This window comes from Gigantopelta aegis, chromosome 10 (assembly GCF_016097555.1).
Source record: "Gigantopelta aegis isolate Gae_Host chromosome 10, Gae_host_genome, whole genome shotgun sequence".
NCBI lineage: Eukaryota > Metazoa > Mollusca > Gastropoda > Neomphalida > Peltospiridae > Gigantopelta > Gigantopelta aegis.
Genome location: NC_054708.1, coordinates 51,563,736 through 51,635,824, shown reverse-complemented (window position 1 = coordinate 51,635,824; position 72,089 = coordinate 51,563,736). Strand labels below are relative to the sequence as shown.

The window sequence follows — 72,089 nt, the reverse complement described above, 5'->3', positions numbered from 1 at the left end:
TTCACAGCTTTATGTTGTATGCAAATGTTCATAGGAATTAATTCACAATCATTGTAATTTAACTTTTGTATTTCTCTTTCATCTTGTCACGTGTTTATAGAAATATTATGTATATATTCCTCCTACGCCGTTGTGCAACGGCCAGAGAGTAAATAAAGTCTTGTCTTGAGAGAGGAAACCCGCTGTCGCCACTTCATGGGCTACTCTTTACGATTAGCAGCAATGGATCTTTTATATGCATTTGTTTTGTTGTTGTCATTGTCATTGTCATTGTTGGTGTTGTTATTTGCTTTTTGGGGGGTTTCTTTTTACGTTTTACTTTTATAAAAATATAACGCATGTAGTGGGTTCTTAATTAAAGCTCAGAAATTAAATATACAATGATTACATTTTTAGATAAATACATGGAGGCTTGGTGTCCAACAGCAGATGACCGAAATCCTTTCTTTGAAGTACATTTCAACACGTCTAAGGTTATTGAAGGCTTCAAATTCCAACACCCTTCTCTTGGACCAAGCCGAACGAAATACGCCACCGATTTCATAAAGAACTTCCGCCTTCTCTTCAAGTCAGCTTTCTCGGAATCCGGAGAACTGCAGGAATTCAACCACGTAAGCTAAACAACTATACCAAATCTTTTGAAACACAACTAGTAGGATTGTTATCCAAACACATACAGAAATGTCAAATACTCGGGATATTTTATAAAAAAAAGATATAAAAAATTTATTTTAATAATGAATGGTAATACTAATTTGATGTGATTAAAGTAGCTATAAGTACAATGTAAATCAGACTCATAAGTTTGTGAGATAAAACTTAAGAGTAATGATCTATACTGGAAATGTTATAAATGAAAGTTATTCCATAGTAACAAGTACTAACAATAGTTATAGTAGTTAAAATTTGTTTTAGAAACAACGAATGACTCCACCCCCACCCCCTACCAAAACCACCCCAAAATGTCCAAAAAATCCATGGGCCAATTTCGATCTGTATACATTTATATTTTGAAAATGTCCGAACTGTTGTATAGCATGTTTTTGTTACTTTCTTAAAGGATATCCCAGCGATATACAACGAAAGCGTTGCCTACCACGTTAGTTTCATCCCAATGTTTGTAACTGACATCATTCGAATCGAACCCCAGACCTGGCAGCAGTCGCCTTGTTTCAGACTGGAAATCATGAGTTGTCATCAAGAAGGTAATGACATATACAACATTATACATACTACTTGGAAGAGTATATTTTTGTGACATATCAGTAAAATGAACCCACATTCACAATCTACTAGACACAAAATGTACAAAGTTATGATAGCTACTAATGCAGGAATAGGAAGTTGGTCTGTTATTCGTCGATGATAAGAAAAGAAAAAATTGATGATGAAACGCGCCCTGCCATGCAATCCCTTACAAATGAACTAAAACAAAACCCACAACAAAGACCTAATAAAAAACGAATGTGATCTACATGAGTCTGGGAGTAGCAATCCTCTTTGTGATGATTCAAGAGGGATGAAATCTCCTGTAAAGGATCGATCTCCTATGAAGTGGCCATCTTCCTAAAGACGAGGCACTGAATACAGATTCATGGAATCCACTAGTTTGCCAAATGCCCATTCGACTCTTAAATTGTGCGGAGATACGGCCCTGATCATATGTTACGGTTTTGTCGTTCAGATTATCTGAGAATCAGGATCCTGTATTCATGCTGTGATGTAACGGGTTTTCTTGTATACCAGTACATATTGCTCGCCTATATACCTGTACATTTCATTATAGTTATAACAAACTAAAACTAAAATTTGTTTTGTTTAACGACACCCCTATCGTTATAACAAATCCTAATACATGAATCTACTTTATTAAGCTAAACTTGTAACAAAGGTTTTATTAATAAATCATGATTACCTAAAATTTCAGGCCTATGTCCAGTGAACTATTGTCAACATGGCGGTTCATGTGTTGGAAAAAACACTTGCAAGTGTGTGGGACCCTACTACGGGAATCGGTGTAGTATTGGATGTAAGTAGTGTTCTACCTTTCCAGTTTAAGCTTATAGTTACTGTAAAGTTAGGCACAGGATCAATCGATTTGTTTCTTTCAAAGCTAAACGAAATCATGAAATATCTACTATGTGTCTCAACAATGGTTGTGTTCAGTGATTAAATGCACGCACGCAGCACGCATGCACACACACACACACACACACACACACACACACACACACACACACGCGCACGCGCAGACATCGCTTTTTAGTATGGTATGCACTAAAAGTCATTTATTTCTGACGCGATTGTGTTTTAAAGTGAACGAAAAATTGCCATTATTTAGACATTTACAATGTTCATGTAGCTTGGAAGGACTATAATATACGTTACTGTATACACTATATGCTGCGATTTAGATACATAATTTTATATTAATTGTAAATAACAAGTAACTATTTGCGTTATTAATTGTAAATAACTAGTAACGATTTGTGTTCGTTTCCTTTTAGTAAAAGCAGTGGTTGTCACGACCTACACCTTCCTTAGCATTGTCGGTAATGTAGTAAAAACCACATCCCATGACTTGATCCTGCACGGCAGTGTTCACATTCGGTCACAGGAGAGTCATCAGATTCTGATTCTCGGACAGAAGGGTTACGTCGAGGTGCAGCACGTCGACCAGTGTCTGCACAACCTGGACGCCTGTTCCTCTGGATTCACGTTCAGCTTGACGGTCAGCATCACACATCTCACCCAGGACACGTGTCATCTAGTGTCAAGTGGGGGCGATCGTCAAGGTTACAAAGGAATTGCTTTGCTGTATCACCAGAGGCAGCTGTTTTGTTATGTGTCAACATCTTCCCAGAAATGGGTGATCCGTGTCCCATTCCAGATCGTGTCTCGTCAGTGGTATAAGTTCCAGATTTCGTGGAATATGAATCTGGGTCTGCAGCTGTATGAAGGTAACAAGCTCATTGGAAGTGTAGTTCAACCAACTCCGGTGGTTTGCACACAGACGCAGGCACTACGCATAGGCTACCAGACGAACACTGCAACCATGGCAGTTCATGAGATACAAACGGTACCTCTGATACACAGTGAGACCATCCGAGCACAGATTCGTCAAAGTATGTATTAAAGACATTTTCTGTGATCACAAAACGAAAATGTGACAATCACTGTTTTCAAATGATAAAAATATCAATTCCTGAAACCAATGAACAAAGTTTGGTAATTTATTTTGTTGATACCTCATGTTAGACAATCAAATAATTATCATTATTCTTGTAGAAATATAAATTAGTCAAGTATATAATAAAACAATAGATAAGAATATCCCCAACTAGACCAAAGCTAATTAATATCGTACAGACTTAAATGATACCATGTAACGTTTTCATATGCATGTATAAAACTATTATCATGCTAGTTACATATTTGAATGATTCATCGAATTTGTGTTTATCTAAATTACAGATACACTGCCACCACCACTAGAAGAAGAAAGTAAGTTTAAGACGAAAATATTAAACTTAAAAAAAAAAAATTAATGCTAATTATAACAAGTTTGTATAAGTGCTTACGTTTATGTTTGTGTGCATGAGTTTGTGTGTGTGTGTGTGTGTGTGTCTCTCTCTCTCTCTCTCTCTCTCTCTCTCTCTCTCTCTCTCTCTCTCTCTCTCTCTCTCTCTCTCTCTCTCTCTCTCTGTATAAATAAATAAATATAAATAATCATATAATATCTTATATTTTCAGTGCAATGAAAGTATGAGATATTTTTCAGATCACATACTTTAAGAATTTGATAACTTTAAAGTACATGTAAATTAACAGATGTCACGGCACTAGGTTTATTGACATTTAAGCAAACGTACATGGGTGACACTCCATAATAGACGTAATGCATTCAAATTAATCAAACAAAAACATTTCAGTAGCAACTTTACATTGAAAGCTGTTCAGCGTTCAGAAAAAAAAACCCCGTTAAGTACTAGTTTATTATTATGTAAGGATATCCAAAATGATGTCATTGACGTTTGACGTCATTTCCATTCAAAAAGAATCCGTGCCACATATTCGTACGTCATTTTAATATCGCGTAATGACTGACTGGAATTAAAGTTGCAAATACTGTTTAATACTCCAAATACTGTTTAAAAACACGTTGTATTAAGCTTGAGATTATATGATAAAGAGATTATTACCCTCGTGTGTTTCGGTATAGTTAGGACAGAACACTACAGAACAGAACTTTATTTCTCCCAGGCCGTTACACAACGACATATGGGGAATATGCAATAACAATATTTGACAGTGACAAGATGGGTTTTACAGGATATATATATATATATATATATATATATATATATATATATATATATATATATATATATATATATATATATATATATATATATATATATATATGTATGTATGTATGTATACAGTATAATACATATATGTAATAAATTCAGAGTTATGCACAATGTAATATGCAATGGCATTAATACAGCTATGTATGATATTAAACAATCATCATACTGCACATGTACAAAAATATACGCAAACATACATATACATACATATTACACACACACACATACACACACACACACACACACACACACATATATATATATATATATATATATATATATATATATATATATATATATATATATATATATATATATCTATATCTATATATATGTATATATATATACCTATCTATCTATCTATCTATCTATCTATCTATATATATATATATATATATATATATATATATATATATCTATATATCAATCAATATTAATATCAATATCAAATATTATGAATGAAAAGAATGTATTATGCTCACCGGAGGCTCACATAATACGATGATAATAACCTGTACATGTATATATTATTGACATATATATGCAGATCACCATGCAATTGTAATGAGAATCGCATGCGACTACTTGAGTGCATACAAATGTATATCGGGCCTGACGCCTTTACTGAATAAAGTTCATCTCCGTAAACCAAGGTACCATAGTTACATAGAGTGGTACCGTGGCTTGTGAAGAAAAATAAAGTCTGTCTGTCTGTCATTTTCATGTATATTTACAGTTTCTGTCTTTTCCCCCTAGAATAGATAAAATATTGATATATAACGACAGTGTCACTTGCTGCCATATCTTTTTCAATATACAACACAGAACATTAATTTTAGTGTTTTATATTCATTGTCAAAACTAGGTGAACATTTTGAAAACATAAATTTGTGCGAAGACGCAGGAATGTCCTTATACTTCAGATAATACAAATCTAAACCTTTATTGCAGGATGCACATCATTTACACTGGGGATGCAGGACAAACGAATCACAAACTCGATGATCCGCGTGTCTTCAGAACTGCCGGACAAGGAAAAGGCCAAGGCAAGATACGGATGTTGTGAAGGTACAACTCCAGTACCTCTTGCTTTTAAAGGAAGGAAGGAAATGTTTTATTTAACGACGCACTCGTCACATTTTATTTACGGTTATATGGCGTCAGACATATGGTTAAGGACCACACATACATAGAGGGAGAGAGACAGAGAAAACTCGCTGTCGCCACTTCATGGGCTACTCTTTTCGATTAGCAGCAAGGGATCTTTTATATGCACCATCCCACAGACATGGTAGTACATACCACGGTTTTGTTTTGTACCAGTTGTGGAGCACTGGATGAAAGAGAAATAGCACAATTGGCCCACGGACGGGGATCGAACTTAGACCGAGAGCACACCAGGCGAGAGGAACGTCCCGCCTATAAAATTCAAGTACTTCTAACTGGTATTTCTACCAGTGGCGTAGCCGGGGGGAGGGGGGGGGGGGGTCAGGGGGTGATCAGTGGCGTACTCGATATCATTGTTTACTTGGCTGCCAGGTGCCCCCCCCCCCCCCAATACAAAACCCTGCCTACGCCACTGAAGCAAGCCGACTAAATTTGATTTGGTACTTTACACTGACAGTTTAGCAACGTTTTAACTGTTTTCAAGGAAACAAACAACAACAACAACAGCAAAAAACAAAGCTAAACAAATCACCCCCCAACCCCCTCCACCCCCCCCCTCAACAAACCAATCTCTGTACACGGTAAAATGAAGAATCAATAACATAATACACAAGGCCTCTTTAACAGCATCTGATCGTTCTGATTGCTTCTTCTTTTCACCTGCAATGACGACAGACCTTTTTGGTATTGATCCGATGCCGAATTTCGCAAGGATCCTGTCGACTATCGAACACACGTTGTGCTAAATATTGCGTACAAATAAGGATTTCATAAATACGAATGTAATGGAGGCCGTCATGTTTGTTACTCAACACATATTTTCATTATTCATTTCTTTTCAATTCATTTTCGTGCTTATGTCCAATTAAGGTTCAAGCACGCTGTCCTGGGAACACACCTGAGCTATCTGGGCTGACTGTTCAGGATAGTGGGTTTAGTTGTTAGTGGTTAGTGAGAGAGAAGATGATGTAGTGGTCTTATACCTACCCATTGAGTCGTTAAAACTCGCTCTGGATGGGAACTGGTACCGGGCTGCGAACCCTGTACCAACCAGCCTTATAGCTTTACCCACGACACCACCGAGGACGGTTACGTCACATCATGCATTCATTGACCGTAACTAAATGGGGCTGCAGAGAGGAATTATCCACACCCGAAAAAAAAAACCCATACAAGAAAATGTCTCTTTAGATTATGAGTGGCCTTTTTTTCTATCCCGAGAAAACCCTATATTAATTTTCTCTGTATTGATTAGTTTTCTTTTAACTACTGCCCACCTCCTGGATGTCTTAGACAAAGTTTGACCACCCAGTCATTAGCCAGCGTCAACACACAGGCTGATAAGCTTTACTTGCTCCACTAGTGACACCCATTATTGTCTAACAGTAAAACAACGTGTGAGAGAATGGGCCGACAGTGAATAAACTCACTATTTAGATACATATGCTTTTAAACACTTCAAGACATCGGCCCGCACAATTATTATGTAGGTCACAAAATCGATCGAAGGAACAGTCTATCTTTCAGCGCTACATACATATGTTAATTACTAAAATTCTTTAGTCATTAATCTATAATTAAATTAACTAAACAATCGAGATAAAACACCCCCAAAATCCAGTATCTCTTGTTTTTATTATTATTATTATTATTTTATTTTATTTTTTTACTTTTTACTTTTATAAAAATATAACGCATATCTGAATTCTTAATTAAAGCTCAGAAATTATATATATACAATTATTACATTTTTAGATAAATACATGGAGGCTTGGTGTCCACGTACAAATGACCCAAAACCTTTCTTTGAAGTACATTTCAACACGTCTAAGGTTATTGAAGGAATCAGATTCCAACACCCTTCTCTTGGACCAAACCGAACGAAATACGCCACCGATTTCATAAAGAACTTCCGCCTTCTTTTTAAGTCAGCCTTCTCGGAATCCGGAGAACTGCAGGAATTCAACCACGTAAGCTAAACAACTATACCAAATCTTTGAAGCACGACTAGTGAAATTGTTATCCAAACACATACATAAATGTTAAATAAAAATATTTAGAAACAAATGGTTGAATAATAAATGATAATTTAATGTGATATATACAGTGTAATGTAAAACAGACTCGTAGGTTTATGAGAACAAAATGTACTGATGGGTGAGTTCAGACAGGATTTACCTTTAAATGTTCATAGAACTTTGGTTTTCACCTTCACCACCTTCGTACATAAAACACAACACTAATTAATTGGCATACTGTGCGATGTACCAACCCGACGCCATCGTTTATTATGAAATAAATCGTACACGGAAAAAATATTTTAAATGTCCAAACGCCTTATACATCAAGTGCTTAATTCACTAAACTCACGCAAATTTGCGATCTCGCAATGCAATGCTAAAACACTTGCAAAGAGGATGCTTTGTTGTCTAGCAGAGCCTAAGAGAGCTTTGGGAATTAGGCCCCAGGCCTATAACATATTACAATGGGCCCACGCACATCGCGAGTAACATAAGACTGTGGAAATAACATTATTCCTCCAGACAGTATCATCAATGCCAATCTCATGCATACTTTCCCAGCTCGCCAGATCCATCAAAATATATAAATATAAAATATAAAATATAATATTTAATATTAAATATTTAATATATAAGCTGTTTAACAAGTGTGAAACCAAGATGCTATAAATACATTTAACACCTCCTCATATAGTACACATAAGCGCCCTCTACTGGCCCTGTGTCAAATTACCATTCTTTATTATACTTCGACCAAGGAGATACTAGTTACTTTCTAATTCATTTCTCGAAAGATCAAAACAATATTTCACTTAGGATAGCAAAAATAACTCAAAGCTTCAAGAACTAATGAATGAATGAATGTATAACGACACCTCAGCACGAAAAATACATCGGCTGTTGGGTGTCAAACTATGGTAATGCAAACAAATAAGGTGGTGATAAACATCAATATAAAAATTCAAGATTCAAATAAAAACAGTGTAAAGAACTGTGCAAAAATACAAATATCACAGACAGATACTGGCTTTTACTCAAAATTTCAATTGTTACAATTGTGCTGTATTGGCCATTCTCAAATAGAATGTTACACCCCTACACCACGGTGAGGTTACAGCACGCGCATGGGTCAAGAACTAATGACACAGAGTAGCAAGCAGTTAACACATATCAAAAGACAACCAAAACCATAAAAAGCCCTAAACCCCAAGAATCCATGAGTCAAAATTAATCATTTGTATATGGTTATATATTGAACATGTCTAGGCTATTGTATAACAACATGTTTTTGTTCAATTCTTAAAGGATATCCCAGCGATATACAACGAAAGCGTTGCCTACCACGTTAGTTTCATTCCAATGTTTGTAACTGACGTCATTCGAATCGAACCCCAGACGTGGAAGCAGTCGCCATGTTTCAGACTGGAAATCATGAGTTGTGACCAACAAGGTAATAAAATATCTACCATTATGTATAATATCTAGCAGAGTTTATTGTTCTAACGTCCCTGCTACATGAATCCAACATTCACAATCTACGACACAAACAATGTACAAAGCTTTGACAGCTGGTAATGGGAAGTGGGACTGTTGTCCTATGATATGTATCTTATATGTTTCATTTACTTATAGGTGAAAAAGGTACGAAACCTGTGTGTATTAGACACTGGGTGATGGAACGAGTCCTGCCAACATGAAGTGAGAAAGAAACGAATGCGATCTTCAAGAAGACCCTGACAATGAAAAAAGCCCTATGACAAATGCTATCTATTTTAAGGTTTTAATCATTATACTGACGCATATTCACTGGTACTAGGTTTTGTACAATTACAAATGCTGGTCCAGAAGCCATTGCAAATTGAGTATCAATGAAGAAATGATACTCGTTGTCCAAATTACCATTAGAGCATAAATCTGCCACATGCACAAATGACGGCATCCCTCGAGTAAAGCCAAAACCATACCGGGTCTGGGTTTGGGTCTGGCGAGTTTAGTACCTGTAGAAAATGAAACGCATTGCATCGAATGTGACAAAACACACTGTGTCTGTGCTGGCACGAACTTCAGATCTGGCAACAGACGACATAGAACATGCACTAGTTTTCCAGACTCGCAGCGGCACAATGTTCAAACTTTACTATTTCATTGTTTTTAATTAACAACAGGAAATGCATATATTAATTGATTGAGATGAGGACTCACGGTAAGTGATAGAAGCGTCATGGCAGAGTTGTTCCGGATATAGTAAGTTACAGCTTTGGCATAATGTGACCTAACTTAGCCGTGTACGTCAAGTGATCTTGTCACACAAGAACTAACTCGAGCACATTTTGCCGATCATCTATGCAGTTGTATTGAACGTTGATATGTTCAGCTTGTAAGAGTGCGATACACTTCACCAAAGCATTACAGAATTTGAACGACAAAACCGTTATACGCGATCAACACAGTTTCTCTGCACAATTCAGAGTCGATGGACATTTGGCACAATAGACCAGCTACCCCTAATGAGATCTTTTACCAGATTATACATGCTTTTGGCATCAAAGAGGACTGCCACTCCCATATGACAAGTTTACTAAATTAAAATGTACCCAGCTGTGATGACATGCACTCATGAATCACTGTCAAAACAGTAACGAAATCGTGTGTTTGCTAAAAAGAGACCTTCGCTAAAAGAGACAACTGGTATGATGTTCCTGGGCATAAGCCGTATCTTTATGTCACCTAAAACAATTGTTCATCCATGACAAAGCAAACATTTGTTGTCATCTGATAAACAGACTTGCCTCAAGGTTCTCTTATTCCACTCACAGCATGATAATCGCATTATTTGACGAACGGGCGTTTAATTATTATCTTGGGCGCCAGTCCTGCTGCTTTAAACCGATATCTTAATATTCTTGTGGACAAGCGTATATTGAGTAGCTATTTTGTTTTAGAACAGGACTTGTGGCAAATGATAAACGTCATACTAACCGAATCAGGACTTTTTATTCTAGTTGTGCTGTAACGGGTATACCAGTATATATTGCTCGCCTATATACCTAAAGATTTCAAAATAGATATAACAAATACATATATCTGTTTTCTTAAGCTAAACATCTGACAAAGGTTTTATTAATAAGCCACATTTTCCTGAAATTTCAGGCCTCTGTCCGGCTAACTATTGTCAACATGGCGGTTCATGTGTTGGAAAAAACACTTGCAAGTGTGTGGGTTCCTACTTCGGAAATCAGTGTAGTATTGGATGTAAGTAGTGTTCTACCTTATTATTAATAAATATTTTATGATATATAGCTCTTAAAAATAGAAACGGTTGCTTTTGTGCATCATTTTACAATAATTATAATCTTATGCAGCAAGTGTCTAAACAATGGTTGTGTTCATTGGTTAAACACACGCACGCACACGCACTCGCACACGCACACATACACACATACAAACACACACGTACACAATCAAATTAACACATGCCAAACAACATTGCAACTACAGAGCTTCCCATCAGGTATGCAAAACAAGCCATTTTTTTCTCTGTGCCAATTGTTTTTGTTTTCTCCAGGACACTTTCCCTTTTCCTGCTGCGTCAAATTAAACTCAAATTATTTACAAATTTACAGTGTTCATGTATCTGGGAAAGACTTTACTTACATGCTGCGATTTAGATAAATAATTTAAAATATAAATTGTAAATAACTAGTAACTGTTTGTGCTATTAATTGTACATAACCAGTAAATATCTGTGTTCTAATTTGTTTTAGTAAAATCAGTGGTTGTCACGACCTACACCTTCCTTAGCATTGTCAGTAATGTAGTGAAAACCACATCCTATGACTTGATCCTGCACGGCAGTGTTCACATTCGGTCACAGGAGAGTCATCAGATTCTGATTCTCGCACAGAAGAGTTACGTCGAGGTGCATCACGTCGACCAGTGTCTGCACAACCTGGACGCCTGTTCCTCTGGATTCACATTCAGCTTGACGGTCAGCATCACACATCTCACCCAGGACACGTGTCATCTAGTGTCAAGTGGCGGCGATCGTCAAGGTTACCAAGGAATAGCCTTGGTCTATTACCAGAAGCAGCTGTTTTGTTATGTGTCAACATCTTCCCAGAAATGGGTGATCCGTGTCCCATTCCAGATCGTGTCTCGTCAGTGGTATAAGTTCCAGATTTCGTGGAATATGAATCTGGGTCTGCAGCTGTATGAGGGTAACAAGCTCATTGGAAGTGTAGTTCAACCAACTCCGGTGGTTTGCACACATACGCAGGCACTAAGCATTGGCTACCAGACGAATACAGCAACCATGGCAGTTCATGAGATACAAACGGTACCTCTGATACACAGTGAGACCATCCGAGCGCAGATCCATCAAAGTATGTATTAAAGGGATATACCATAGTTTTTAAACACAAAGACATATTTTTCACTGTTGGAGCCGTTTTGGATAACTGAAATCATACTTTACTTAGATTGTATTTTTAGATTATCCATTTAGATATCCAAGTGTTTTTGGTCATTCTGGTGTTTTTAATATCACAAAATATATTTCTCATGTGTTTAAAAACGCACGTGCGTCTGAGAAGTAACAGTTATGGAGTCGAGTTTTAGTCTATTTTTAGAGGGTATTTCACCATTTCAAAGTCACAGACTCATGTTTCACTCTGTTGTTTCGCTCTATTGTAACGTTATTCAGATGTGTTACAGGTTTGTAGATTAGCTAAACGGTGTTAATTTTCACGGGTTGAAACTAGGGTGTATTCCTTTAAGAGAAATTTTCTGTGATCACAGAAAGCCAATATGATAATCACTGTTATCAAATGACACAAAGGTCAAGTTCTGAAACTAATGAACTAAGTTTGGCAATGTATTTTGTTGTTACCTCATGTTAGTAAATCAAATAATTATCATTATTCTTGTGGAAATATAAATTAGTCAAGTATATAATAAAACAATAGATAAGAATACCACCAACTAGACAAAAGCTAATTAATATCGTACAGACTTAAATGATACCATGCAACGTTTTCATATGCATGTATAAAACTATTATCATGCTAGTTACATATCTGAATGATTCATCGAATTTGTGTTTATCTAAATTACAGATACACTGCCACCACCACTAGAAGAAGAAAGTAAGTTATAGACGAAAATGTTAAACTTTAAAAAAATAATGAATGTTAATTATAACCAGTTTGTATATATGATTACGTTTATGTTCATGCGTTTGTGTGTGTGTGTGTGTGTGTGTCTGTGTCTCTCTCTCTCTCTCTCTCTCTCTCTCTCTCTCTCTCTCTCTCTCTCTCTCTCTCTCTCTCTCTCTCTCTCTCTCTCTCGCTCTCTCTGTTTGTGTGTAGTCTACTACACTAAACTAATTGCAGCAATTTAAACAACAAAACCCCTTTCAATTTCCTTAAGTAAAAATAGTATACAAACGTAAATATGACTGCTATACAGAATGTTAAATGTTTTATTGTGTTTATTTCAACAGCAACAACAGTGAAAACAACAACACCAGAACCAACAACACAGGAACAAACTACACGAGAGTCGTCAACGAAGAAACCGACAACTCCATTACCCAAAGACTTATGCAAAGATGGACTAAAGGAAATCAAATTCATAAAAATCCAAGGGACACAATTCTTGACATCCCTGAACAACGCCACCGGTTATGGAGGAGTTACGTTAGAAAACACAACAGATGGCGTCGTTCTCGTTCTCAGTGGTAACGGGCAATATGTAGACCTGGGCCAGACAGGAATTCCATGCTTCGATGATATTACGACATGCCAGAAGAACAACTTCAACTTCAGGCTTACTTTCATGTTTACGCATTTGGATCAGAAACCAAATTTTATCTTGTCAAGTGGAGGCGACTTAACTAATTCCAGTGGAATTGCGCTGTACTATTTTAATGGAAAGCTGATGTTTTGGGTGAAGAACGGTAAGACAGTTGCTCGGAGCATCTACACACACTCGATGATGGAACACAAGTGGTATACTATGGATGCTTCTTGGAGTGCCACAGGTGGTGTGATGCTCTATTTGGATGGGACAAAACTACAAGGACAGGTCTTTCCACCAACCTCTGCTCCAGAACCCCAAGAGCACCACACAACACTGATAGGCAAGTCACCAGGACAAGAACACACGTCACATATAAAATTGCTACTCTTCAGCTACTGGACACAAACAAGACTGCAGCTAGAACAGGCAAACTGTACAGAAGGTGAGGAATGATACTACTGCTACTCCTACAGCTACTACAGCTAATGGTTAGCCCAATATATAATGACTTAATAAATAATATATCAAACTTTATTACTGGAAAAAAACCTTTCGTGTTCAAATTTATTAAATTGTTCAATGTTCATAATATTAAACAGTTATGTAATTTTGGAAAACATTTATACACGGTTTTCTTATATATAGAGTATATTATTTGCATTCTCCTAGTATACATGTTTATCTGTATTTGTCTGTACCACTGTTCACCTTTTTATATTTGTGTTGTACTGATGAGCTCAAATCAATAAAGAATTTAACAATAATGTTAAAGTATTCTTGGTCACAATAAAAACGATTACAGTGAGGTATGAACTTTTACATTAGATGACGATAAAAATTGCATGGTCAGTTTTTGAGTCACTTGATCCCAGAAGTCATCAAACTTGTCAGCTGTATTGTATAGAATTAGGATACGTGAAGTCTTCAGCATGGGTATACATTTAAATGGTTAATATACACGATACTTTAAATAATTTAGGCTTGAGCAATTACTGGTTAAAGCAAAACATTTTAAATTCAAACGCTTTCATTTGTACGGTTTGTGAACGTCCGAAAGATCAAGACATACAAGTTTGGAAGAATAAGCTAAACTCTTACCTAAAATGCATTGATTATAGAATTTTGAAAACAATGCATGACTTTGAAGAAAACTCTTCTGTGTTTACCTGAAAACACTTTGCATTACCTAAGCCATTTCAGAATTAGTGATAATTATTTACCAATTGAAACCTGACATATGGCAGAGAAGATAGAATATCATATTATCCTCTCTATAAGATCGCCTTAGGTGATGAATTCCATTATTTATTTAAGTAGCCATATCTTTCTAACAAAATAAAAGAGAAGACATATTTACACTAGACCAAAAATTCCAAATTAAGACAACACTTTAACTATCAAATATAAATAAATTATAAACATTTATCAAGTTGATTAATGAAGTCTTTAAAAACATTTATTACTTATCTGTATGTTGTATTGTATTGTATGTATATTATAAGGAAATCATGTACATTTATCGATTTGATTAGTGATGCATTTAATGTCATTTATTTGTCGTAAATCTGAATGACAAAATCGCCATGCATGGTCAGGGCCGTACCTCTGCACAATGCAGCGTTGAATGGACTTTTGGCAAAATAGTGGTTGATTCCATAAATCTCCATCTAGTGCCTCGTATATAAGAGGACAGCCACTCCCGAGAAGATACTTCACAGATTTCATCCCTCTTGCATCATCAAAAGAGGACTGCCACGAGAGAAAGAGAGAGAGAGAGAGAGAGAGAGAGAGAGAGAGAGAGAGAGAGAGAGAGAGAGAGAGAGAGAGAGAGAGAGAGAGAGAATCATAGATAGAAAAATGTACATACATATGGAAACACACATACACACACTGTGGTAACATGGTTATGTTGGTCCATTATAGGAGGGTGCTACACCCCAACTTTCAAATTTTACCTCCCCCTTCACATTCATAGGGCTCGAATATAACAGCAGCCATTCAGCAAATTATTACCAGTGAGTCTGACTTAGTAATATGATCCTATACCCTGAAATAGTCTTCTACTAAATCAAAACTAGCACCCGACAGAGCTCATTAGCATAAGTACAGCTGTGATGACATGCACTCATTCATAACTGTCATAACAGTTATGATATCAGGTGTTTGCGAAATTTGAGTATACCCTGCCCTACTTTTGGAACCAGTTATGAGTATTGCCACCACAGCTGTCGTCTGTCACTTAATACAAAACGTTGAAAAAGTTCAAAATATGGAATGGCATCAGCCATCATTTTGTTCAGTGATGCATTGTATTTAGTAGATATAGCATTCAAATATCTACCATAAAACCCTTTGAATGCCATCAGCGGCCCCTGGACATCAAAACCCTGATGGAACACCTTCGGTACATATATACGGTACATGTGATATAAGAAATAGGCTGTTTTCTGTACAAATATTAGTACTTAATTATGATTGGTTGATACAGCAAGATCAGGATATGGGTGTACAATGATTTTGTCTAATGTCAAACCTTGAAACTGACACGCTATGAAAACATGACATGGTCTCTGATTATTCTATCCTCTTTTTAACAGAACTCCAAATACGCAATCCTGTTGTGCCAACAACGGAACGACCCACACCAACGACAACTGAAGTTCAAACAAGTAGGTCTAAACAATCCGATCCTCTCTTCTTTCTCTTATTTAATTTTGGCTTGTAACCTTTTTTTTTTTTTTTTTATTCTATTAACTTTTTTTTACTAATTGCTATTTTCAAAATTCTGCCCATTCCCCCCCCCCCCCCCCCCCCCCCCCCCCTCTCCATCCCGAGTCAGGCCACCGATCTTATCGGAGGTCGGACTCGGGATGGGCGTGTTCGAAACCCTAGTAGTATATGGGCACGTTAAACTAGTTATCATCATCATCATCTAAACAATATATAATAACTTAAACCAAATAATATGTGCTTTTATCTCTATTTGCTTTTAGGAATGTTCTGTTCTATTCAATATGTCAGATTGCAAATATATAGAGGATTCGTCACGAGTATTTTTAATCCCATTACCTTTGTTGTTGTTGTTGTTTCCTCTTTTTTTCTTCTTCTTTTTTCTCCTTTGTAACTATACTTTTTATTTTTCAGGCGACCAAAGAATTTCTTATGTTAGCAATGTGTTATTGAAATTTTTATATTTTAATGTGTATTTATGTTTGTTTTAACTCATAATTTTGGTTCTATTTTGTGTTTCAGCTCTACTCGTTGCAAATATCATTTCCATTTCACCTTTATTTTAGCCACTGCGATTATATATATATATATATATGTATTGATTTACTTTTGTTTTAGCTAAGGAATAAATTAAATTTAGCTACAATAAATTGAACCGTGGCGGCATCTTGCACCATAACTCCCCGTGCCTCCAATCGTCTTGACATGTGCCATGTTCGGAGGGACAGAGAAAACTGGTGTGGTAAAGGATTCCATCCGCGAGCTGGTTCTATCCTTCCCCCACTTTTTATTAATTAATTAATTAATTTATTTATTCTAAATTATTATTATTATTTTTTAATAAGTTAAATAAAGTTTATTAAGGTTGTTGTTGTTTGGTGATGTTTGTTTGTTGTTTTGTTTTGTTTTGAATTAATTAATTAATTTTTTAGTTGTTGATTATTGGTGTTTATTTGTTAATATTATATTATTTGAGGTGGGGGTTTTTAATAATTAATTTTCATTGTTTTAATTAACTATTATATTCTTTTTTTGGTAAACAGTGATAATCGAAAAGTAATAAGATTGTTTTCAGATTAACATCTATATTTTTTGTTCAATCTCGACCATGGTCCGCTGCCTGCTACTGAATGGGGGGGGGGGTGAGGGGTGGGGGTGAGGGGTGGGGTGGGGGTGTGGGGGGGGGGGTGAGGGGTGGAGAGCTTCTTTGAGGTGGAGATAGGAGACTGGAGACGGGTTAACTAAGCTGATAGGCGTACGGCTGTTTGAAAAAAAAAGGGGATTTAGTTTACCCCGGTTCCACTCCTTCCCTCCCCTATCTTCTTAGTGGATCCGTTTGCCTTGGGGCGAGTGGGGATCGATGCGCTGGGATTGTTCGTCTGTTTATTGTTGTTTTGGGTGTTTTGTTTTTGTTACTTTTTGGGTGTTTCTTTCTTTCTTTCCTTCTTTACCATAGTCTGAAACCCAATAGCCGATGTATTTTTCGTGCTGGGGTGTCGTTAAACATTCATTCATTCATTCATTCTCTTTCTTTCTTTCTTTCTTTCTTTCTTTCCTTCTTTTTATTTTAAATATATATAAACGATCGATTTTTGCCGTGGTCCGCTGCCTGCCGCGGGCGTGGGGTGGGGGGGGGGGGGGGGGACTGGATACAGGTTAAATGGGCCGGTATGCGTAAGCGTAGGGTGTTTTGGCAAGTTAGGATTTGTGATAGGTTATCCCCTCATCTCCGGCGTGGACCCGCCTGTACATGGGCGGATGGCGGTCCATGCGCTGATATTAAATACATATCTATGTAATGTAGTTGAGTATGAAGATCACTTTTTGTATTTTGCTCTTATGAGCTATTACTGGGGTTTGTGGATAACACTTTTAGAATTGGCTTTGAATCTTTATTGGTTATTTGGCACAATATGGCACAATTTACCTTTAACCTTTTCGGCTAACGTATGTTTGGTCTTTTTTTTTCTTTTTCTTTTTTCATGTTTTGTTTTGTTTTGTTTTGATTCTTTCGATATATTTATTTTGTTATATATGTATATATATTGGTATCTAACAATTAGACACGAGAGCATTTTTTTAATATGGAAAATATCAACCGAGTCTATGTTTATCGGTATTTGTCGATGCTCTGCCGAGACAAATACCTATTAACTAAATAAGGTTAATATTTTACATATTAAAAAAACACGAGTAGCTAATTCTATTTATCCTATAATATTTTAATTAAATTTTTAGTAAATCACAATACTAAAGTCGCCGCCATCGGTAATATGACGTCATCACGATTAGCACAAATGAGTTTGACATCACGCATTTTAACTAAACTTTTGAAAACGTTAAGCTCAGTAATACAGATCTTGTTGGCTTGTAAGCAAATGACCCATCCACAGCAACACATTACCTAAAGACCTTGCAAATTTGCATACCATTATTAACCGGGTTAATACACTAACTTATCACATGGGTTTATAACATGGATACCATGGGTAAGTTATAGGATAAATATTAATATGTCAAGCCGATTATATATATTTTCATTGTGGTTAGTAAGTTGTGAAACGTGTACCTTATTAATGTTTTAAAACAATCAAGACAAAAGTACCATTTAAATTATTTATAGCAAACGGGAGCATATGCTGTATATAATTTTATTAATTTTAGAAATATTAAGCAAAGTAAATTTAATAATTAGACCTAAGAATTGACTGTATCCAGACACCCGACCCTACCTTTAGAAATGTTTGACATCCAATAGCCGATGATTAATTAATCGATGTGCTCCAGTGGTGTCATTAAACAAATCAAACTTCTTCTTCTTCCGACCTTACTTAAAAAAGGGCCGAGGAGAGAATGTAGAAAACAAGCCGACCTATCCAACCTAAATGTTTTATGCACATTGCCTGAAACATGAAACATACTTCAATGCATGTTTTATTTTTTTATTTTTTTCAGCCACGGTAGAACCATGCAATGGGACGCCAATAAAACCTGGCCAGTTCTCCATTGACCTATCTTTCCGTGATGTCACAGATAATCTAGCTGTTACCAAAGACATGACGCTAGATGTGTTTGGAAACCCCACTATAACCAAGAAAGATAACGTGACGTATCTAGAGTTGACTTCACCGGGACAGTATCTGCAGATAGATCCCAATTGTCTCCCTTGTTTTTCCAACCTTCAGAACTGCACCAGCGGTTTCACCGTGCTGATTGATGTAAAATTTAGTTTCATAAACGAAGAGAACAAAAATTACATCATCCACAGTGGCACAGAGACGACAACCCAGTCTGGTATTTCCCTCTACTATCAAAATGAACACCTAAAAATAGTTATTCAGACAGGACAAGACAAATGGATAACAAACATCCCCTACACCATGACAAAAGACCGGCTGTACAGAATCTTTATTTCATGGGGACAGACATTTGGATTGAAGGTATATGTAAACCGATACCTTGTTGGCGAGACTGGCAGTTTGCATATACCCTTCCTGAATGCTGTAAATGTCTCTCCCATTACTGTTGGAAAGGGAGAAGAGACCACAAACACTTCATCTATGACAATCGGCAACTTTCATATATGGATGAGCACCATAAACGTATTAATTGAAAAAGGAATCATAGAAGGTAACTAGCATATATTATGTAAATGGAGATGATTGTATATAGATAAACACAGTAAATAATTTAATTAAAAAAAGAATCGTAGAAAGAAATTAGCATATGAAAACTCTCCTCGTGCATAAGATCACAAGCTTACATGACAGAGGGCGGGGCGGGGGGAGGGGCAACTGCCTCCCTAGTGCTAAAGCAGAATTTGGCAAAAATGTTATAGATATTTAGGCAAAATGTGCTAACCTGAGACCTTTTTATCATGTATTTCCATCATTCTACTCTCAAAATTAGTTGTAATCCATGTAAACATGCGTAATGATTAATTTGCAACCCTATATAGCTGTTTGGCAGTAATGCTAATATGAATAATTGTTGTTATTCAGATTCAGCGATTGTTGTTTAATTCAGGCAAAAGCCAGCCCCCCCCCCCCCCCCCCCCCCCACACACACACACAAACAATAGGATCCGCATGGTAGGCATGGTGTTTGATTTGTTTAAAACTCAACGGTTAGTCTGGCTGTTATGCTGACAAACATCAAATAATTGAAACCCTTCAAACAACAAACAAAATTAGCGTGTGAATCACAACAGCTAACAAATCATTATATAGGAAGGTATTAAATGCTTTATTAACACTAAACTATCGAAATATTAAATATACTTACCTATTATATGATATTTGTAATTATATACTACTCTTTGTGCTTCAATTGGACTATCAATTTCTTTATATTGATATGGATAATGTTAATGGACTCACCTTATAGTTTGACACCCAATAGCTGATATATTCGTTTATGCTGGACTGTCATTGAATATACGTTTTCTTTTACTTTTATCCTATTGTTACTAAACTGTTGTTATTGTTATCATGACTTCAGAACCTCTCACTACACCACCGCCACCCACTACGACACCTACCCCAGCGCCAACAATGCCATACAGCCACCGAGAGTACCACTTCAATCTGAAGCAGCTGTCCACACACACAATCTCATCTCATGAATTAACCATCAACGTGCACGGCAAGCCCAGCCTCGACAAAGACGGAATCCATCTGACAACAAGCGAGCAGTATTTGGTAATACCCAACCTCGATAAGACCTGCGTCACAGATCTGAACTCCTGCACTGACGGTATAACCGTCGCGATGGAAATCCAGTTCACCAAATTTGAAGAGAACACGGTGATCTTCTCGACAGGAGCGGAAGGTCCGGACCGCCCTGGACTGGCCATGATGTACAGGTTTGGACACCTTCATGTCGTCTGCTCCACGACCACCAAAGCATGGTATGCCTCAGTGTCCACTAAAGACATCAGCATTGCATCATCGCACGAGTTCCACATCTCGTGGAGCTCAAGCACCACCTTGAAGGTCTACATGAACAGGGTCCTGATTGCAACATCCCTCGAGGTTGTTGGACACAGAAATACATCTTCACTCCTACAAGGCTCGTTCTACTTCAGTAAGGCTGTGGCGGTGTCTCAAGGTTGGCTGTCGGTGAAGTGTGTGCTCAAGAAGCTGGACATCTGGTTCGCAAGTGTTGACATCCTCGTCCAGAGAGGCAAGCTGAACATACAAGACAAAAGTTAGTTCAAATTATTTTCATTTATTTCAACTGTATCGTTTGGTAAAGCTTGAAAGTGAGACGATGTATAATAGTCACGTTAGAAATTTTGAAAACTCTCTGATAAATGAAATCAAAGTGTGATTTATAATGGCATTTAAATATTTATAGTTTTGAATTAATCTATTAAAATATGTTTTTAATTTTAAAAAAGGACTTGCTAAATTAGCCTAAAAATATATTGGTGTAATTATATAATTGTAATTGTAAATACAGCCATATATACCCCACAACAAAAACCCAATACAACAAAAAACCCAAACAATATCTGTATTATTTACAACTGTAGTTTAAAAGACTTCATTTTGTTATGGTTATGAAGTATTGTCACAACAGCATTAGCTGAAGTATTATGTAATACAAAGTAACAATGTATGTCAATGAATGTCTAATATAATATGACATCAGTCATTTACTTGACCCCACAAGGATGCTGCCAATGGATGCCAAATAGTAACTCCGAGGAACTTGAATATTTCAGATCCAGAGCCAAGTACCGCAGTGCCAGGTGCCTGCCCAGCGGGGTGCATCAGCGGTAAGTGATATTTGATTAAACCTAAACACACACACCGGTCAATGTAAAACGCTGAACAAAAGAATAATAATTATTAATTAATAATATGTGAAACACTGTTTTCGACCAGTTACTTATAACTTTATTAACCGCACATTGGTGTAAAGAGGGACCAGCCTCGGCGGTGTCGTGGTTAAGTTATCGGTAGATATAAGGATTGAAAGTTTTAACGACTCATTGGGTAGGTGTAAGAAGAAGAAGTGTTTTATTTAACGACGCACTCAACACATTTTATTTATGGTTATATGGCGTCAGACATATGGTTAAGGACCACACAGATATTTTTAGAGGAAACCCGCTGTCGCCACATAGGCTACTCTTTTACGACAGGCAGCAAGGGATCTTTTATTTGCGCTTCCCACAGGCAGGATAGCACAAACCATAGCCTTTGTTGAACCAGTTATGGATCACTGGTCGGTGCAAGTGGTTTACACCTACCCATTGAGCCTTGCGGAGCACTCACTCAGGGTTTGGAGTCGGTATCTGGATTAAAAATTCCATGCCTCGACTGGGATCCGAACCCAGTACCTACCAGCCTGTAGATCGATGGCCTGCCACGACGCCACCGAGGCCGGTGGGGGTAGGTGTAAGACCACTACACTGACTTCCCTCTCACTAACCGCATTAACAACTATAACCACTAACACACTCTCCTGGACAGACAGCCCAGATAGCTGAAATGTGTGTCCAGGACAGCGTGCTTGAACCTTCACTGGATATATAAGCCCGAAAATAAGTTGAAATGAAATGAAATGTAGAGAAGGGTGTAAAGAGATGTATTTATAACTCTGAACATCATTTTTCTTAAGTTCAATGTACTGTAGATTATTCAGTTCGTTAAGTTCAAGGTAATATCTAAGCACAATTACAGTGATATATTAAATATCCTATAAACACTTGGAATAGTAGTAAACAACTATGTTAAGTCATGTTGTTTTGTTCTTATATGTATTTACGCTATATGGGTTTTTAAAATACATCAAGGTTATATTTTAGAACAATCAACTAAAGCACAAGAAACTACCAAACCAGCAACTACAGAGATAAAACCTACTACAGCTAAACGAACACCACCGCCTACAACCGCTAAACCTACGACCCCCAAACCTACGACTCCCAAACCTACGACTCCAGAACCTACAACTGCAAAACCCATTGGAGTCCCGCCATTCGAAGTGAGAGTTACGATTCGTCCTGACGTGATTGGCACAGGGTCGTACTTTGTGTGCGGGGTAACCGGTCTGACCGTCATCAAGGACGTTGTGATCAAGTTCAGGTGGCACATCGAAGGTTCACAGACGGACCACGAGACACAGGTCGTGCTGCCCGCGACAGAAGCCTCGCTAGCTGTGACAGACATTGAGGCAGACCTACACAACAAAAAGGTATTTCTGTAGATGTTTGCGCAGATACATGTATGCAATCGTGAGATCAATTCAACAAAGGCAGTTTCTGGGTCCGTGTTTATAAAACTTTTAAGAGTCCAGACTCAATATCTCAAATGACGTCACACGCATACAATTTGTATGGCGTTGTCATGACATTAGTGAATGAATGAATGAATGAATGTTTAACGACACCCCAGCACGAAAAATACATCGGCTATTGGGTGTCAAACTATGGTAATGACATTAGTGTTTCAGACTCCATTAGAGTCTCGAGTATAGACTCTAAATGTTTTATAAGCATCAGGCCTGTTCCATTACTGGAAGTGCTAGAATCCAGATACAGGCTTAAACGTATTGCTTATGAATTATAAACTAACTTTCAAGGATTCCTAAAGGTTTAAAAAAAAAATTAATTGTGGACATTTAGAGGCTATTTCCCGAAAAATTACGCATCACTCACACAAATATTGTCTGATGTTGTACCCATATTCGACTTGTACAGGGCGCGAAATAAGTTATACAAACTGTATAGCAATTTTCGCTATGCAAAATGAGGTTTACCACAAATTTTGTGTAGCATTTTTCAGAACGTTTGCTTCATGTCTGACGGTGATTTAATTCATGAGGTTCAAACGCACCAATTTGAGATTTACCACCTTTATCGCGTACATATGTATATGAATAATTATTTATATAATAACACTCATTATAGTGGGCGAGACGTAGCCCAGCGGTAAAGCGCTCGCTTGATGCACGGTCGGTTTGGGATCGATCCCCGTCAGTGGGCCCATTGGGCTACTTGTCGCTCCAGCCAGTGCACCACGACTGGTACATCAAAAACCGTGGTATGTGCTATCCTGTCTATGGGATGGTGCATTTAAAAGATCCCTTGCTACTAATGGAAAAATATAGTGGGTTTCCTCTTTATGACTGTGTCAAAATTACCATATGTTTGACATCCAATAGCCGTTTTTCCTTATCTATTTTTTCTAGATGGAGGAGACTGTCAAAGTATATAAAAGCATATAAAAGATCCCTTGCTGCTAATCGAAAAGAATAGCCCATGAAGTGGCGACAGCGGCTTTCCTCCCTCAATATCTGTGTGGTCCTTAACCATATGTCCGACGCCATATAACCGTGTGGGTGGGGTGGGGGTAGGAGTGGATGGGGGTTGGGGGTTGCGGGACGCAGCACAGTGTATGACATCCAATAGCCGATGATTAATAAATCAATGTGCTTTAGTGGTGTCGTTAAACAAAATAATCTTTGTATATGTGTGTGTGTGTGTGTGTGTTATAACTTCACATTTAACACCTGCCCCCCCCCCCCCCCCCAGTTTAGCGTCCTCCCCCGTTACCGACAGTTTCCTTCCGCCGCCTATAATAGTTGTTGACACGTATGAGCCCTCTAAACTCTATAGCAAGGTTTATGTATGTGTATAGAGATGTTTGTTTGGATGAAAAGGTTCCACGTTATGTTTTGAGGTCGAGTTTTTTATGTTTTTCTTTTTCTAACCAGGTATACTGTACTGCCCAAGCAAAATACACCATGGGGACTGAGTGGACAAGTTTAAAACAGAGCCAAGTCTTCGTACCGGGAGTCTATGTGAGTTTGGACTTAGTAACAAATTGCATTAGAACACTAGATGCGCTGCATGTGTAAAATAATAATAATAATAATATTAATAATAATAATAATAGCAGCAGCAGCAGTAGTAGTAATAATGATGATGGTGGGGGTGGTTTTAGTAGTAGAAGTAGGTAGTAGTGGTGGTGGTAGTAGTAGTAGTGATGGCAGTGGTGTTGTAGTAGTAGTAGAAGTAGGTAGTGGTGGTGGTGGTAGTAGTAGTAGTAGTAGTAGTGATGGTGGTGGTGTAGTAGTAGTAGAAGTAGGTAGTAGATAATAGTGAAGTTCAAGTAGTAGTAGTAGTAGTTGTTGTGGTAGTGGTAGTGGTAGTAGTAGTAGTGGTAGTAGTTGTAGTGAAAACGGTAGCAACAGTAGTACTAGTAGTAGAAGTAACAATGGTCTTGACAGTGGTAGTGATAGTAAATAGTAAAATTTATATTTCTAACATAATAACGTCAAAGATAACAAACAGTACTGATTGTAAACGTTTCCGTACCTTAAAGGCATACTGTCACGGATTTAAAGACCTTATTTCTCTAAACATGGATAATAACTAAAAATTACATTAATTGTTGGAAACCAAATCTAGCTATTGCATCACCGTAACTGAACCATGATGGAGTGAAACCCATGTCAACCCTCTCGGCAATTTTAGTTTTTGAATTATGGACCATTGCCATAATTCAATTATTTTTACAAAATATCATTAATAAATGGAGTATGGTGGTTATGAAGATGTTTGAATAAAGTACATTTAGGGACAAATCAAATTATTTTTGTTCAGGTAATACTTTGTTAGACCATTAAATAGGTCAGTGGTCTTTGGCAATATGCCTTTAAGTCACCGAGTGGTTACCGTGAGCATAACAAAGATCTGTTTTCTGTTCTCTCTTCTATTCTACCGAATAACGTTGTTGTTTTTTGCCTTTATTTAACAGCTGGTCACTAATTCGAGGATAAGAATTCAGTTAATCGAGGGACAAATCAGTAAAGTCATTGAGCTGAAGTCGAACTGCCCAGCACAGATGCTTTGCGGCCAGATCGACAGGGGGAACTGCAAGGTGAAGGTTATCGGCACGGTCAGCAGCAGAGGAGATCACAGGTGCTCCCACAAGGTCATGATGCCACAGGTCGTCTTGGGGTCAAAGGTGACGGGATCAGAAAACCACATCTGCGGGTCACACCTGACGTCTGCGAACTGGAAGCAGCCGATCCGGATCCCGATCAAGGCCACGGTGGACGGGCTGTACGAACGAGAAACCATCAGAACCATCACACTGAAACTAGAAGTGACTGGGGAAATAACCAAACAGACTCACGTCACAGACCTGACACACAGCAGACCGTATCAGGTAATAAACAGAAACACGAACAGACGGACAGACAGACAGACAGACAGACAAGACGGATCGACGAAAGGGTGGGTGAGCGGGATGGCGTATTCAGGCAGGCAGGTGAAGTGACAGACAGACATACAAGCAAAATCACGCAAACAAACAGGCAGATAGATAGACAAATATACAGGCAATAATAGTAAATGATATGGTTCAGTATTGTAGATATATACCTATTGGCAGATATTTTGTATGTGTGTTTAATTGGATGCTTTAAATATGCATATAACTTTGACACTGCTCTCATTTATTGATTTTATTCCTAACGTTTTGAACAAATATAGTAACCGAAGTGTTTGTTTGAAATAATGCTGCTGGCAGTAGTTACGGTATTATTATCCTGTCAAATCAGCAGAGCATTGGTTTGAATCCTTTCCGTGTAGTTTGATTTATCTGTTATATGAGCGTGGAATGTATGTTTAATCCACAAACATTATAGCACATCAAGAGTTGAATAACTGAACCAAAGGACAGTTTCATGACTCATTTATTGACATCTTCATGTGTATACATAATTAATGCCTCGTTCCAGCTAGTGCGCCACGACTGGTATATCAAAGGCCGTGGTACGTGCTATCCTGTCTGTGGGATGGTGCATATAAATGATCCCTTGCTACTAATACAAAAATGTAGCGGATTTCCCCTCTAAGACTATATGTCAAATTACCAAGTGTTTGACATCCAATAGCCGATGATTAATAAATCAGTGTGCTCTAGTGGTGTCGGTAAACAAAATAAACTAAACTTTAATAACATAATTCAGGCCTCATGCGAGATTCAAATTATAGGGCGATGTCACATTTTGAGCGGGCGAAGTTTTTAAAAGAAGGAAGACTTGATTTGTTTTCATTTAAAAATAATAATAAAATACAAATAATTTCGCCATCATTATTTGTATGTCGCATTGATTATTATAATTAAGTATGTAAAACTAGTCACAGACAAATAATTATTAATTATTAATTACCAAGTAATGCAAATACGATGATTCCCTCCATAGCAAATGAACAAACATGATAACGATAAAACATTGCCATGTTTGCATCCCCCAATGGGGCTAGGATGGGGGGGGGGGGGGGGAGAGGCGAATCATTGAAGTTTACAGGAGGCATGTATAGCGATGATCAGAATGCACAGTCTAACTGTCACATAACACATTTTTAATTAGTTTTCATTTTCGTTTCTTTTAAAATGACATAAAGCGATAGAGTGTCGGGATCTCTAACTTTACTCGACTGAGTGATTGCCTGATTTGCTTGGGTTGAATCCCCTCAGTAGATTCATATTCTAATTGGGTTGTTTCCCGTGGAAACCAGTGCTGTCCGGTGTGTGGTGAAGTGCATATAAAAAATACATCGTTGCTAATGAAAAAAAAATGTAACTGTATCCTCCAGGTGTATGTTAAAATTACCATATGTGTGACATCCAGTGGTTAATAAATCAATGTGCTATACCCTGACACTACCAAATTTGTTTCTGGGCTTAATAAACTTTATTATAAAAAGCAAAAAAAAAAAAAAAAAAAAAAAAAAAAAACCCCACTGACATGAAAAAAAATCAGTGTACTCTCGGTTAGAGAACAAACTTTAACTTTTAAAACCATACAGCAACAAATATCTTCCTACATCTTGATGATGCATATGATGATTTTTCCATTTTTGTTTTAATGCTTGAAAATGAATATTTACCTAACACAACAGAGTGATTATTTTGCCAGGTTCAAGTGATCAATAGAGATGTCAAGTCCACGTGTTCCTGTGTGAACGACCCCCACATCACAACGTTTGACGGGGTGTAAGTAAAAACGAACCCAAGTTACATGAAAACCAAATACCATTACAGTGCACGGTGTTATACAAAATGAACCTGAATGTCAGTTAAACCTATGCATCTGTTAGTAGATATATATATATATATATATAAACAAAAAGAAAAACAAACCCCACAAAAACCTCAAACAAACAAAAAAGACAAAAGTAAAAACATCCCCTCCACCAACACCACAACGCTCCCCCCCCCCCCAACCCCCCAACAAAATAAAACAAAACAAAACCCCAACAAACAAACAAAAACCCCACAAAAACAACAACAACAATAACACTAACAAAAATCCCTAGCAAACAATCAACATAACGGTGTATCTGGTAATTTGAACACATTTCGTACACATAGGACTAATTTAGAAACAAAATATGTAATGAGGTTTTATTGCATTGACTACCATCTGGCAAAATTAATAAAACTGTTCCATCGCATCTTGATTCTCGTTCGTAGGGCTAACTCTAAATCTAAGGACAAATCCTTATGAAAATATCCCAGCTGTAAAAACATTAAAAAAAACTGACGTTGACCTTGGCCCTTAACCTGTGTTATGTACGAATTAATCTTTGAAGTCAGTACACAAAACGATATCATGTTTTGAAACAACAGTCTGGCTGGGAACTAATGTAGAAAAATCTTATAATTACAGACACTACAACAACTACTTAGATGGTGAATATGTTCTGTACAAACACAAGACGCTACCATACGAAGTAAGTGTACATAGCGCAACACCTTCACCTTGGACTGTCTGTTAGTCAGTGTTTATTACATTTTCTGAAAACGTTAATTGGGCAGTACAGTTCTAGTTCTTTGACCAACAAACTAAATGTTATTAAATTTTCTTATACAGTATACAAGTGAATTAACGCAACGTTTGTAAAGTTTTTGTAATGTGTTTAAACGATCTTTGTCCAGCAAAATAAATGGCAGTAAGTGTATAATAGAGAAGTAAACCTGTAAAGTCTTTATAAGGTCTTTTGAAGCAGATAGCTTATCGAGCGCATTATGCAGATGGGGACTGTTCAGGGATGCGAATGAAAGCTCTTTGGCAATGGTGTTTCTCTTTTACAATACGTTGCTTTGAAAACGTTAACTCTCGATCATAAAATCTTCTTTACTTCATTACAAAGAAGAACCCTTTCAAATGTTCTTGGTGTCGCCTATGGGTACCAGTATTTAAACTATTTTTCTACAGGTGAGGGCGCACTTTACAAAGTGCAGCAGGCATAGCAGAAATGGGGCAACGTGTAACGGTGCAGTTGCTATACGATCTGGTGATGACGTCATAACTCTGAGAGGCGCTGGCGGAGTCAGTACTTCATCACGTGACCATGGTCACCGCGGCCACCATGGAATGTTCTATCGTCTGTTCCACCACCATAGCAGACACAGAAGTTCCATATCGGCCATCACAGTAGAGATGTATAAGAACGGGGAGCTAACTCCGGGTACGACAATCAGAAGAATAGGATGTGGTCAGAAATATGAAGTACGTATATGTTAGATTTCTTTCTTTCTTTAAAATTTGACTTGCTAATAAAAATTTTTAGAGACTAAAATCTAAGTTCATACCAATGACAAGGCTCGAACTGTGTAGGAAGTAGACAGCATTTACCGCTCAAACTGCATAGTTTGCTTCCCGACAATCAACTTTCACATATATCCAAAATAAGAAAATTCCTCATTTTCAAGAGGATAATAAATATAGATCATAAACTATGTTTTTTTTAAATTCACATGCTACGGGGAGCTAAAATCACTCTCCTTGACAAGTCTCATGGGAGTGATGGAGAGAAAGAGTGATAGCTGCCCTTAAATGACGAGGTCTGAGTCTTATTTAAATTAATATTCCTTGCATAGCAAGCAATATTCCATTTGGCCCCTACTTACAAACCATTGAAAGGTTTAGACTGAAGTATTGCCTGTACAGACATCATGTAGTTAACGTCTGGACAACAGGGTTAACGTCTGGACAGCAGGGTTAACGTCTGGACAGCAGGGTTAACGTCTGGACAGCAGGGTTAACGTCTGGACAACAGGGTTAACGTCTGGACAACAGGGATAACGTCTGGACAGCAGGGTTAACGTCTTCAGTCTGCACTCTGCAGATGTATAAGCATGGACCCTGCTCCAAAACTGGAGTCTTTATATAATATTCTAAATCACTTTAAACCAATTTCATTCTATACTGGTGTTAAGACACGCCATCATTTGCTATGATTGCAGATTCGTCTTCCAACTGGCACCATTGTTACAGTCCAAGCCAGCCACAATCCTTTCATAAACATCTGGGTCCGAGCATCGGCCGTGGACTATGGCCAAGCTGTTGGTAAGTGCAGTTTTCACAGTCCTATACCTCGGTAGTTATTCGTTAAAGACCCTAGCAAGACTTCCTTTGTTTTCCCAACAAATTAAACAAACATCCTGTTCTTGTCTTTTAACACAAAATCTTACCTTAACATGCTTTAAATTTAAAACATTCTACGAATAAATACATATGGCATTAACATTATTTCGAATTTCTTTTGGCTGTTGTAAGAAATGAAAATCGATATATGAGCTTTAATGACTCAGTAAGGCCATTACACCGACTTCTCTTTCACAAACCTCTAACAACTAACGATTACCCCACAGTTCTGGATAGACAGAGCAGATAGCTGATTTGTGTACCCAGGAAAACGTGCTTGAAACTTAATTGGATAAAAGTAGGAAAATCAAATTAAAAGGAAATGGAAGTGAATAGTCTAAATTATCAGAGAATATAAGTTATATAATTACTCTCTGGGTTCATTAATACATCTTTTACAAATGACTATTATAATATACTAAATTATTGTCACTTGTTTTATACACTAAAACAGTACTACCCATACAGTACCCAGATAATAGATAATAGCACTAGATGATAATCTTAAACACTCTTTTATCATGGTGCTACAAGTTAATTATTTTAAATTACAAACATAGTTTTGAACTTTTAACTTGCCAACTGTTTTTAAGTACGTACACTAGCAATGTGGACATGTTTAGTTATTAAATACCATTATATCGTTTGTTTCAGGGTTGTGTGGTCAGTTCGATGGATCCAAGCATAATGAATTTGTGGGATCAAATCACGTCATATACAGGACAGAACGATATCCAAACAGGTTTTCTAACACCTGGCAGTAAGTTTACCTACATGATATCAAAATACCATAACTGGCAGTATGCTGGCTTACATAATATTACGTCCTTGGGTCCCCGCTTCGGTTCTCTATATCGATCTGCTCTCTCCTTATCTGTCTATATGGGTCTGTATCTTTCTGGGTTTGTTTCTATAAAACATTTTTATAAAATGGTTACGTCTTAATGTTCTTTGGGAATTGATTTCCCGTCAATAGCGTTGCCCTAGGTCACATATTAAGCCTTTGACTTATTTTGTGAATTGTGGCGTTAGTCAGCACATATCCATTATTTTGTCACATGATAAATTGTAATTGCTAACTGCTACATAATATTTAATAGGTATGTTTGTTGGCAAACCGGGTATCAACTGGAGGCATCAATTAAAATCCACAGTGTTTCTTTATTGCTGTGATTTAGTCTGACACTAACTGATCTGATTCGTAACTAAAATACAGTAAAAAGATGACTTTTCATCAAATATTACTTTTATGTTTTCTATAGATATATATATTTCATAGCTATGTATATAATAATACTTCATCTTTAATATCAAATGTATTGCAGTTTCTTATTTTTTTAAATTAAATTGCTAATATATATATATAAAAAGCAAAATACATTTGTTGGAATTACAGTAATAATATTTCATTTTTGTTTGACACCCAATAGCCGATGGATTATTTGTGTTGGTGTGTCGTTAGATATTATTATTTTTATTCATGTTTGATATAGGATGCCAACAACTATATTCTATGGCGTGTCAGCTTCCGCTGAAAAGACAGTCGACTCAGAGGTATACTGTAACTGTGCTGAAGGTACGCACGTTCCATACTGCGCTCTAGGACTGGATATATTCCAGTGTTCCAGAACCGTGTCGAGTGAGTCTCTGAAACATGAAACAATTAACACATGTAACTATGCAACTTATAAAGGTAGTACTAAACAAAATAACTTCCGACTAGGTCAAAGTTCGAAGTGCATTGAACTTTTGATAGAGACGTTAACACCACAAGTCCTGTGATTGGTGATAAATGTGAGTGTGTTGGTTGTAAACAAAAAATCGTTTCATCTGGGCAAAAAATGTATTTTATTTTATTTACCACTGTGTCAAGTAGCCTTGTGGTTGAAACATGTATGAGGTACCTGTAAAAAAAGTAGTCAGATTTTGTATGGAACTAGGGTAGTCATAGAAACTACCCGTTATCTCTGAAATGAGCACCCTCTTCTCTCTCACTAACCACTAACCACTGATAACTAACAACTAACCCACTATCCTGGACAGACAGCCCAGATAGCTGAGATGTATGTCCAGGACAGCGTGTTTGAACCTTAATTGGATATAAGCACGAAAATAAGTTAAAATAAATAAATAAATAAATAAGCTTTAATTTATGATAATTCATTACAGGGGATGACATCACACAGACGATCATACGTCAAGCCAAACGACCGAGAGTGACGTCACACAGGTCGAAACGAGAAGCACAAGCAGCTCCATCCCCGACGCCGACGCCGCTGAAAGTGGTATGCATCACCCTTCGTTTTCCTGTGTGACGAGGAACACATAATCAAGACACTGGCTTATTCAGGGGGTCGGGGGAGGCTAGCGACAATGCCCTACCCAATCACACCTGTTTTTCTCCTCCACCTTTCATATTTGCTTGTCACCTCATACACGTACAATACACAGCAGGGTCAGGCCTAATATTAAATGAAGGGGTGGGGAAGGGGTACCTAGAAGAATCAGAAAACAGTAATGTAGGATCTTTTCTACGTAACAAAAAAGGTATTTCAACATTAAAAATAACTGTTTGTAGTATTTCGGGGGGTGGGGGCAGGACGTAGCTCAGTGGTACAGCGCTCGTCTGATGCGCGATCGATCTAGGATCGATCCCCATCGGTAGGTCCATTGGGCTATTTCTTGTTCCAGCCAGTGCTCCACAACTGATGAAACAAAGGCCGTGGTTAGTACCATCCTATCTGTGGGATGGTACATATAATAGGTCCTTTGCTGCTAATCGAAAAGAGTAGCCCATGAAGTGGTGACAACGAGTTTCCTCTCTCAGTATCTATGTGGTCCTTTACTATATGTCTGACGTCATATAACCGTAAATAAAATGTGTTGAGTGCGTCGTTAAATAAAATATTTCCTTCCTTATTTCTGGAGGTGTGTGTGTGTGTGGTGGGGGGGGGGGGCTGTTACCCTTTGCCACCCCTCCCCCAGTTAAGGTCATGAAACGAACAAGTAAAATATGACAAATCGCAGGTAGAGGTATACTCTGACTGATTCAATGTAATGCATTGCATTTAAAACTACATGGATTTGTCAGACGTTTTCTAATTTGCTAGACACTCTACCTAACACGAACTATATTACCGACGACACTGTATTTATGGCCTGAAATAAAAAGGGCATTCCAATACCCTAACATTCATATTATTACATGATTGTGAGTTTTCAATTACAGACCGAAGCGCCGGTATCATACACTGTGGAGCAAGCAAATGACATCTGTAAAGAATACATCCTCAACAGCACTGCTGTCAGCAACTGCGAGGACGTCCTCAACACTACAAACTTTACTCAGAGTATCAACGACTGCACAGATGATCTTGTGGTAGGTCGAACACACATTTGTGAAGACACACACCCACACACACACACACACCCACACACACACACACACACACACCCACACCCACACACACATTTAATTATACACTCTTTAAGTATCAGTTTTTGAAACAAAATGAATAATTCCTGTACACGTGAGGTTTAAAAAAAAACAATTCTGCCAGTTTATTTTTAAAGATTATATAAATATTATGTAAAACATCTTGCAAATATACTGAGAGGAAAAACATAAGGGAACACTTGGTATTACCGTATTACAGACCGTAGTTAATTAACTAGTTAATTAGCGTCACAGTATCTCTTTAAATTACAATTCGTTTCATTTCATGAATTGAACGAATAACAGTGTGACAAACATATGCCTTATAATGCAAACAAGATAAAATATCAGGGTTCAGAATCGTTTCTATCTACAAATTCATTTCATTTCATTTCAACTTATTTTCGTGCTTATATCCAAATAAGGTTTAAGCACGCTGTCCTGGGTACACACCTTAGCTATCTGGGCTGTCTGTCCAGGACACTGGGTTAGTTGTTAGTTTGTTAGTGGTTAGTGAAAGAGAAGAGGGTGTAGTGGCCTTACATCAACCCATTGAGCCCTTAAGAACTCGCTCTGGGTTGGAGCCGGTACTGGGCTGAGAACCCTGTACCTACCAGCCGGTAGTCCGATGGCTTAACCACTGCGCCACTGAAGCCGGTTTTAAATTACAAGCATGTGATGTGGGACTGAATGTCTTTCTGACACTATGAGGGTTTTCGTTGCAGTCTTTCTGTGCTGTTAGTATTGGTGTGGTCCTTTATTTCTATCCGTCAGTACGTGTATAATATATGAAGTTTTATTTTTGATAAAAGGCATTATACATACAATAAATATGTCGGTTTGTGCTTCCTTTCACAACAGGGTACAGGAGAAGAAGGGTTTGCACGCGCGCACGTGGAAAATATAATTGAGCAGTGTGTTTCTGAGGCGGCTCGTGACGTCAGTAAATGGCAAGGCAATGCCACAACCAGTATGAGTGATCGCATACCAAAGTCAGTCATGGAAAATATCTGCATCCGCAAGTGTGGCAGCCACGGAAAGTGTACATCTGGTAAATATAAATACGAAATATCATAAATACAAACTATCTTGCTTTAAATTTGATACAAGTGTACCAGTAAAGCAATACATGTCTTATCGCAGTCGATATGATTGTTATTGGATAATAAATAGGATATTAAACTTTCCACCGTTTCGTATCAAGTCTGTGTCTTGCATACATAGAATACCAAACGACCTTGCCTGTCATATCATATTTTTATCAGATACCAACACTGTTCACGATTTTCAAAAATGTGGTATGACAGGCAAGCTAGTTCTGTATGTTATTTATTAAAAACCAACTGCAAAGAAGCCGCAACGCAGAAGTAAACACATGTTAAGACCTACTACAAGTTATTTTTCTATTAATTGGGTCAGCAAGTGATCTACGTCACGCAAATATTACACTAGTTAGATATTGCGTGATTGTTACGACATGAGCAATATCTTACACCGGTGTGTAATAAAATATAATATGTGGTACAGAAAAGTAAAAGTAAACACAAAATGTAATATCTAATGGCCAGATGCAATGAAGTATTAATTCATTTCTACAAGTCAAGATCTTTGTTGGCTCAAACTCGAGTGGATGCAAACCTGCTCTGGTTGAGCCCCACCCCTCAATGCCTTTTCTGTCAATAAAGAAAACACATATAAAAGATCCATTGCTTATGTGCCTGCATTGGGTTTCCTATGTGTGTGTGTGTGTGTTTCTTTTCTCTCTCTCCCTCTCTCTCTCTCTCTCTCTCTCTCTCTCTCTCTCTCTCTCTCTCTCTCTCTCTCTCTCTCTCTCTCTCTCTCTCAGCGTGTGTGTGCTTCTGTCTGTCTGTTTCTCTGTATCTATCTGCTTGTGTATTTCTGTCTGTCGGACAGTCAGTCTCTCTCTATGTCTGTATCTCCCCTCTCTCTAAATACCGCTCTGTCTGCCTCTCGCTCTCTGCTTCTCATCATACGATAGAAACCAAATAGAGTTAAGACATCCTTAACCAAACATTCCTTTCCTTTCCTTACAGGTGTCTGTGTGTGTGACGATGGATACACAGGAGAGACGTGTGACGTCAGCGCCAGCGTCCCGCCACAGGTGATCCCCGTCAACCCCAGCGGGGGCGCGTGCGATGTCGGCAGCGCGGACTGTTCCCAGGTGGCGCTGTTCGGATTCGACTTCGTGGAATCTAGCACCCTGACGTGTCATTACGAATACATACAGGTAGGTGTTTATACTTCATTGGAATTAGTGACAGGAATCAGTTGGGATTTCATCATCGATCATCGGTCATAATCGGTTGGCACCAGCCGACCAACTTTTGATTACACAATCGGTTAGAAGTATATGAACGTAAGAAGGATTTTAATATTAAGGACAAGGCACCTATTGAATCTAGACACTACAAATGGTTATTTAATTGCTCTATACACGAAGAAGTTTGTTTAACGACACCGCTAGAACACATTGATTCATTAATCATCGGCCATTGGATGTCAAACATTTGGTAATTTTGACATTTAGTCTTAAAGGAAACCCGCTACATTTTTCCATTAGTAGCAAGGGATCTTTTATATGCACCATCCCACAAACAGGATAGCACATACCACGGTCTTTGATATACCAATCGTGGTGCACTGGCTGGAACGAAAAATAGCCCAATGGGCCCACCGACGGGGATCGATCCTCGACCGACCGCACATAAAGCAAGCTCTTTACCACTGGGCGACGTCCCGCCTACTTTACACATGAAGACAACCCCCCAACATCAACATGTTTACATCGATTCCATCAGCTGAACTGGAAAAACAGTTAGAGTTAACATTATTCAAACACAATCGAATATGGATTTTTATAATCGATATATCACATCGGCAGAGTCAAATAACCTTACCCCCCCCCCCCCCCCCCCCCCCAACAAATCCACCCAATATAGACAAACAAAGAACAAAACGGGTGATGTTAACCCATGATCCTATAATAAGCTTATAAAACGTAGCCAGCATCACCCTCCGCTTGTTACCGGCTCCGGTCGGACTGTTGGTGCTCGCTTACACCAGCCAGTGCAGGCGGTCCCCCCCCCCCCACCTCCCCTCCAACCCACCCCACCCCTTTTCTGTCCTGGACGCAGGACAGGCGTGCGCTACAACAGCTTGCTCTGAATGTGCACGTTAAATACTCTGACCTGACCTGACCTAGCCAGCACTGACGGTAGAATAACTGATGGATTGCACTAATTGTCTAAATTTACGAAACCCTTATGCTGGTCTTTAACCAATGCTGACTGGCTGGGTGGAGGAATAGATGGATAAATGAACGGATAACAGCTAGTGTGACAGATAAAAAAATATGCCTTATTATGCAAACAAGACAAAATATGAGTGTTTTGGGGCTCATTTCACAAAACATCGTAAGTTTACGTATGTGACTAGTAGTTATATCGGTCATACCTTTACACGTGTTTGGCATCTATTTCAAGCAGACTATAATTATTACATCACTGAGGAAGATGGCGCATTTTAAGGACAAAAGAAAATGAAATATGTGTACTTCAAACAATATTTGTTGTACTGTTAATAGTAATAAAAATTGTAGTTTAGTCGTAGATTTACGTTTACGTGCAAAACTAGGCTTACGATGTTTTGTAAAATTGAGCCCAGAATCGCATCTATCTACAATTAATGGTCAGTCGTTAACAAAATACAAAGAATACTGAGCGAAACTAGATTGGCCATACATTTCCCGACCTACTGCAGTATTGGACTCGCACCATAACACACATATTATCTACGACTGTGATACTTTTATATATGTGCAAACTATAGTTGAATGATGTATTCCTGAAACTAAAAATAAAGAGAAAAGAAGGGAACTATACCGATATTAGAGTTTGGTAATCTCACGACATGGTTCCAACACGTATGATACATAATAAAAGCATACGGCATTACATGACACACACAAGCAATAATATGGGCAGTCAAATCAATCAAAACATAGCCAGTATATGGTATTGATATTACCGTCACATTGAATTTCCTCCGTTTCTGCGTAGGTCAAAACATCTGCATATGGATAACAGGCCATGATCAGTACTTATAACACTTTTAAAGACTGTAAGAACGTCTGACACTGTCGACAAAGGTGATTCAGTTTAACTCTGGTGACTTGGCTGAAGCCGTTAATTCGCCTTTATAATAAGCACGGGCCCGGTTGTGAAGTTATCAATGACTTCGTCTATTTGGGGGGGGGGGGGGGGGGGGGGGGGGGGGCGGGACGTAGCCCAGTGGTAAAGCGCTCGTTTGATGCGCGATCGGTCAAGGATCGATCCTCGTCGGTGGACAAATTGTGCTATTTCTCGTCACAGCCAGTGTACCACGACTGGTATATCAAAGGCCGTGGTGTGTGCTATCCCGTCTGTGGGATGGTGCATATAAAAGATACCTTGCTACTAATGGAACAATGTAGCCGGTTTCCTATTTATGACTGAGTCAAAATGACCATATGTGTGACATCCAATAGCCGATGATTAATAAATCAACGTGCTCTAGTGGTGCCATTAAACAAAACAAACTTTTTTCCTTATCTATTTGTTTCTAGGTGGAGGAGACTGTCAAAGTGACAGGCGAGCACGGCGTAGTGAGTGCCGAGTTTATCAGCATGTACCAAGTGAACTGTCACCTACCCAGGAGTCAGAGCGCCTACATCTCCGTCAGCAATGATGGGCGGGCCAAGAGCGCTGCTCGCTACCTCCATGTGGTTCACGACGCCAAGTGTTACAGCTGCGACATACTACAAGATGGCGCACAGGCCAAGTGTTCTAGACAGGTACATAAGTTATCGCGCTTTCTTACACACCCGTTAGTGAGAACATTAATCGTTATTTTTGATAACACATGCTTGTTAACACACATACGTGCGATAATAGTTTACAGACATACGACTGGCTGCACCTACATGTAGGTTATGACCAGCCTCAAATTCAGCCAGCAAACGTTTCGCTAACGTTCGCGAACTATTTGATTGGTTCCCGACGTGGCCATTTGATTTAATATGAAGCGCATAAACCAGTCTAGCGGACGTTTTTCCTGTCACCGGCCTCGGTGGCGTCGTGGAAGGCCATCGGTCTACAGGCTGGTAGGTACTGGGTTCGGATCCCAATCGAGGCATGGGATTTTTAATCGAGATACCGACTCCAAACCCTGAGTGAGTGCTCCCCACTGTCGCCACATAGGCTACTCTTTTACGACAGGCAGCAAGGGATCTTTTATTTGCGCTTCCCACAGGCAGGATAGCACAAACCATGGCCTTTGTTGAACCAGTTATGGATCACTGGTCGGTGCAAGTGGTTTACACCTACCCATTGAGCCTTGCGGAGCACTCACTCAGGGTTTGGAGTCGGTATCTGGATTAAAAAAACCCATGCCTCGACTGGGATCCGAACCCAGTACCTACCAGCCTGTAGACCGATGGCCTGCCACGACGCCACCGAGGCCGGTAAAATTCGTTTCAAGACGAAAACAAAACCCTGGATGGTATAGCCATAAAATCTGTTTATACTAGTATGCAATCCATAGTGTATTACTGCACTTTTCCCCCAGTTTTTTAATGTTGAAATGGACCAACAAGTTCGCCTATTGCATAAATAGTCTCGCCCGATATTTTTAGAATTTGCATGCTCCCGAATAACTCTATAAAAGGCGAAGTGTAATTGGTCGATACTGAAATTGTTATTTATAGATGAAATGTCACCTGGACATGGGAGTCCACGCAATGCTGTTAGATCTACTGGTAGACCAGTAGAACTAATTTTAATCAGATTGCACCTATTATTCCTTGCCGGAGTACACCCATTTTACACCAAACATACTACATGTGCATGTCCTGGAATTAGAACAAAACAGTCTTCAGTGTTAAAAAGATACACTGTTTGCAAACCACATGCTCTCCCCTGTCAACTGCAGTCTAATAGTTGCCACTTCAAAGCTGTCTGCCATGAAATAATCAAAGTCAAAGAGCAGACTATTAGCGCGGGTATATTTTCGGATTTCCAAATGGGAAGATAACTGTGTTCTTTAGCTTTCGGTATCTATTTGTCGGTCAGTTTGTCTGATGGTCTATCTCGTTATATGTCTTATTTTGTGTCTCTGTATGTCTCAATGTGTCTGTCTGTCTGCCTGTAGTTCTCTTCTACTCTCTCTCTCTCTCTCTGTCTCTCTCTGTCTCTCTTTCTCTCTCTCTCTCTCTCTCTCTCTCTCTCTCTCTCTCTCTCTCTCTCTCTCTCTCTCTCTCTCTGTCAAGTTGTGATTCGTTTAGTGTTTTAATAATTACAAAACCTACAAAAGTGTCAATCAATAAATATATTACACATATTTGTATGTTGCAGTTTGCTTGTTTATAATAACACTATGGTATTATCGCTCTACCAGGCAGACACGTGTATGATTGGGGACGCGTGTTTCCAGTCCGGAGAGAAACGTGGGAGTGACAAGTGTCAGATCTGTGACCCGCTGAAAGATCAAACACAATGGGTTAAAAACCCAGGTGAGTTAAACTATAGTTTCATTTAACCAACTGCAAGAGCGTAATTGTATGAGATAGGGGTGGTGTTGCATGAGATAGGTGTGTATGTGTGTGATGTGTGTGTGTGTATGTGTGTGTGTGTGTGTGTGTGTGTGTGTGTGTGTATGTGTGTGCGTGTGTGGGGGTGTGCATGTGCTGTGCGTGTGTGCAACGTGTATTTGCGCGAATTGACAGAATTGTACCTTGATATTCATGGTTTGCGTTTATACCCTTGTAATGATAGTATTTGGTGATTATGAAAAACGCCGTTTTTTAACAGAATTTAAGACTACCGACAATTCACTCCAATTACAAACAATACGAATTGATATCAGTTTGTCAATGAAGTATTTGGTGATTAAATCCATGTTCATCCAAACACTTTTGAGGTTTTGTTTGTTTGTTTGTTTGTGTTTTGTTTTGTTTGTTTGTTGTGTTTTTTTGTTTGTTTTTTTTGTTTTTTTTTTGTTTGTGTTTGTTTGGGGTTTTTGTTGTGGGGTTTTTTTTTGGGTGGGTGGGGTGGGGGGGGGGGGGTTGTATTGTACGTAAAATGCTTTAAAAAAAATTGTAGTAATGTTTTATTAGAAAGTCTTTTAGCAAATGTAACTGGCCTCGGTGGTGTCGTGGTTAAGCCATCGGACATAAGACTGGTATGTACCGAGTTCGCAGCCTGGTACCGGCTCCCACCCAGAGCAAGTTTTAACGACTCAGTGGGTAGGTGTAAGACCACTACACACTCTTTTCTCTCACTAATCAGTAACAACTAACTCACTGTCCTGGACAGGCAGCCCAGATAGCTGAGGTGTGTGCCCAGGACAGCATGCTTGAACCTTAATTGGATATAAGCACGAGAATAAGTTAAAGAATAATAAGAAGAAGCAAATGTAGCAATATGTTTTAGTATTTTATTTTACTGACCATGTTTTGTTAACAGATCCACTGTGTAATGCTGAGAGGTTGAACGGTGCTGAAGCGCAATGGAGGAGAAATTGACAAAACAACAACAATTGCTCTAGCTGTGATCTGCGCGGTTTTGGCAACGGCCTTGTTAGTCAGTGCTGTCATGTTATGTCGTAAAAGGTGAGGTACAAATAGTCATGAGCCTTTAGCTAAGACACTGAACAATCCATCAGTTAAAGGATCGAACCACCTCAATGAAACCATTCTCTGGTTGTTGTTTTTCCTATCCTAACCATTTCACCACGACTTTGGTATATCAGAGGCCATGGTATATCATTTCCTGTCTGTGGGGGTGGTGGGGGGTGGGGGGGGGGGTGTTTTGTTTAACGACACCACTAGAGCACATTGATTTATTAATCATCGGCGATTGGATGTCAAACAGTTGGTAATTTTGACATATAGTCTTAGAGAGGAAACCCGCTACAGGTTTCCATTAGCAGCAAGGAATCTATTATATGCACCATCCCACAGACAGGATAGCATACACCACGACTTTTGATATACCAGTCGTGTGTCTGTGGGAAATGCATATAAAAGATCACTTGCTGCTAATAGAAAACGGTGAAGGGTTTCCTCGTAGAGTACAAGTAAAAAATTGCCAAATGATTGACATCCAATAACCGATGATAAATCAATATGCTCTAGTGGTATCGTTAAACAAAATAAACTTTTAACTTTAAATGCCGCGGAAGCTTTTATAAAACCTGATACCCAGAGCCGGTTTACGGATCTGCAGGGGGCCTGTAGCACAAATAACAGTGGGGCCCCCCTTCCCAGGGTATATATTTTGCAACCCAATCGGGGGGGGGGGGGGGGGGGGGGGGGGGGAATTACCTGTGCAAAATAAATGTACACATCACCGCAGGTCTCCCTGGAGCGCGGAAACCGTAGCACGTGCTATATGTGCTACTAGAATAAACCGGCTCTGCCGTTACATGGTCTGTGTTTCAATATACACGTTAAAGGGACATTCCTGAGTTTTCTGCAGTTTTAAAGATGTTATCAACTAACAGAGATTTTTAACGACTGTAATTACATATCAAATATATTGTTCTGCATAAACTATTAGTGGCTGTATATTAAACGTGTTTTTGATCGTTCTAATATTTGTACTAGGTTACATTTCATTTTATTTCCGAAAATATATTTTTTCGTACGTACGAAATCCAGTTTGTGCTTCTTCACAAATATTAAGTCGACCAGAAACACATTGAATATACAGACATTGATATTCTAGGCAAGAAAATATATTTAATATGTAAGTTTGATCGTAGAAATAGTTTATTAGTCGGAAACATCTTAAAATACAGCAAACTCAGGAATGTCCCTTTAAACACTATACTTTCTTTTCAGATTACAACCTAAGAAACCTGGCATGATAAGCTACGACTTGAAAGACGAGCATTCCACAGCAACGACAAACCCATTCGGCAAGAGGGCGATGGCGTATAACAATCATACTTACATGTCTGAGGATCTAGACTAAGTGTTGAAGCCAGTGCTTTCTCAGACGTCCTCATCACATACACGGACAGTCGTGGTTTTATTCTCTAGTAAAGTTCAGAATATGGAAAGATATAGATAATATATAGATAAGGCCTAAAACATTCTGCATTAGGGAACTTAACAAAATAAACTAGGTAGGGTAGGTCGGCTTTTTCTAATTTTGCTTTTACTACAATTATCCCTTACAAAATGATACGTATCTACTCTTTTCATCTATATACATTGTATTAATAAAAAAACATATATCAAAGAAAAAACCCAGCATCAAAAACTAATTAGAGTCGGCCGTTTTTTCTATGTTAGGGTCGGGTTCCCAGAATTTGATTTTACAACATTAACCATTACAGGTCCAGATAAAATGTTGTGTGTGTACTCTTTTCACATATACATTAATTGTTTTTACAAAAATCGAACATACATCGAAAAATAATGTTTACGGTAGCCCTTTTTTTCAAGTTAGGGTCTGGTTCCAGGAAACGCACACATTTTTAAAATCCAAGATATTATTTAAATCCTTGCGGTTTATAAACGGCAACATTGACTAATAGTATTCTTGAAAGATAATTAGTAATAATATATTTCTTAAAGCTAAAATAGTTCTTATACACTTACCTAGTAATTAAAACATTTTTGTTTGTTTTAAAAATGCTAATTAATATTTGAAGTTGCAATAATTAACCAAATAGTAACTAACTTCTCAATAAAGAGTAGTGAGATTTGAACTTTGGTGATGTCTGAATGATCCTATTTACGATACAAAAATGTACACTATCTGCACAAAAATGTAAAAATATTTTTATAAAAATGTTTTCCGGTTGCATTCCTAGTTAAAACGGATTGAGTTGCTTACCGGTGATGTTACACATGAAATGATTATTCTAATAAATATATTGTTTATTTATTGGTGTTGTTTATGTTAGTTCTTTAAAATTCATTAATAGAGAAAAAAGTAATTTTGTATTTCTCTTATATATAAACTGGACGCGGTGTGTGCTTTAAAAACAATCGATGTACATTAGTTTCAATTAGAGCGTATCGACTGGAAGTGTGCGATGTGTGCGTCTGCAAAACGCATGCGGCCAGCCGCAGTGAAATAATCGTATGTGGTGTATATGCCCAAAACACAAACCGCAGACGCATAGGTTAGACCGCACGCACGCGCCGCATCCAGTCTATATGAGCTTTAAAGTCGCAGACCCTTTGTTTCAGCCTGCCCAAACCCGAATCCATGGGGGGCGTGCCTGAACCGTAAGGATGTGGGCACGTTAATACAGTTCCCTTCCCTTCTCAGCCTGCGAAAATGAACACGGAGTTTGGTTAATCTACAAACCAGGGCCCCGTTCCACAAAGCGATCTTAGCCCTAAGATCACCGTAACTGCACACATAACATATGCACTTACGGTGATCTTAGCGCTAGGATCGCTTTGTGGAACGGGGCCCAGGGGCCTAATTCACAAATGTCTCTTAGGCTCTGCTAGACAACAAAGCATCCTCTTTGCAAGTCTTTTAGCATTGTACTGCGAGATCGCAAAGTTGCGAGACTTTAGTGAATTAGGCCCCAGTGCCCAATTTCACAAAACATCGTAAGCCACGTTTTGCAAGTAAGCGTAAATCTACGACTAAATCACAATTCGTATCACTACTAACAGTACAACTAATGTAGTTTGAAGTACAAACATTTAATTTTATTTGGTCTTTAAAATGCTCCATCTTCCATAACGATTTAAGTTTCTGCGTGAAATAGATGCCAAACACGTGTAAACATATGACCTGAATAATTGCTAGTCGCAGACGTAAACTTACGATGTTTTGTGAAATAGGCTCCTGTAACACATCTGTATACAGTTAAAAAAGAGTGACACAAGAGTCGGTGTCGTTGAAACGGGAAATACTCTCTTAAAATAGACTAGCGCTCATCTCCGTAACAGTTACTTCTCAGAGAAACGTGCGTTTTTGTAGAAATATGAAACAATTATTTCGTTGTATTACAAGCAATAGGATGACCGGAAAGACTTCAGATGTTCGGAAATGGATAATCTAAACAATAAAATGCAATTAATGTTTGATTCAAATGATCAAAAACAGCTCTAATAGTGAAACATTCGCGGTAGTGTTTAAAAGCTAGGGTCGGTCACTTTAAGTGCAATAACACACCATCAAATGCGTAACGTTAAGATTCCACTGGACGTAAACAATATCTGAATAAAAAAAGGAATTTATTTATTTAACGACGCGCTGAAGACATTTTATTTTACGGTTATAATGGCGTCAGTCATATGGTTAAGGACCACACAGAGATTGAGATAGGAAACCCGTTGTCGCAACTTCATGGGCTACTCTTTTCGATTAGCAGCAAGGGATCTTTTATATGCACCATCCCACAGACAGGATAACACATACCACGGCCTTTGATATACCAGTCGTGGTACACTGGCTGGAACGAGAAATAGCCCAATGGGCCCACCGATCGATCCCAGGCCGACCTAAATAAAGATTTACTGTAAAATAACTATGCTACTATGGCATCACAATCTAATCCTAGCTGTCACGGGGATTCTATAATTCCCGTAACTGAATAAAACACGATTATCAAAATATCTCTCCTAACTGTATATCTATTAGATCTCTCTGTAACAGGCTGTTAAACCCTAGTATGGCTCGTCTCTAGATATGATCAGAGATACGATCTTATATAAAGTATATATTAATATAGCACGTTAGTTCTCTAGAAACACAACAAAAACACAATACACTTTGGAATCTGTATTAATCTACGCTGACAAATGTACAGCCGTAGTAGTTAATTAATAACAACAATAATAACAACCCAGAACTGATCACTTAATTAGTTAATCTCTAGGTGTCTAGTTACACAATATGCGAATCACTTCACCGTTACAACCCACAACCCACACGTGTGATAATTGAGAAACGCTTCTAGGAGAAGTTAATAATAAAGGAATTACAACACCATTCCTAACTGGTTAATTTTTAATTAACCCTTACTACTCGTTCAGTAACGTGTGATAATTTAGGAACGCTTCTTGGGGAACTTAATTAATAAAGGAATTACAACACACATTCCTAACTGGTTAATTTTTAATTATCCCCTTACTACTCGTTCAGTAACGTGTGATAATTTAGGAACGCTTCTTGGGGAACTTAATTAATAAAGGAAATTACAGCTCTATTCCTAACGGGTTAATTTTTAATTACCCCTAACTACTCATTCAGTAACCTTGTAACACAGAATTAATACTGGTACCGATCACAATAAAGACAATAACCTACAGTGTACTAGGGTCCGCTAGGATGGACTGGCTAAGCTTTATATTACCAAATACTCATATAATGTTAGAACAAAAAGTCTACGATTTACTTCGTCAGATGACCGAAGGCACTGTCTAAAGAATATTGGTATAATACAGTATTAAAATATTTAAAGTCACATCAATCACATCAAGGTTATACACAGAGCAGAAATGATATTTACCAAAGTCCAAACGGACTAACGTTCCCTCGGAGCCTTCCTATTCGTTCTCCTCGATATCTCTAAAACACTAGCTATTTATTATAAATCAGGATTTTGCCTGGGGGTACAAGGCGGTACCTCACGTATCATCTCATATTCCAACTCTACTAGAGTCGGTATATTTCTCTCTGATCGTCAGACTTACTGACGCCATCGTCGCCAAATCACGGTTGTAAAAACCGCACTCGCAGAGGTATTACGTAACTACTCGCCACATAGCCTATGCACCTGGCTAAGGGTGTGTATTAGGCGTACCGATCGAGGACTGTCGCGCAGAAGTATTACGTAACAAGTTGCCCAGCTAGCTAAGTGCATTTAAACTGCACACGGCCCTCTAACACAATTAAAATCGCCACAGGCGAAAACAAATTTAAGAGCATGTTCCGTGACACACCCCCACCTCAAAAAGGATATTTCCTCTACTCTAGGAATAGGGAAATATACTACATTAAAACAAAAAGGGTGCGTTAACCGACGCATACGGGCATTTATAACACATGTAATAATAAGGTGACTACCAGTAATCACACTGAGTCTCTGAGTCCCTGGTATACAAATAAAATATATATAAACAAAACAGAATCAAGAATGTCAACACATTATCATAACGTTCAACTTCGGGACAGGGCATCAGCGATTACATTGGATGTGCCCTTGATATGTCCAATGGTAATTGGGTATTCTTGCAGAAGAAGACTCCATCTCAAAACTCTCTGGTTGGAGGCTTTCATTAGGATGGTCCAGTCCGTCTTCGTCTTCTTGGAACAGCACAGCTCCAGCACCCACGTCACTGGCACCCACAGCTAGCTTGAACGGCATTCGGTAGTCTGGTGCTGCCATCACGGGAGACGAGTAGCGCCTCTGCTTGAGACGGTTGAATGACTTCTCGCATTCACCTGACCAATGGAACTTCGTTTCCCTCTTTCTCAGCGTCGCACGTTTTCCAGGGTTTCTCTCCGATAGGCATGCTGTCGACGCGGTGTAGCGTTGGGTTCCAAGCGCACATCTTGGCTTAAGGTATTGGTAACCGTTGGAAGGTCCCGACAAATGGAAACATTGTCTTGTATCAATGTAGTCAGCTTTGCTCGCTGGGGGTTCAAGTCTGCTAGAATCTGGCTGTTGGCCAACTTGACCTCTGCAGTCTTGACGTCATCACAGGAAATTGAGTGTCTCTCAATTTGGACCGGTCTCTCTGGAACTATCGGCAGTCTGTCAAAATAACCTTTTAGCAAATTGATGTGACAATACCTACTTTTCCTAAACCCTATCAGGAGTGTTTATCACATACCCTGTCTCATTAACTCGTTTTGAGCACAACATAGGGCCCGAAATACCTGTTCTGCACAGAACCCCGTTTAACGGGAAGGTACAGCAGCACTTTATCCCCTGGTTTAAATTCCCGACTCCTAGTCTTCCTATCAAACTCTGATTTTATTTTATTCTGAGCCTGGCTCAGTTGCTTCTTAGCTAGTTCGGTCGCCGGCAACCTCCTATCCCTAACTCTTTTATTCATCAATACTCTCTCAGTTAACAATGTAGTGCGAACTGCCAACAATTTTGGATCAGCCCCCTGCTCTAGAACTAACTCTTGTCTATTACAAGGTGAAACCCCTCTATCAAACACAACTGGTTCAATTCCCCTCTGCGGGAGATCAACAGGTTCCACCACATTTAATTTGTCAGTTGACTTATCTACCATTTTACTGATAACCTCATCCACTCCAATTTCATGGCTCACACACGTATCAGACAAATCACAAATATCCTCTAGATCCCGTGCTAACCTATTGGCCATAGCCCTAGTCTTTACACACGCAGGATATCTAATTTCATCAACCTCACTCTCTTCTACTGGTAAAGGGCTGTCTTTAATTAACAATTGGTCACATGTCGGCTGACAACACTGACTAGTCAAATCATTACCCAACAAAACTCCTATGTTTTCAACAGGCAAGTCCTTCACAACACCCATAACGACTGGTCCCCGTCACAAACTTCGAACACAAGAAAAACCTTATGTAACCGGACAACCATTTTTTCTCCAGTAACCGAGGTTAAAGCCAAACTACGTCCTATGTCTGAATTTTCAATACCAGCTAAACATTTTTGCGTAATCAGACTCTGACTACACCCGGTATCTCTATAGATTGATATTGCCTTAGGACACAACTCTTGTTTCACATCACAAACCATACCAGTGGACACATACGGGTTTACTTTCTCTGCCATGGGACTAACCATTAACTCTCTCGCTAACGGAGCTGACCTCACTAAACCGACTACTTGCGCATTATCGCGTTTCCTTTTAAAACAGTCCCCGATAAGATGGTTATCCTTTTTACAGTAACTGCAATGTGGACGAAAAGTTCGTGCATTGGCTGATAATGCAGGTCTATCCTTACTTTGCCCACCAGGGGCATTCCTTGCCTGACTAGCTGACCAACTAGATGACTCTGCCCGATAGTTACTTTCCCGGGAAAAACCTGGATGAAATTTCTTCTTATCACCCTGTTGTAAAGAGGTACCCGGTCCTGTCTGAGCTTTGTGTATTAACACGTAATCATCTGCCACTATGCCTACCTCCTCTATCTTTTTGACATCACGATCCGCTAAATGAATACGTAAGCTAACTGGTAATCCATTTTTAATGTCCTGTAAGATCAACAACTCCCGTAACTCGGTATATGACTCTACCTGATGAGACACCACCCATTTATCAAACATCCCTGCCTTCTTAGCCACAAACTCACTATAAGACTGACCCTGCGTTTTTCTCAACTCGCTATACCGTAAACGATAATCCTCAGGTCGTAATTCATAAGCCCTCAACACTGCAGCCTTAACTAGGTCGTACTGACTTGCTCGCTCATCACTCATTGAATTATAAGCTATACTAGCCTTCCCCTTAAACTTAGACACGGCTAACAATGTCCACTTAGACTGCGGCCAATTTAGCTGCTTAGCGGCCCGTTCAAAAAGTTGAAAGAACATATCTACCTCCTGATCGTCAAATACAGGCACTGATCTATAAGCCTCCGACATGTTAAAACCATTTCCTGCCTCACGTCTAACTTCTTCAGTATTCAACTTTAACACATGTTCCACCTTTAATTTATCTAACTGGAATTCTCTATCCCTCTCTTCTCTTTCTCTCTCTCTCTCTCTCTATCCCTCTCTCTATCTTCTCTATCCCTATCTTCTTTCTCTCTATCTCTATGTCTATCTTCTCTATCTCTCTCTTCTCTTTCTCTCTCTCTCTATCCCTATCCCTCTTTCTTCTTTTTCTCTCTATCTCTAATCTCTCCTCTTTCTCTCTCTCTCTCTCTCTCTCTCTCTCTCTCTCTCTCTCTCTCTCTATCTCTCTCTATCTCTCTCTCTATCTTCTCTTCTCTCTCTCTATCTATCTATGCACGTTCTTCTCTTTCGTACTCAAGCTTTTTAAAAGCTAATTGTTGTTCCACACTTAACTCATTTATTTCTATCTCTGGAACAATCTCACTGTCTTCCATAACAGGACTATCACCAAAAACTTCCTGGATAATAATTGTCCTTATATCTCCTAAGGTTTTAGCTGATGTTAAATCAATTTCTCGCTCACCCGCGATTTCAACTAACTCGGCCTTACGTGCTCGCTTAATCTCCACTACACTGAGCGTAGGCCTATCCAGCAAATTCTTATCCATGTTTAGATATGACGCACTTATTATTAATTAATTTTCTAGTGAACAACGTGCTACTTCGAGTTATTTGTAAAAATAATTTATAAAGCCCCCATTTACAAACAATACTTTTTTTAAATATGCATGTCCTGTTTCAGATCCGGGACGAGCGCCCCAATTTTCTACTCCTGTCACGGGGATTCTATAATTCCCGTAACTGAATAAAACACGATTATCAAAATATCTTTCCTAACTGTATATCTATTAGATCTCTCTGTAACAGGCTGTTAAACCCTAGTATGGCTCGTCTCTAGGTATGATCAGAGATACGATCTTATATAAAGTATATATTAATATAGCACGTTAGTTCTCTAGAAACACAACAAAAACACTTTACACTTTGGAATCTGTATTAATCTACGCTGACAAATGTACAGCCGTAGTAGTTAATTAATAACAACAATAATAACAACCCAGAACTGATCACTTCATTAGTTACTCTCTAGGTGTCTAGTTACACAATATGCGAATCACTTCACCGTTACACCACACCCACACGTGTGATAATTGAGAAACGCTTCTAGGAGAAGTTAATTAATAAAGGAATTACAACACCATTCCTAACTGGTTAATTTTTAATTAACCCTTACTACTCGTTCAGTAACGTGTGATAATTTAGGAACGCTTCTTGGGGAACTTAATTAATAAAGGAATTACAACACCATTCCTAACTGGTTAATTTTTAATTAACCCTTACTACTCGTTCAGTAACGTGTGATAATTTAGGAACGCTTCTTGGGGAACTTAATTAATAAAGGAATTACAGCTCTATTCCTAACGGGTTAATTTTTAATTACCCCTAACTACTCATTCAGTAACCTTGTAACACAGAATTAATACTGGTACCGATCACAATAAAGACAATAACCTACAGTGTACCTAGGTCCGCTAGGATGACTGGCTAAGCTTTATATTACCAAATACTCATATAATGTTAGAACAAAAAGTCTACGATTTACTTCGTCAGATGACCGAAGACACTGTCTAAAGAATATTGGTATAATACAGTATTAAAATATTTAAAGTCACATCAATCACATCAAGGTTATACACAGAGCAGAAATGATATTTACCAAAGTCCAAACGGACTAACGTTCCCTCGGAGCCTTCCTATTCGTTCTCCTCGATATCTCTAAAACACTAGCTATTTATTATAAATCAGGATTTTGCCTGGGGGTACAAGGCGGTACCTCACGTATCATCTCATACTCCAACTCTACTAGAGTCGATATATTTCTCTCTGATCGTCAGACTTACTGACGCCATCGTCGCCAAATCACGGTTGTAAAAACCGCACTCGCAGAGGTATTACGTAACTACTCGCCACATGGCCTCCGCACCTGGCTACGGGTGTGTATTAGGCGTACCGATCGAGGACTGTCGCGCAGAAGTATTACGTAACAAGTTGCCCAGCTAGCTAAGTGCATTTAAACTGCACACGGCCCTCTAACACAATTAAAATCGCCACAGGCGAAAACAGATTTAAGAGCATGTTCCGTGACACTAGCCTAACATAAAACTTTAAAGCCTAGGCCGTGACGTCACCAGACTTTGCAAAACTAATGAGTCTAGACTTTAAAGTTTTATAACCACAATATCTGGATGAATAACAGTGTTTTTTTGTATAACGAATATCATAAAAAAAATTATGTTGCCAATTATAATCAAAACAGCGTACTCAGGTATTTCAAGATGGACGAAGTTATTGGAGAAACTTGTTCTGTTACCTACCCCAAAATCATTGCATTATACATATACATTGTTATTTAAAATAATTGTATTATTTGTAATTTGGAAGTCGTTTGCCTTTATTTTAATAGTGATAAGAAAAAAAAAATATGACAGACATCTGAAATAAAAAAGGGAGTAAACCACGCAAGTGCTACACGGAGAGCGACAAAGGCATATTATTATTAAGAGTTGCTTCCCCTAGAATAGCTATTTCATCCATATATATTGGTGTTTATTTTGTTTGTAAGACATATATATGACAGTCACAGAGAGAGAGAGAGAGAGAGAGAGAGAGAGAGAGAGAGAGAGAGAGAGAGAGAGAGAGAGAGAGAGAGAGAGAGAGAGAGAGAGAGAGAGAGAGAGACACACACAAAGACATTTCATATACTAGTAATTTTTACAGATTTTCGTGCTTATATCCAATTAAGATTCAAGCACGCTACCCTGAGCACAAACCTCGGCTGTATTGTCAAATAATGTCATCATGTTATCGAATATCCGCCATACTGCGTCAAATAGGCCTATTTAACGCACAAACAGGTCTCAAAGAAGGCCGACAGAGGAGTCTTAATGGTATGTTGAGACTTTACACTCATTTTGAGAACCCACCAATGGGTCCACCGATGGGTATCGACCCTAGACCGACCGAGCTTCAAGCGAGCGCTTTACCACTGGGTTACCTCCAGCCCAGTTGTAAGATAAATGGTATCTAACGGACACGTATGCTATATTCTATTTTTTACCTTTTGTTTTAATTTTGCAAGTAAAATTTATTTACAACTCCTACACTTGTAGCTAGCTTACGAGGGCGGGATGTAGCCCAGTGGTAAAGCGCTCGCTCAATGCGCGGTCGGTCTGGGATCAATCCTTTACGGTGGACCCATTGGGCTGTTTCTCGTTTCAGCCAGTGCACCACGACTGGTATATCAAATGCCGTGGTATGTACTACCCTGTATGTGGGATGGTGCATATACAAGATCCCTTGCTGCTAATCAAAAAGAGTAGCCCATAAAGTGGCGACTGGGTTTCCTCTCTATATATCTGTGTGGTCCTTAACCATATGTCTGACGCCATATAACCGTAAATAAAAAATGTGTTGAGTGTGTCGTTAAATAAACCATTTCTGTAGCTAGCTTACGCGCCACAGACTAATCAGTTTCATGTTAAAGGTTCCACACCACCATTAATAACTCCATGCTGTTCAATACAATTTCCATGTCAGAATATATTCTGTGAAAAATACAATACTATCGAGAGGGTCATGTGGCTACTAATGTTATGGAGTGCTCTCAACTCATAAGTACTGTGTAAAAATCAACACGGGTCGACCACGAAGTTTTTCAGTCAGCCACTCTCATATCAGAGTACCGTGTGTGTATGTGTATGTACACCACTTGCACACTTGTTATCAGTTAGTACTACATTATAGCAAGTAACTTCAAACCAATGAGTTACTTAAATACTACAGAGGTTATCCTACTTGTAAGCAGCAAAGAACGACTTCAAAAAGCATATCAGAATTTTGTAGGAACTAATAATTATTTCCTAAACCGGACTATATTAAGTTGTTACTATATTAAGTTGTTACTATATTAAGCTGTTACACAATGACGTCGATAACCACAGAGTTTGGTCTAATACGCGGATGGTTTATACCAAAAATCGAGCAGATCTAATTAATTTTTCTTTTCAGGTTGAAACATCTGCTAAAAAAATAATCCCCTAAAACAGTGTCATACAAGATGTAAACTGAATAATAAGTACATCTTAGCATGTACTATAATTATTATCGTAAAGAACAGGATTAAAAACAATATTTTAACTGAAATGCCAACATGTAATTGGCGAATACATATTTAGATTGGCGAAAGAAATTGAAGATTGGCGAATGTTTTGGCGAACAAAAATAGCCACCCAGGGCTAGCACTGACTATTTCCTAAACGGGACTATATTAAGCTGCTACAGCAAGTAACTGCATAACAAATGGTAGTGTGTTGCCACAGATACACCACAGACAATAAATTTCGATCGTACTTCTTTTACACTGAATGTCTTTAAATTATTATCACACGTATATATGTTAAAAGTATGTTCTCGCCAACGTGCGTGTACAAAAATTATTATAGCACTATGCTGAGTGTTCAATAACGTGCATAAGTACAAAAATACACCCTAATATCAACCAGAGTATTTGAAAATATTCATAATTAATCTACAATATATTCGACACCAAAGGTTGAAGTCCGATAAATCTTCGACATATCAATAATGTTCGTCTGCCGAATATCAGATCTTCAAACCTTATCCGGTATATATATATTTCACTGGGGACATAAATTTGATAATAACTGGTATATACAAACTTAACAATAATAACCAGCATCGGTGGCGTAGTGGTTAAGCCATTGGCTGGTAGGTACTGGGTTCGTTTCCCGGTGCCGGCGCCCACCCAAATCGAGTTTAACAACTCAGTGGGTGGGTGTCAGACCACTACACCGTCTTCTCTCTCACTAACCACTAACCCTCTGTCCTGAACAGAAAGTCAGGATAGCTTGAAACTTAACTGGATATAAGTACGAAAATAAGTAAAACAAACAACAAACTTAAGAATGATCATTAACTGGTATTGATTAATCATTGAAAAACAGTCCAACTATTCGTTGCTGATATACAAATAATTATTACTAGTAAACGGACATTCCTGAGTTTACTGCATTGTTTCCGACTAATAAAATATGTCTACGATTAAACTTACATATTAAATATATTTTCTTGTTTAGAATATCAGTGTCTGTATTAGTGTCTGTATTAGTGGCTGTATATTAAATGTGTTTCTGGTCGTCTTAATATTTGTAAGAAGCTCAAACTGGATTTTGTCTTCAAATAATTTCGTACGTACGAAAAAAACAAAAACAATTAAGAAATAAAATGAAATTTAACGATCAGAAACGTTTAATATCTAGCCACTAATATTTTACGCAGAAAAGTATATTTGATATGTAATTACAATCGTTAAAAAATCTCTGTTAGTAGATAACATCTTAAAAATTGCAGCAAACTCAGGAATGTCACTTTAACAATATCGTTTTTAATTGCACATGGATTGTGTTTTAAATCTGTTTTAGATGATGTTGCCTGTACGTGCATATGCATGGTTATCACAGTGTACTGATATTACTAGTGTTTTTATGTCAAAAACTTATATTAATACAAAGCTTACTGGTCAGTACTTATACTCATGATATACATGTACTTATATTGACAACACAACTGGACAAAGCGCATGTATTTTTCTGTCTGTGGGAAAGTGCATATAAAAGATCCCTTGCTGCATTAAAAGAATGTAGCGGGTTTCCTCTGATGACTACGAGGCAGAATTAGCAAATGTTTCACATCCAATAGCCGATGATTAATTAATCGATGTGCTCCAGTGGTGTCGTTAAACAAAACAAACAAACTTTATATTAATAACTCACCCAAATCTTCAAATTATACATTATTTAAAAATGGTGTTGCGTTTGAAACACAGCGTGTTTGAACTTTAATTGGATATAACCATGAAGATAACTACAAATGAATGAATGTGTGCTGTATTCGCCACTCATGGGGGGGGGGGGGGGGGGGGGGGGGGGGGGGGGAGGAAGTTTATCTGCATGGCCTATGTTATTTCAGGAAGGAAGGAAATGTTTTATTTAACGACGCACTCAGCACATTTTAATTACGGTTATATAGCATCGGACATATGGTTAAGGATCACACAGATAATCAGAGATGAAATCCGCTGCCGCCTGTTCATGGGTTACTCTTTCCGATTAGCAGCAGGTGATCTTTTATATGCAGCATCCCACAGACAGGATAGTACATGCCACGGCCTTTGTTACACCACTTGTGGAGCACTACCGGGTTGGATGGTGTCGTGTTGACGGCATCGGACATAAGCCTGTTAGATACAGGGTTCGCAGCCCGGTACCGGCTCCCACCCAGAGCGAGTTTTAACGACTCATTGGGTAGGTGTAAGGCCACTACACCCTCTTCTCTCTCACTAACCACTCACAACTATCAACTAACCAACTGCCCTGGACAGACTGTCCAGATAGGTGAGGTGTGTGCACAGGACAGCGTGATTGAACCTTAATTGGATATAAGTACGAAAATAAGTTGACATGAAATGAATGTGAAGCATTGGTTGGAACGAGAAATAGCCCAATGGGTCCACCGAAGAGGATCAACCCTAGACCGACCGCGCATCAGGCGAGCGCTGTACCACTGGGCTATGTCCGTCCCGCCCATGTTATTTCTCGAGACCAGAACAGGCGCCACGTGTCAAATGTTGTAACAGTCAAAAAGTAACAAGCGTCTCCGAGATAAGAATCAAAACAATCTCCTGAAAATTAATATAAAAGCTTATGCGATTAATGAGCCGAAACCCCGCCGCTTACCCTCCCACAAATCATGTTCGTCAATGGTATTGTAAGACGATTTTTTATTGGTCGGGTAAACACGGACAATGGCGAATGGAAATAAGTGACAGAACGGAGTTTAGCGAGCCCTATGGATACCCTAGAGTCAATCGACATCAACTTTATGTGATCGTTTTAACAATAGCGGCATTTTTTTTCTTCTTATTCTTTTTTTTCTGGCTCGTAGGTTTGAAGAAGATGATAATTTTAAACCATTACACAGATAGGGATCTGGCGCGTTCAAACGGGTGAAAGTGTCATCAAATACCGAATGGCTGATTGTCGTTAACAGGGTGGGTGGGTGGGTGGTGTCGGGGTTGTCTCCAGTCATGCGCACACAACTACTCTCAACAATTGTACCTGGCTTATTCATAAGGACACGACTCTTGGCGTCTTGGTTGTAGCACACAAGTATTAAAATATTATACAATATTATACTGTATTATACAGAATTATACAGGCCTGAGGAGTGGGCTTGTGTCCTCCCCCCCTCCACACACACACACATTTGAGGCTTAAAACGTTTAATTTGTTTTGTCCTCCTGTATAGCCTAGCCTGTGTCCTCAATTATACACAACTATTCTACGGGCCTGCTATAAATATATATATGTATGTACACAGTAACTGTTGAGTTTGTATTTTACTGAAGGGAATTTCTATTAAAATTAAAATGACCTGACTTGAATTAAATTAATTTTTAATTGAAATACAGTTAGTAGTATATAATAATAACTGTAACAACAACAATAAAAACAATAAGAACAACAACCCCCATCCCAAGAAACAACAACAAAAAAGAAAATCCCCCAAAACTCCCCAAAACCGCCAGCAACAACAAAAACGGTAACAATAAAAAAAAATGAGAACAACAAACAACCCCCATCCCAAAAAACAAGAAAAAACTCTCGAATCCACAAAAACAACAACAACAAACAACAACAAATCCACAATAAGAACAACAACAATTTAAAAAAATCCTCAATAGGAAAGAGAAAACATCTGAGAAAACGCAGTAAAAAATAAATAAGAAGAACACAAAAACATACAGCGACTGATCATTATTTTTTTAAAATGTAATATTAAATGTTACAATTAATTGACGAATTCACATAACATTTGGCAAAAACATTTGACAGTCCATCAAAATTTTATATATATATATAATATATATATATATATATATATATATATATATATAAGCGTGTGTGTGCGTGTGCGTGCGTGTGTGTGTGTCTATGTGTGTGTCTGTGTGTGTATGTCTGTGTGTGTAGTGTATGTGTGTGTGTAGTGTGTATGTGTGTAGTGTATGTGTGTGTGTGTGTGTAGTATGTGTGTGTAGTGTGTGTGTGTGTAGTGTATGTGTATGTATATATGTGTGTGTGTGTATGTGTATGTGTGTGTGTATGTGTATGTGTGTGTATGTGTGCATGTGTGTGTATATGTGTGTATGTGTGTGTGTGTGTGTATGTGTGTGTGTATGTGTGTATGTATGTGTGTGTATGTGTGTATGTGTATGTGTGTATGTGTATGTGTGTATGTATGTGTGTGTATGTGTGTGCATGTGTATGTGTGTATGTGTGTGTGTGTATGTTTGTATGTCTATGTGTGTGTGTATGTGTGTGTATGTGTATGTGTATGTATGTGTGCGTGTATGTGTGTGTATGTATGTGTATATGTGTGTATGTGTGTATGTATGTGTGTATGTGTATGTGTGTGTATGTGTATGTGTGTATGTATGTGTATGTATGTGTGTATGTATGTGTGTGTGTATGTATGTGTGTGTGTATGTATGTGTGTGTATGTGTATGTGTATGTATTTGTATGTGTATGTATGTGTATGTGTATGTATGTGTATGTATGTGTGTGTATGTGTGTGTATGTGTATGTGTATGTATGTGTATGTATGTGTGTATGTATGTGTGTGTATATGTGTGTGTATGTGTATGTATGTGTATGTGTGTGTGTATGTATGTGTATGTGTATGTGTGTGTATGTGTGTGTGTTTATTTTGTTTAACGACAGCTATCATTGGCTATTGGATGTCAAACATTTGGTAAGTTTGATATATAGTCTTAGAGAGAAATATTTAAAAAAAAATCCATAAGTAGCAAGGAATCATTTATATACACCATCCCACAGACAAAATAGCACGTACCACGGCCTTTTATATACTAGTCGTAGTTCCCCGGCTGGAATGAGCGGTATATGGTGTATATATATACACCCTTGTGTCTACTGATCAATTTCTCTTTACACTTGTAAAAATCCCAAAAACAACTATAGGCCGTGAAGAAAGAAAGAAATGTTTTATTTAACGACGCACTCAACACATTTTATTTACGGTTATATGTCGTCAAGGACTACACAGATTTTGAGAGAAAACCTGCTGTCGCCACTTCATGGGCTACTCTTTCCGATTAGCAGCAAGGGATCTTTTATTTGCGCTTCCCACAGGCAGGACAGCACAAACCATGGCCTTTGTTGAACCAGTTATGGATCACTGGTCGGTGCAAGTGGTTTACACCTACCCATTGAGCCTTGCGGAGCAGGCCGTGAAGAAGATAACATGGTATTTTCAATTTTCCATTTGCCCGAGTTTAGGTCAGGTTCGAACCATAGGCATAATATATATGTCCGTCTTTTTAAAAAGTAACACATTTGTCAAGTAAAGGTTTAACATACAATGAGTGGGTTAGTAAATGAATGAAAACAAAAAAGTTTGTTTCTTAACGACACCAGTAGAGCAAGATTTATTAATCATCGGCTATTGGATGTCAAACATTTGTTAAAGAAAACCAGCTACTTTTTTTCCATTGACAGCAAAGGATCTTTCATGTACACCATCCCACAGACAGGATAGCACACACCACGGTTTTTGATATACCAGTGGTGTTGCACTTGCTGGAACGAGAAATAGCCCAATAGGCCCACTTTTATATGACCAAAAGGCGATACATTCACATCATCAACCGAACGTGCTTTTAAAGCCTAACAAACCCGATGAGACGGAATGAGGCGAAGACCGACGAATCGCGACAATAATTAGGATACTGTTAATGCCAACTAAACCCTTGTGGTTCCACCGAAGGCATAAATAACGTTTAGTGCCCGAATAGCAGGTGTATAGGCTGGAGAGGTCCGAGAGGTCGGACCCCCCCCCCCCCCACCACACACCACACACCCACCCACACACCCACCCACCACCACCACACTGCTGAATCTAAAAAAAAAATTACAGTGCGATTTGGCCATTCATATAGGTGCTAAAGGAAAATGTGGACAAACTGGTCCGGTTAGTTCATATTCGACCCCCCTCCAAGATCCAGACCCTGAATAGTTGACACACATGCCTTTGTTGTTAATAAAAATTTCAATGCTGTTTTATATACTTAAAAACAAAATAACACGAAAATTAATAGTTTTATTTAATTTATTTAAAATAATTTAATTTGAATTCCATTAGGTTTTGTGTCTATTACAGTTTATCAATGTTTTATGGATATTTTAGGCCGATTTTAACGGTCTATTTACCAAATCAGTTTTGTCATAAAAATATGTAAAATTAAAATATTCACGTTTCTTTTGTAGTTCGGTATATTTAACGAATAACAGATTAAGTCAGAGTTGCGTTCAGAGTGTATCTCGTTAATTATTTTTATATCACGAAATTTTGTAAAGGTGGGGTAGGATCACATTTGTTTTTAAAGTTTAAAAATGTGGCGATAAAGATGCTGAGAAACGTATTTTTAAAACAATTTAATGTATATTGTGGATGATATATTTTTTTTAATAAAAAAAAGTAATTAAAAAGGGCACTTTAAACGGGCAGAGGGATCAATAAAATGTGTTGAGTGCGTCATTAAATAAGACATTTGCTTCCTTCCATTTCGCAACCACACCATTACTGTTACGGATAATCACAATAGGCCGAATTTACAAAGCTATTTATGTCTTACACGCACGTAACTACATACAGGTACAATGCTTAAACACCTGCGTTTAAGAAAAACAGCCTTGGCAAATTCGGCTTAATATGATTCGGTAACAGTACTAAGTATTATTTAACTAGATTGGCAGATCGGCACGTATAGTGACTTAAAGATTTATTATTTTTATTTAAATTATATATTAGCCACGAAATTTATTTTCATGTAGTAGGACTTTTAATCATAAAGAGTGAGAAACAAATTACTGTGATATCACCTACCACTATCCGTAACCCACCACTATCCGTAACCTAGCACTATCCATAACCCACCACTATCCGTAACCCACTACTATTAGTAACCCACCACTATCCGTAACCTACCGCTATCCGTAACTTACCCCTATCCACAACCCACCACTATACGTAACCCACGACTATACGTAACCCACCACTATCCGTAATCCACCACAATCCGCAACCCACCGCTATCCGCAACCCACCACTATCCGTAACCCACCACTATCAGTAACCCCCCACTATCTGTAACCAACCTATCCGTAACCTACAAGTAACCGCAACCCACCACTATCCGCAACCTACCACTATCCGTAACCCACCACTATCCGTAACCCACCACTATCAGTAACCCATCACTGTCCGTAACCAAACTATCCGTAACCTACCAGTATCCGTAACCTACCAGTATCCGTAACCTATCACTATCCGTAACCTACCAGTATCCGTAACCCACCACTATCCGTAATGCACCACTATCCGTAACCCACCACCATCTGTAACTGTAAAGGTGTGGTTGCAAAACCTCTTTATTATTTTGGAATTATATCCATTACCCAATTGCAAACTATTACCAACATATCAGAAAGAAAACCAACATCTTTACATTTCTTTCTGTGTGCTATGTGTTTTGTGTAATACGTTTTATAACGAGTGGTATGGTATGACTTAGCCTACTTATTAAAATGTACATTAATATTGCGCTAAAAACAAAATGGCCATCTTGTGACGGGTTGTTTTATAAAAATCCAATTACACGTGTGCTAAATGACCTTTAGAACAAGTGTCGCTTTCAGTTAATCCTTGGCAAGTAAAGAAGAACATCTTTAAATGTCAATATATTGTCTGCGACAGCACCGGGATGAAAAGGAAAAGTTCTGGTCTCGAATAACATCATTTAGTACACTTTAATGGATTTACCGCCTAGAGCAGAACGCGCCAAACTGAAACACCACTCAATACACAACCAAACATGGCCGAAACGGAGTTATGTTCATGAAAGCATCATTAAATCATAATTTCATTCGTCTCATATCCTCAATATCGAGATTCAAGCCGAGGATTTCAAATTTCACAGCATCGTTGTCATTAAGTAAAAAGTCTTACAGCGACCGCCGTTTGGCCGTCTGCTACGTCTTAGCAGCCGACACCCATGACAAGGCCTAATTGAACGCTGATAGCCGATACGAGCAAACCATTTATTTTCCATTTATGGCTTTTACTTGCATCGTGAAGATGCGTGATCCCTTGAGGACATAATTCTTCGCTTTATTGATGGTTATGTATTGGCCTCATTTAGAAGGAAAGCGGTACTGAAAAGCAAATATTTCGTAAAACCGTACATTACCACATACCGAGTTCTTCATTTAATAAATGGCTTTCGTCGGTTTCTTAAAGATACACTTCAGCTGCGACTCTTGAGCGATGCTTAAAGATACATTTTCTAAGGAAAGACGCGTCTAGTTATTACAAAATTGTTTTGAGATCTGTGGCTGACGTTCGTAGTAATGTCTGGATTTCTGCATCTACTGATCAGCTATGTTTAGGCTACTAGTTTGTGGATGCCTGTCTGAATCAAAATAAACTATAACGCACACAAACGCGGACGCGCTCGCACACACACACACACACACACACACACACACACACACACACACACACACCACCACATCACAAGAATTGCACAAATTTATTAATAATGACTTGCCATAAAGTCAATGGATTTTAAATTTCACTGACTATTTTTTAAAATTCACTCTCCCGATTTTTACCACTGATTATTATTTTTTGTTTTAAATACATAAAAAAATAAAGTTCTCATTTTAATACCCACAAATAATTGAAATCGTATCTAATCAGTTTATTTGTTAATTTACACAAATGACAGGTCAGTTGGGCCTACTTCCTGTATTAGGCTATTCCAGAACTGAAGTTGATAAGGGAGTTAATTGGGATGACCAATGACTATATCAATGTATGGATTTATAAATCACTCCTAATACAGAATGATGTGTCAACGTCTGACTTCAAAATTAACTCGAAAACACTTACACTGAAAATGCTCACAACACGATATTAAGTAGTTTGTTTATCTCCAGAATCGAGGATGAAGTTGATAGATGGGGAGGAATAACACCAGTACTTGACAGAATCTGTTTTGTTGCGAAAATGGCTATTACCAATGTGTAGTGTAGGGTTTTTCTTCTGAAAGTATGCGAAGAGGTGGCATTATTTTAAATATGATTCTTCGCTTAATATATAACAAAGGTACTGAACCACACACACACACACACACACACACACACACACACACAAACAAAAAGAACCCACCCGAAAATATTATACTAGTTTTCTATATTTTAAAATTTTATTTAAAATTATTCAATTTGAATCCCATTTATTTCTGTCTAAGTTAAAACTATTAATGTGTTGTGAACATATTAGACCCATTTTGACAGGTGTTTTTTTTTATGGAAGTAATTGTTTCATGCATAATATATAATAAAATGTTCACGTTTCTTTTGCTGTTCAGTATAAGTTTATATTTTGAGATGGATTCTAGGTGAATAATATTTTTAACTTTAGTCTTTATTAAATGCCCATCATGCACCATTGTAAATTGTTTTGGAAATAAATAAATAAATAAATAAATAAATAAATAATAATAAAACTTCATCCATTTTATTATTTTTGAAGGCCTCTTGATAAATTAAAGTAGTTAAGACATCCCTACACAGAAATTAGGGAATATGTGCGCGCGTGTGTATGTGCGCATGTGTGTGCGTGTGTGTGTGTTTGTTGGGGTGGGGGTGGAGGGTGGGGATCCTCCGTGCTCTCCCTTAAACAGAGATCCTCAAAACCGCATCTCATCCGTGTTTCAGGTATTGCACGTAAAGGTCAATTCATACTTTCATTGCCGATCTCATGCGAAACTGAAATTTATGTTTTTATTAGGTAAAGGAAAAAGCGTTTAATATGAACATTATTAAAACCACACTGACTTCACTGAAAAACGAGAATTAGGTTTGAACAGAAGCAGGACTGGGCGAGTCAACTACTCGCCGACAAGGGTCGGCGGTGAAGTATGAATCCAGCTTAACACTATGTATTGCACGCTTACTGTGTGCAAAAAATATTTAACGCGCAATAAATATTAAAGGCTCTTCACTGCCACTCGTTTGTGTCGTGAGCTGGTCAGATTCGGTTACAATTAACAGATTCAGTGGTGCGCGATGAAGTAATAAATACAGACATTTCCTGCTTTTTGTCAAATACATTTTTTTAATGTCAACAAGCTATGCGTGAAAATGAACAATTTCACACACAATGAGCTGACATAAATACCTAGTTTGACAAATGAATATGGAATGCTCTGTTTGTTTTATACAATGCTTTTACTCGATAACTGTTGTGGTTTAGCGACTCGACCGACAGCTGGGTTCACAAAACGTGGTCTAGCTGACTTTAATAACAATTCTCATTTAATTAATAAAACCACATATGTTCCAGTTTATATCGCTGTAAAGTGTTTGTGTTTTACAGCTCATTATACGTACACTAGTACCACCTTTAAGTATTTGTATATTACTGAGCATTATATCACTGATTTCCATCATACTAAACATTATACCACGGTAAGATGTTTCAATATCAAGAAACACGAATCTCATATCACAGTATTTTACTGGGATTGTTAAAGGTATATCATCAAAGTGTCCTATTTCGCTATTTTTATTTTTATTTGTGATAAATTATTTTTATTTTTATTTGTGATAAATCAAAGCTCTCTCTCTCTCTCTCTCTCTCTCTCTCTCTCTCTCTCTCTCTCTCTCTCTCTCTCTCTCTCTCTCTCTCTCTCTCTCTCTCTCTCTCTATATATATATATATATATATGTGTATGTGTGCGTGTGCGTGTGCGTGTGCGTATGTGTGTGTGTGTGTGTGTGTGTGTGTGTATTAATAACACGTGTAATCCTTGCATAATTACTAGTAACATGAACATGACAAAATCGTAATGCACTGCAATTTCTTGTAAACAGTGGTTACTCCAAGATTCTTTGACCAAACATAAAAACAAATTCTTCATTATGCATCTAGAAGCCAGTAATTTGTTTACAAGAAGTCGAGATCCAAATTCAAACTATGACATCACACATTAACTTGAATTGTTGAATAATACACACATTGGAAATTGATAATCAACTAACTAACTAACTAACTAACTAACTAACTAACTAACTAGCTAACTAACTAACTAAATACATAAATAAAACAGTTAAATGATATTTTTACCTATACTACTACTACTACTACTACTACTACTACTAATAATAATATAATTCAAATTCGGATTTAATACCGAACACGTAAGTATTTTCGTTTAACAGTAAATATAATAACCCCTCCCCAAGAAAAACAAAACAAAGCAAAATAAAAAACAACAAAAAACAACAACAACAAAACAACAAAAACAAACAACAATCAAAAACAAACAAAGAAACAATCTACCCAACAAATGACAGTTTTTTCCTAGTTAAGTGTAGTTAGAATTTTTAGAATTTTACAAAGTCCTTATTAATTGTTCAAATATGTTGCCTGTGAAGCCATGTTTAATAATATAAACAGAAATATGAAATTATTTAGAAAAAAAAGAAAGAAAAAAATAAAAGAAAGAAGACATATTAACACAACAAAAAAAAATCTGTATCATTGTGAGCTGTCGTGTGATTATTTTAAAATTCGTTCGGCAATTAACCTCTGTCATCCGAACGACGTTCGGTTGTTTTAACAGTCCCATTACAGTCGTTTCATCCCAATAATACGGGAAACGGAAATGAAACCCATCACGAGTGGAACACACGCGAGCAACTTCTGACTGGGCGGGCACTTTCTGTTTGCGTGCGTGATACATGCGCATTACCCACATCCTCAACCAATCAGGCGCCCGAGGGCGTGTCACCAAAGTTTAAAAGGGAACGAGGTAGGCGGGTTTGAAATTAAACGCCGAACAGGAACTTTAATTTATAGGGTTTTTTTATGTGCTTTTTTAAAAAGTTAATTACACATCTTGTTTATTAATATGTTATGCTGATAGCGTCATTATGTTGGAGTTATCGCATAGGTAGTTAAAATGATGATTTAATTATTATGTTTATTAAAAAATGTTAAACATTTTTTTATTATTTATTTATTTAAAAAAAAAAAAATTGGAGGGGGGGGGGAGGAGGTTCTCTGGGTTTTTTGTGGTTTTTTAAAAATTATTTATGGTGTTTGTTTTCTTCGTTTTATTTTCGTTATTTATTTATTTATTTATTTATTTATTTATTTATTAATGAGATGTTCGTATGTATGTATATTTTGGATGATAAGACGTATTTTGCCATCCTTGCTTTTAGGATTGAATTAAAAACAATATGCATACACATTACACATACCTCATGAGTAATGTCTTGCAAATATGTTAGAAGGCATATAATAATAAAATTTAATTGTAAATGTGTAAATAATCAAAATAAGTTAAATTACTCTACTTATCTTTCAATAGATTTCCCGCGATAAATTATGAGTCCTTAATTATTTTATTTTATTTTATTTTAATTTTAATTTTAATTTTAATTTTAATTTTAATTTTAATTTTAATTTTAATTTTAATTTAATTTAATTTAATTGCCCAAACATCAGTTTATAGGCATCCATACATTTTAAACAAAATTATGTGCAATAGCCGTTTATGTTATTTCGGCTGACGCTAGAATATTAAATAATGTGTGTTGCTCCATGTTAAATCGAATTTAAATTGTCCCCATCAAACTAACACGCCACTTTTTGCTCCGATCGATACAACTGACGTATATCGGAGATAGCGATCTCTGGCATGATCAGGAGGGCGAGCGATCGCGTTCGTTCGCTAGACTGGTTTCTTACGTGCATATGATAGGATAGGATACAGTTCGCGAGCGCTCGACCTTCTGAACACGCAACTGGATGGATGCGTGTGAACCTTAGCCGGAAGGAAATAAACGGATTTTTGGTTGGTTGGTTCATATGTGTTAACTTATCGGCAATTTATTATTGTTAAATGGACCGCAACAACGACACGGGTGATGACCCTTTCACAAATGCAGGGACGGGACGTAGCCCAATGGCAAGGCGCTCGCTTAATGTGCGGTCTGTCTAAGATCGATCCCCGTCGGAGGGGTCCTTGGGCTCTTTCTTGTCCCAGCTAGTGCACCACGACAGGTATATCAAATGCCGTGGTATGTGCTATCCCTGTCTGTGGGATGGTGCATATAAAAGATCCCTTGCCACTAACGGAAAATGTATCGGATTTCCTCTCTATGACTATGTATCAACATTACCAAATGTTTGACATTCAGTAGCCGATGATTAATGAATCAATGTGCTCTAGCGGTGGCGTTAAACGAAACAAACTTTAACTTTTAAGGAATGTTCCCCTAATTATGACAATTATTATTATTATTCCAACTTGTTTTACTGCTTATATCCAATTAAGGTTCAAGCACGCTGAACTGAGCGCGCACCTCAGCTATCTGGGCTGTCTGTGTAATCGTTAGTGAGAGATAAGTCGGTGTAGTGGTCTAACACTTATCCATTAGAGTCGTTAAAACTAACTCGGGGTGGGAGCCGGCACCGGGCTGAGAACCCAGTACCTACCAGTCTTGTGCCCGATGGCTTAACCACGACATCACTAAGCCCGGTTATTAGGACGATGTAGATGCACTCATACTTACTGCCTATCCTATAAAACCATTTCTGGAAAGCCAATCCCATTGTCTTGTAGTTGACTTAATTGATGCCTGCTCGATGCGATATTTTCCAGGAATGATTGATACGCACGTGAGAGAAGGCTGTTACCAGATTGAACAAATCGTTGTTAAAAGGCAGATTAATCACCATCATTATAGAAGAAAAAAATACCTTACTCCGGGTTTCTTTGATAATTGCATTCATTAAACGAGAAATACGATATGGTAGCAGAAGCAGAAATCAATGTCACGTTTTGTTAATGGCCGTCTCAAACATTACCGTTGGATTGGTTTTTCATAAATGGTTTTAAATAAGACATAAACTGCCATCTAATTTGCATCGTGGCAGTCACTTTTCATTTAATAATAAAACATAATAATCCAGACATCAGACATGGACTTCTGCGGTCCAGTAACAGGTTTTACAGATACCAAGTCATATATCAGGTGTTTCAGAAAAGAAGAAGAAGAAGAAAAAAACCAAAAAACCCCCACAAAAAAACAACAACACAACAACAACACAACCAAACAAACAAAATTAAAACAAAAGACAAAAGACAAAAAACGCCCACCTTTTGAAGTTAAACAGTGGTAAGAGTATGCATTATGAGAAATTGCAAGTTGAACAAAACCATCTAAAGCCCCGTTCACATGACCACAATTTGCACTCACGAGTAAATATACATGTATATGCATATTTTACCTACGTGTGCAAAACTGTGTTTATTGTCAGTCACTTCGATTATATTGATTAAATGAATGTATTATAAAACTTTGGCACTTATTAACAGGACTATATTGAGTTTTCAGCCCAAACAAGACTTGCGTGTGTTCCCCACAACAACAAAATAATAAATAAAACACATCTGGCTTTTTCTTGGATTTCTTTTAAACGCTATCTTGCATTAATATGTTTTAAATATAAAGCATTAAACGGATACATACATTAGAAATGACCTCTGACCAAATTATTTCTAATTTTGTTTGGCAATTGGAAAAAATAATAAAATTCGTACGTTCGAAATTATTTTAGAAAAGTAAAATCGGTATTGAGATGCTACAAAATGTTACGATGTTCAGAAACGCATTGGTTTTAGAGATATTCGTATTCTAAGTAAGAAAATGTAAGTAAATTATGATCGTAGCGCTTGGTGCATGTACAGACATTTCCTTTCGGTTTCCACGCTAATGCTGATGCATACATGTAGCTTCTGTACTTTGACTTCAATGGACTTGGTTTGAGTTTGGAGTTTTCCTTCTCCTAGAAGAGTTGCCGTACTAGGATTCTGAGCCTCTCCAGCCCAGTTTTGATTTTGGAGTTTGCTTCTCCTAGACAGTTGTCATTCTTGACTCACGTCTTCTGTCTGTCCGGTCCATATTAGTCAAGTCTCTACCCTTTGACCAGTCCAGCTTGGGTGACCCTGATGTATATATTTTGTTTACCGAAAACCTTTTAAAAATGGCTACAAACTCAATATAATCCTTTTAAAGTTAAATGACATGAACACCTTGGCTCTTGGTTCTCAGTTTAAAGATATATATATTTAATTTCAGTTTATTCCGTCAAAATATTCAGTTTATTATTTCATCCCGACAAAACAGCTAAACGGGCAATGAGGTCCATTTTATCTCTATGTCGCAGACCATCCTACAAGGGACTGGGTAGCGCAAATTGCTAGTTCGAATCTCAACATACAGTGATATATGTGAAGCAATCACGCACATTGGTCGAAACATATTAACAGCAGTCTGATGAGGTCAAGCTATTTAATATTTGATTATCACTGGACAATGCAGGATTCGGTTCCCGTTTTCAGATGACGAATTGAACAATTTTGGAACAGGGCGACCAACCTAATGAAAAACATAACAACCTTATGATCCTTGTGAAAAAGGAAGGAACTGTTATATTTAACGACGCAGTCAACACATTTTATGGCGTCAGACATATGGTTAAGGACCACACAGATATTGCGAAAGGAAACCCGCTGTCGCCACTTCATGGACTACTCTTTTCGATTAGCAGCAAGGGATCTTTTATATCCACCATCCCACAGACAGTACAATAAATACCATGGCCTTTGTTACACCAGTTGTGGAGCACTAGCTGGAACGAGAAATAGCCCAATTAGTCCACCGACAGGGATCGATTCCAGACCGACCGCGCATCAAGCGAACGCTTTATTACTGGCCTACGTCCCGCCCCCCTTGTAAGAAATTGTTTAGACAAAAATGTATTTGTTGAACATTGCTTTTCAAATAAAGAAACACATTGTTTATTCTTATGGCATGCTGAATGTAAAGTTAGAATGCACAAACAGGTTTGTGTGTGCGTGCGTGTGTGTGTGTGTGTGTGTGTGTGTGTGTGTGTGTGTGTGTGTGTTGGAGGGGGGGTAGTTTGTTTTGTTGTTATTGTTTTGTTTTGTTTTTGGGGGGGGGGGGGGTTTTTTTTTCTTTTTTTTTTTTCTTTTACTGTGAGTAAATATACAATTATTATCAGCGTATGACATGTTTGAGTAACTTTTAACTGATTCTAAAAACACAGTGTTCCCGTTAAGAAATATTATGTAACAGAAAATAGCATCATGTATATGTGATTTGTACTAAATACTGGATATGGGGAATTAATACCAGGATATTAAAACAAAATTACTCGAAAATCCGAATTTTCAACTCATGTTTCGTACTCATTATAAAAAACTGAAAGGCTAATTCGCTTAATCTTGAAATAATGAATCTGTCCAACGTAACGCCGTGAATAATGATGGCGGATACAAGTGGCTACGAGCGGGTACAAGTGGATACAAGTGGCAATGAACAGGTGCTCGATTTGCCGCGGTATGCCCAATATGTTTCCTAGATGGAGTAATACCCGTGTTATCGCACGCATGACAAACAACAATCGAGATATTCCAGGATTTCGGCGACAGTTTTCGACACGGCGAGGAGAAGAAAACCACGATGCCAATCTCTTTAATAACCTCCAATTAATAATCTTCTTTAGATTATCAGCAAGAATAAAGTGCCATTGTTAAAACGATCATATAAAGTTCTCCGCTATTAACTCCGCTAAAACTGTTGAAGTCGCTCAGATCATGGCGGAGAACCGGTGCATATCGTCATTGTCGGTGTTCAGTGGAGCCCGGCAAAATGGCGCTTTATCAGACCGTGCATCAGCCGTGATCGGGTGAGAGGACCGATACGTCCGACCTTCCTCATTAATCTCGTGAGAGTTTCTGTTTGTGTGATCAAGAACTTTCCTAAATCTGTCACTTCACTTGCTCAAAGGGACGCTTTGCTACTCACCGGGTTTCATTTCTAATGACATGTGGCGCCGGAGTTTTCGTCTAAATCGAGGTAAACGCACTTGCGTTTCGAATACATAAATTATTGCAGCGAAACGAATTAATCCGTAATCCGGTCGTTAGCGACCTGTTTGCGGCAACCCCCGAGGGACCAGAGAATGACTTTCTCGCATTCATATTGTATTGTCGCAAACACAAGGTCGTCCACTTTGCGACAAATGTTTCCAATACAATCTAAACCGTGCAGTTAGACATCAAGTTTCTCGGTGATCAACTGCATTGATAATAATTATATAAAGCAGATATTTAAAAAAAAAAACAACAAAAAAATTCAAGTGAAATGATAATTACTATTGTAACAAATAATTCCCATCCTCCACATAAAAAAGCGAACGAATCCAAGCCACGGGCAATGTTAGCGGTAGACCCAAAGGGGACGTTGCCGAACCGTAAGTTGGATGTAGGCATGACAAAATTGTTTGGCTTGGCTTATTCATGACAGAGGCCAGTGTTGGGCAAATTAGAATGTGTGATTCCCAAGAACACTTAATGATTTTGCCGCACCCTTCAGACAAAGAATTAACTCCACCAATACTCTGGGTTTTTTTTTTTTTGGCTTTTATTTTGTTGGCTTTTTTTTTTTTTTTTTTTACAATGCTCCCTAATGCCTATTGTGTAACTTAGCACTATACCTGTCATGATACTACATGTATATTCCGTTAAGATTATTCATCTCTGAAAGAACTGATTGTCAAATTGGGGTTCTTCTCAAATCGTCCCTGCACCACGCTGAGATAAGTGTTAAGTTAAGTGTGTTTTGTTGTGGTGCACAGTGATTTATAATCATCGGCTACTGAATGTCTATTGTTTGGTAATTCTGACTTATGGCCTTCAGAGAAAACCTGCTGCATTTTTTTTTTTCATTAGCAGCAACGGGTCGTTTATATGTACTTTTCCACACAGACATGACAAGACATACCACTGTTTTTGATATACCAGTCGTGGAGCACTTGATGGAATGTGTGTGTGTGTGTGTGTGGGGGGGGGGGGGGACCCAACCAGAGAATGGATCTACATTCATTTCAACTTATTTTCGTACTTATATCCAATTAAGGTTCAAGCACGCTGTCCTGGGCTCACACCTCAGCTATATGGGCTGTCTGTCCAGGACAAGGGGTTAGTTGTTAGTTGGTTAGTGGTTAGTGAGAAAGAAGTGGGTGTAGTGGCCTCGCATCTACCCATTAAGCCCTTAAGAACTCGCTCTGGGTTAGAGCCGGTACCGATCCGCGAAACCTGTACCTACCAGCCTGTG

General features: G+C 38.1%; 1 protein-coding gene across 1 annotated transcript; it reads left to right on the top strand.

The window, feature by feature from the left end:
* The first annotated feature begins 34,954 nt into the window (after window positions 1–34,954).
* LOC121384643 lies at window positions 34,955–43,939 on the top strand. The gene is made up of 6 exons (XM_041515117.1): window positions 34,955–35,037; window positions 36,041–36,234; window positions 38,611–38,838; window positions 40,440–40,554; window positions 41,507–41,652; window positions 42,886–43,939. Exons 1-5 carry the CDS (start codon window positions 34,959–34,961, stop codon window positions 41,563–41,565), a joined length of 675 nt encoding a protein of 224 aa, XP_041371051.1. The 5' UTR covers window positions 34,955–34,958; the 3' UTR covers window positions 41,566–41,652; window positions 42,886–43,939.
* The last annotated feature ends 28,150 nt before the right edge of the window (window positions 43,940–72,089 follow it).

Coding starts and splice junctions, on each gene's coding strand:
- LOC121384643 (XM_041515117.1), top strand. CDS start 34,959: ATGAGTGATCGCATACCAAAGTCAGTCATGGAAAATATCTGCATCCGC. Junction 36,235..38,610: donor GTCATTACGAATACATACAG/GTAGGTGTTTAT, acceptor ATTTGTTTCTAG/GTGGAGGAGACTGTCAAAGT. Junction 40,555..41,506: donor ACAATGGGTTAAAAACCCAG/GTGAGTTAAACT, acceptor TTTTGTTAACAG/ATCCACTGTGTAATGCTGAG.